The sequence below is a fragment of the Eubalaena glacialis genome, chromosome 16 (assembly GCF_028564815.1).
Source record: "Eubalaena glacialis isolate mEubGla1 chromosome 16, mEubGla1.1.hap2.+ XY, whole genome shotgun sequence".
Classification (NCBI taxonomy): domain Eukaryota; kingdom Metazoa; phylum Chordata; class Mammalia; order Artiodactyla; family Balaenidae; genus Eubalaena; species Eubalaena glacialis.
Genome location: NC_083731.1, coordinates 62,245,127 through 62,317,215, shown reverse-complemented (window position 1 = coordinate 62,317,215; position 72,089 = coordinate 62,245,127).

Below are 72,089 nucleotides of genomic sequence, written 5' to 3'. Positions count from 1 at the left end.
AAATTTATTTTACATGTTGAACACATGAACATGACGTAAACCTATGAGTCATAGAAGAGAATGCATGTTGACTTAAGGCATTCCATCTTCATTTCCTAAAGGTAAAGCTCTGTATATTACACTGAGAGTTTTTAAGGAATGGGTATATATGCACCCATATTTATGTTTTATGTGTGATGTTTTACCTGAAATGTTTGGATTCAAACTTTTTGAATGTGAATTTTTTCCACATTTCTTATTACTGATGTTCTTAAACTGAAACTTTAGAGTGCATTTTTATTTTATTTTCTAAAGTTTTCTAGCTAATAACTATCCTCAGGAATTTCAGTGATAATCATCTCTATACTGATTTTCACAGAACTGAGATACTATTTTCTGTCTATTAGACTATAAAAGCCAACTGGCTTTCAGCCTATTAGTGCATAATTATATATTGTAGGCATAACTAATATATCCTAAGTTGCTTTGGAGATGCTTCAAGGTATTCAAATTTTTTTGTCCACTTCAAACTGTAATGGATGTGGACACAACTACATAATTACTTTTCTAGAAAGATATCAGAATATTTCAAGCATAGTGGTCCATCTATGAGTGAAACAATTCTTCTTGACCTTTTAAATGTATTTCAAGGGTTTTAAAAAAATCCCCAAATTTAACAAATAAATAAATACTACAAAATTTAACAATTTCTTATAAACTTCCCAAATCATAAAATGCTAGAGATTATAGCTAAGAATTAATTAAGCAGGCATTTATTGAATATCTACTCTATGCTAAGCACTGTTTTACATGCTTGTTAAAGGTGTGTGAGATCTTATTCTTTTGTTGCTTTCTCTCTGGTGAGTAAAAATATCTCCCTAAAGAAAAAATATTATTCAAATAGAGATGAGTGATGTAGATAAAATAGAACAAGGTAATGTAAGAAGAATGATGGAGTTGAAACTTACAAAGGCAGCTCTGGGCTGGTCTCTGAGAGGAGCAATATTTGAGCTGGGACTTGAAAGAGGAGAGAAAGCTAATAATGGGGAAATCTTGAAGATGGGCATTTAAGTAGACATTCTACAAAGTTCAAGACCCTAAAGATGCAATGAGAGACTGAAAAAAAAAAGGCCAATATACAGGGCACATGAGGGAGAGTAGTAGTATCGGATGTTTGGGGAAAGATAGGGACAATGTGATTCAAACTCTTTCTTGTGGAAAAGGGCATGGTGTTTATGCAAATAGTAATAGGATTTCATAGGCAATGGCTTAGTCATTATGTGATGCAGCTCTATCATGAAAGTTGCCACTCACCTAACCCAAACATGCAAACTATTAGACTCAGTGCCAAACTACAGTAGGAGTCACTTGACATTCTATTACAATTGCTCAGGACATACATATGTTTATGAAAGTAATTATATTCCCATATTATGCCCCCTTATCTGATATTTCTCACTTTTTCAATAATATCTCTTTAGTTATTTAAAATAAATTTTATATTTATGGTGTCAGTTCATAATTTTTTATCTTACTTGGCATATTCCTTTGATAAATTGTGTAGTCATGAAGGTAAAACTAAAGTGGCTCCAATATTGTGTTGTGATCTTACAGATAGTGTTCATATCCTCATTTGATGACTGATGGACCAAAAGAAAGATTGTGAAGTGAGTAGAAATTAATAGCAGACTTAAAATGTTCTTGTACTCTCATCATTTCATTGTTTGGAATTTGCTGTAGGCAAATGATTAGAGTTTTTAATTAAATTGTTTATTTACTTGCTGCTTGGTTACTGTATTTCTTAAAAGTGTTTTTATCTCCATGGGAAAAGGAAAAGGAGAGAAAGAGAAATATTAATCAAAGAATTAGTCTAACCAGTATATCCTGAACTTAGGAGTTTAGTTATTGTGGAAATATTAAGACATGTATTGGGCTGACTTAAGTAGCTGAGTGAAAGCCAATTGTCTGCTGCCCTACATGTAAAGACAACCTGCACTTTCTGTATACTTTTCAATAATTTCCATTTAATGTAATTACTGATATGACTAGATTTAAAACTATCAGCTTGATTTATTTATTCCATCTCCTTTGTTTCTCCTTTCTTCTTTTTCTGCCTTCTCTCACTATTTTAAAAATAATTTTAGTTTATTTCCTTTTTTTGACTTATTAGATATAACTCTTTGCTTTTTAAAAAATTGACGAATAGTGGATTTACCACTTGTGTTAGTTTCTGCTGTACAGCAAAGTGATTCAGTTATACATATATATACATTCTTTTTATATTATTTTCCATTATGGTTTATCACAGGATATTGAATTATAGTTCTCTGTGCTACACAGTAGGACCTTGTCTTGTATCCATTCTATTTATAATCGTTTTTATCTGGTAACCCCAAACTCTCAGTCTATTTCTCCCCCCTCCCCTTCCCCCTTGGCAACCAGAAGTCTGTTCTGTGTCTGCCTAACTCTTTGCTCTTTTTTTTACTTTTTTATTTTATATTTGAGTGTAGTTGATTAACAATGTTGTGATAGTTTCAGGTGTACAGCAAAGTGGTTCATTTATACATATACATGTATCTATTCTTTTTCAAATTCTTTTCCCATTTAGGTTGTTATATAATATTGAGCAGAGTTCCCTGTGCTATATAGTATGTCCTTGTTGGTAATCCACTTTAAATACAGCAGTGTGTACAAGTCAATCTTATACTCCATAACTATCCCTTTTCCCCCTTCACCCCCCCCCCCCGCCCCGGTAACCATAAGTTCTTTCTCTAAGTCTGTGAGTCTGTTTCTGTTTTGTAAATAAGTTCATTTGGCCAAGAAACACATGAAAAGTTGCTCAACATTGCTAATTATTAGAGAAATGCAAACCAAAACTACAATTAGATATCACCTCACACCAATCAGAATGGCCATGATCAAAAAACCCACAAACAACAAATGCTGGAGAGGGTGTGGAGAGAATAGTACCCTCCTACACTGTTGGTAGGAATGTAAATTGGTACAGTCACTATGGAGAACAATATGGAGGTTCCTTAAAAAACTAAAAATAGAGCTATCATATGACACTGCAATCCCATTCCTGGGCATATATCCAGAGAAAAACACGGTCCGAAAAGATACATGCACCCCAATGTTCATTGCAGCACTGTTTACAATAGCCAAGTCCTGGAAGCAACCTAAATGTCCCTCAACAGAAGAATGGATAAAGAAGATGTGGTATATATATACAATAGAATATTCCCCAGCCAATAAAAAGAATAAAATAATGTCATTTGCAGCAACATGGATGGACCTAGGGATTGTCATATTGAGTGAAGTAAGACAGAGAAAGAGAAATATCATATGATACCACTTACATGCAGAATCTAAAAAGAAATGATACAAGCTCTTTTTATCTAAGTTTTTGCTTCAGGGCTGATAGTATAGATCTTTAACTCATCACAGTCTACCTTCAAGTGTTATACCACTTCACACAGTATAAGAACCATAAAATAGTATTCTTTCATTTTTCTTCTTCTGACCTTTGTGCTATTGTCAGACATTTTACTTTTGGAGGTTCTCGGAGATAGCTATGTGGAAAAAGACTTCTGTTTTGTGATGACACTCCATTTGTAAGACACCAATAAATTATAATATACACGGACATTATTCTGGAAAAGCAAATGTTTTCTCCACAGTTTTTCTGGCTTATAATTTATAATTTACCTGGGGCTACCACTAGGCAGATGTAGGACATTGTTTATTCTTTATTTCAGGTATTCAGTGCTTATAAAAATGGAGTTAATAAATCTCTGAATCACAAGTCAATCACTTTACAAATCTCTTTTGAGAGAAAGTTTTCTTCTGAGCTATCCCAGAAAATTAACTTTGTTAACTAATTAGTTTTGTGCATTTTTATAGTTTTCTGGGGGAGGAAAAATCAGGTGATATAACAAATTTTTAGACAGGATTATTTTCCTATTGATCAGTTATATTTTTTTATTTGTTTATTAATATTTATGGCCATCACAATCACATACACCCAAAAATATTTGATACAATTTTCAGGAAGATTAAATAACAGTAAACACAATCAATACACTAAATGGGAAAAAGAACAATATCAGAATTTAATGATCTTTCTCCTGCCACGTTGGACAGAGGTCACATGCTCTTCAGATTTGAGCCAATCACATATTCAAGTACAGAATCCAAGATTTGTTGATAGAAGAAAAGCGCTCTCCTGTTTTCATGGAGAATAAGCCTTGGGTGCTTTAATATAGGATGTTTGCTTACATAAAATGTTTACCCTATAATAGATTGCTTGTCCTACCTTGACCCTGAAATTCAACTCTAAAGCAAATTTTGTTATGCAGGACTCTCACACAAAACTGCTTACACATCTGTCATTGTCCTCTACAAGGCAAGCTTTGAGCCTGTACTATATTTATTATGCAAATTCTTTTGAAATCTGTAGTGCAGGTGCCTCATGCCTTTCAAAATTACTTTGCATATTAAATGTAGCATAGAAAATGATGGCCTACAAACTTTAGCTGCTTTGGTTTTAATGAGAGACTGTAGAATAAAATGTATTAGATATTCAGGGTAATTCACACACAACGGAAATAATTAATGGGAAATACTCTAGCACACCCTTTGTTTCATACAATACAAGTTGAAGAAAGCAGCTGTTATCCAAACATGTTTTTCTCAATTGTTTCATTTTATTTGAAAAATATCTGAACAAGAAAAAAAAGTGCAATCCTTGTTAGAACTATGTTTATGGGACTGTTACTTCTTTTTTTTCAAATTTACTTTTTTTAAGTGAAAAAAAAAAATTGCCTCAGGATGTCAAATATACTTTTCTGATGACTGTATAATGAGAATGGACAAATGCTTTATGAAAATATTCATCAGAAAAACAAATCATTGGAGCATTATTTTTAAAATAGAATGGATTTAAATTAATGTTATAAATCAGCAAATAAATTGATGCATAATTTCAAGCATTTCAGAAATGGAATAATTACTTTAATGTCTATTTCTATGATGAAATCTGAATTATATGACCATAGTATGAAAATTTATTTTTAAAATACTTGCAGGTAATGGTAGGAGTGATAAATAAGTGGAACACAGAGATTTTTAGGGCAGTGAAAATACTCTGTATGATATCACAAGGATGGATACATATCATTTTATATTTGTCAAAACCCATATAATATACAACAAGAGTGAACTCTAATCACCAAAATTTTGGTGATTATGATGTGTCAATGTAGGTTTATCAATTTCAGCAAATGTCTCAGTCTGGCAGGGGATGTTGATAATGGGGGAGGTTATACATGTTTCGGGGGGATAGGGGACATATATGAAATTTCTGTAACTTCCTTTCAGTTTTGTTGTAAGCCTAAAACTGCTCCTAAAAACATAAGTCTTTTAAAAAATTACTTCCAGGTAATGTTTAAATACTGCTTAAAAAGGTAACAGAGAACTTCCAGTTTCAGCTCTGATATTTAAAGAACTTGGAAGTCATCACTCCATTCTTTCAAGAATAAATAAATAATCTGTAAATTAATAATTAATAATTTCTTGGACCAATAAGAAAATTGAACTTTCAGGTAAACTGCCACCCTAAAATTTGGAGAGACAGGCAAATCCAGAGAATTACAGTCAGAGATCAGATTACCAGGTGCAGGAGCCAATGAGGCAATTAACTGGTAAGAACACTGATACTGCTGACAAATTGATGGAGGTTGATTGTTTAAGAGTGAGAAACTGTTACCAAGTCTAAGCTTGTATTGCTCACCACATGACAGGCCAATAAATTGAAAGACGAGTTGTTGGGGCAAGGAATAGTGACTTTATTCAGAAGGCCAGCGGACTGAGAAGATAGTGGACTAAGGTCTCAAAGAACAATCTTGCCTGGGTTTGAATGCTAGTTTCTTTTATGGAACAAAGAAGGGGAAGTGAGAAGGTAAAGTTAAAAAGCTGATAAGTCATTGCAAATATTTCCTGGTTCTGGCCAGACTCCAGAGGGTATGTGTTAATTTCGTCTTTCCTGTTCTAACTATTTGACAAGGTCTTTCAGATCTATAAATTCATTTAATCCTTACAACAAACTTTGAAGATAGAAAATATCATATTCCCTTTTTTCAGATATCAGAGAAAAGTAGAAGAGACTAAATGCTCAAAATTATACGGCTAATAAACTATGAAAATGTGATGTGAGCCCAAACCAAGGAGAAATATAGGGGAAATTATACTATGTCCTTCTAAGTTTGCTTTGTAACATCGATTGGGTTATAGAGTTGAAAACAGAGAACAGCAAAGTAACTCTTTCTGAAATAGGTATAAGGCTCCATCAGTGGAATGTAAATCTGAAATTTCTGAAACAGATGAACACAGATGAACACTGATGAGGATTCCTAGGCAGTGGTGCAAAATCTTTAACACCCAAAGAATGAGTGACAGTTTTAAGTAACCTCTGGCTTTGTGAGGGTCAGCTGAGTACCTGGGATGGCTAATAGCTAGGTGGGCCATCTTTCTTGATCACAGGTATCAGGAGCAACACAGAGCCTGTCAAAGCCTTATCAAACTGGTCACTGTGACAGAATTCTGATTCATGTGAGAACAAGGCACAGACTCAGAGGACACATGAAATGTATTATTAATAAAGTTGAAATCCTTAGCTCAAAACTACAGGAAATGGGGCCAGATAGTGGATGGAAACATTTTAGCAAGTTAAAATTCATGAAGTGTAAAAATTATCATTGTGATGATGGTGGTGTTGGAAGTGATGATGATGTTGGATGTGATAGCAATGCTAAGTATAAAAGCTTCCATTCATTGATCATATACTCAGGTCACAAACTACATTAAACATTTAAATATATTATTTCACTTAAGTTTTATGGACATCTCTTCTTCATAAGAGTTAGAGCAAACACTTGAGAAAACATCCATCTTACCAAGCCCATGTTTTAAAAATTATTCTTAATTGAACTGCAGATAAAATATTAAAATATTGGGGAAAATGACTCTTAGCTGTAAGATTGGAATGAGGAAGGTGGATTTAGAATTACAGATTGTATTTGTCAGTTGATAATAATGAAATCATCAAGTCATCTCATGAGGATCAGAAAGTTCAGGGATAGAAGGAGAATTCCTGACTTATTCAAACCAATTCCTTTAAAAAGTATATTTTAAAGTAGTTACGTGTGGAAAAATGCTCTACGTTATGTTAGGGAAATGCAAAACAAAACAGCAATGAGATACCACCATGCATCTATTAGAAAAGCCAAAATCTAGAACACTGACAAAACCAAATGCAGGTCAAGATGTGAAGCAACAGGAATTCTCATTTATTGCTGGTGGGAATGCAAAATGATACAGCCACTTTGGGAAACAGTTTGGCAGTTTCTTACAAAACTAAACACTTGTGCTCGTTAATATTTATCCAAATGAGTTTAAAACTTAAGTTCACACAAAGACCTGCACACAGATATTAATATCAGCTTTCTTCATAATTACCAAAACTTGGAAACAACCAAGATATCCTTCAATAGGTGAATGGATAAGCAAGCTGTAGTCCATGGAATATGATGCAGTGCTAAAAGGAAATGAACTATTAAATCATGAAAAGATATGGATGAATCTGAAATGTATATTAATAAGTGAAAAAAGCCAATCTGAAAAGGCCACATATTGTGTGATTTCAAGTAAGTGACAGAAGTAGCCACCTTTTCCAGTCTTTAATAACTAGTTTTGGGAGAGAAATACCTTCACCTGGCAGCCCTGCTAGGGATTCTGAGGCTTTCTCAGACCTCTTCTATTGATGTGCCTGCTTCCCACTTTTTGTTCTGTCTTGATTGGGGTTGGTTTTTAAAATTGCGTGCCTTCTCTTGATGCTGCAAAGCCAGGCTGGATGCTGTAGGACTCCTGTTCATTAACCCTGGGGTATTTCTGAATGTTCCAGTTTGTGTGTTTTCTCCCAGTCCCACTGGCTTGGGCTGATTTTCTATGTAAGCTCAATAGTCATCTTCAAAGGATTGCACCTATTTCCCACAGAGGGCGCTCACAGGGAGCTGGCCAAAGAAGAAATGTGTGGGTGAGGCATACGGAGTATTTGGGGGTGCCTGTGGACCAGTTAGGTGTGCACAGGCTAGGTGTCCCCAGTACATCATTGGCGGGCTTCTTGTTTAAGTCCATGAAATAATAAGATCTCCATCCCTTTGATGAATTCCAAGCCTTGGCTGCTGTGCTAGCTTCTCCCCACATTTCAGCCATGCAGATCACCTTAGTATTCTGGGTTGGGTGGGAAAGAAATGTTTCTCTTTGACAGCATTCCGCACAGCTGGGGAAGCCAGGCATTCACTCAATACACTTACTTTCCTCTGTTGGAAAAATCACCACCAAAAGGGTCTCTCTTGGCACTGAGCTGTGCTGTCCTGGGGGAGTGGTAATGTGAGTAAGGTGAAACTTTCTTCTTACCCTCTTCAATGCATCAATTCTTGCATTTTTTGCTCCAGAGGTTACTGGAGCTTCTCCATTGGACTCATGGACTCTCACAAAAGTACTCTCATTCATGGGTAATTGTCAAAATCGGTGTTCTTTCAGGGGAAGACTATAGAAAACTCCTATTTCTCCCATCTTTCTGACATCACTCTCCTCTGTCAGTTTTTTTAAAAAACCATATTGTCTCTATTATGTTTATTCATTCCAAAATTTAATGTCCCTTTCCTCTATTTCAGTGTTCTTTCTTTATATTCCTTGCTATTTTTAATTGTAAAAATGAACTATCCTTTTTATTCAAAGAATTTCTGACGTGTGATGGCTAAGCTAGAAAACATATTAAGACACTGCATTCTACTTGGTGGGGGGGACAGACAATTAACACAATAATAACATGTGAAAGAGTCACATAAAACAAGGTGAAATTAGGACAAATTTAGAAAGACATAAAATTCAGACAAGGTGGTCAGAGTAAGCTTACCTGAGAAGGTGTTATTTCAGGTGAGTCCTGAATGAGAGGGAGAAAACTACCAGGCATCTAAGGATATTGGGAATGTGTTCTAGGCAGAAGAAACAGAAAGTGCAATGATTTTGAGGTGGGGAGCTCAGTAATCTGTAGAAACAGAAGTCCTGTGTGTAGTATCTATTCATCTCATTTTGCTCTTGTGTTTATTATAGTTTCTTATTTTTTAATTATACTGAGAAGGCAAAACAGATGTCTACTATTAATTTCAATTCTAATAGCATGCTCTTTCTTTAAAAAATATAGTTGAACAAGATGACATCAATTTAATATTATATTTGTCATTATTCTTTTTTCCCCTGTGTCCCCCATTACTCTCAGGTATGCTATTAAAATCCAAATCATAGTTTTCTACCAGATTTTTCACTTTATGCTGTTGATGATAATGTCAAAAGGAAGAATCTGGTGTGCAGATCAGTCTCAGTGTTTAATCTCTACATGTTTCCTCCCTGTGTTAGGTAAAGCTCCCATTAAAAGGGGACAGCTTGCTAAATTTAGTGTTTGGGGTATTATTTGATTCATTCATTCACTCATTTTCCCCATACCACCACCCAATTTTGTAGCATGCCTATGCACACCATCATTCAAATATAATTTGCTACTCTCTTGTGGAGAAAGCACAAGACTTGCTGTCAAGGCTGTAGGAATAATTACTTCTCCATCAGCCTTCATTATAATTCCGTATCTCTCCTATTCTGCTCTTATCAATGATCTTTTTTCAGTCTGTATCCACTTTGACCTACAGTTTTTGATAAGATTGCCCAGCATATCACATTTTTGTCTGAACTTTTCCTCCTTTAAATTGTATGGAATTGTCTTCATTTGCTTTCCTCCTGCTCTCTGATTACTTCTTCTCTCTTTTTGTTCAGTTTTTTTTATTACACCACACTACACATAGAGTGTTTCCATGGTTTCTCTTATCCATCCATTAGCCTATCTAATTTGATTCTGTCTTGGTGATTTCAACCACATCATGGCTTTATCTATCTTCTTTCTGCATATGATTCTTTTCTTCTAGAATGTAAGCTTCACCAGAGCATATATTTGTGTGTGTGTGTATGTGTGTTTTTCCACTCATATGTCCCAACAACAGTGCCTGGCACAGATATAATATGTACCCAATACTTGTACTTGTTCATTGAATAACTTCTAAATGTACGTTCCCAATGAATCTCAAAGCTTAATATGAGTTATAATCACCTAAGGTATTTGTTTAAGAGGCATATTTCCAAGTCCCATACTAAAGGATTTCTGTTTATCGGTCTGATCTGTGACCAGAAATTATCATTTTTAACAGGTTCTTTAGTGACAGATGCTATTCTTGCTTTGAGAAACACTGGATTAGACATATATTTTTAAATGCTATGAAACATCTCCAGCTGAGTATACCTTTAATACTTTATTTTTAAATCAACACTTTTCTTCTATATTTTTGCTTTTCTGTTTCTAAGAATATAGTTTTCTTTACTTTTCTCCTATATTAAAAATGCCTCTAATTCTCCTCTATACTTTACATGTAAGATTTTGTCCAAGTATGTTCCTTCTATTGAGCTCTTTTTTTTTTTTTTTTTTTTTTTGCCTCCACTGCCATTTTACAATTTCAGGAACTTAAAGAATTTTAGAATGCTATAATTAAAAGGTGTTATTACTACATGGGTGATATCATATCCTCCAAGAATTTGAAAATAAAGATTAAGATAAGTAAACATGAATTTAGAATAGAATAAATGTAAAAATATTCAAGATGCCCTAAATAGACAGATTTGGTTTATGACCCAAAGGTTTATTTATAAACCTTTGTTTTACATTATATTGCATTTCATCACATTGTGTTACATTATTCCTATTTTAAATATACTTATATTATTTTTTAATATTTATATTTATTGAGGATACAACCACATACAAAAGTATTTTAAGTACTTTTGTGTTATTTGCATTAGATTAGTAAAAAGATCATGTATTCTAGCATATTAGAGATTTGAAGGAAAGGAAAATGTATAGACACAACTATGTTAAAAGGAAGACTGTTCTAAGTTTTAAAAATTATACAGATAAAAAATTATAGCAAGAGAGTTTTCAACTTTTGTTTTTATGTATATGTGTGTCTGTATGTGATATTACGCATTTGTGAAAACAACTGTTAAATGATTAACTCAATTAGTAAAAATAATCTTCTGTTCTTGATGGAATAATGCCTGCCTGTGACTATATCACATAAAACATTTGGTTTTTATTGAAGATTTTAAATACAAATCTCTTCTTTACTGTATCTCTCTAGAGACTGAAAAATTTCTCTTCAATCTAAACAAAAAGCTTTGTATATAATGAACCCGAATGTATGTTAAATGGAAAATATGTTACAGGGAATCCATCAGTATGAACTGAAAAGTAGTATATATTTATAGAACAATAAAAAGATAAATTAAGAAATCATTTTAGTTCTCTTTGAAGACTACTTCTATTATGAATAGCAATATTTTCAGCTTAATTATGAAAAATGTTCAGTATGTAAATATTTTTATTTAGTTTGATCCTTACTCTAAAGCAACAGACGCATAAATGAAGTATAATAATAAAATTCAAATTTTATATGATTTTAACAATGATTAATCATTTTATTTTTCTGTTATACTAACTCCATTTGTCAGTTCTACCTTTAAAATGTAGAGGAATTTCAGTATATAACGGATTTAATAAAAAATCACTTTGAAACTGTCACAGTAATGTTTTTAAAAATATGTGATTATGATTTCTTTTTCTTTTTTTCTGCATTTCTTTTTTCAGGAAGCATTTCCTTTCTGGACATCTTAAGACATCTATCTGTCACATTGGGGATGTGAGAAGTGGAAATTTTCAATGAGATAGGCATAGCAGAAGTGAAATAAGGCATTCATATTTTGGTGACATTTTAATTTTTACATTGAGGCCATAGTTTTAAAATATGGCCTCAATGTAAAAATTAAAGTCATAGTTTCAATTCCAAGTCTGGTGTACTTGATCGTATAATTTTAAAAATAGCTTACATAATATATTTTCTTCTACATTTGTGGAAAAATAAACAATAGACATGGCCTTTAAAAACAGTGCAACTTTACAGTTTCGAAGTCCTGCTTTGTTAGTCTGTCTTTGTGACATAATGTTCTATTGTTTATGATGCTGCCAGTTTTTCCAATCACTAAAAAGTTCTGGCTTTAACATTAGCTCAGCAGAAATAGACAAAATAATCCAGTGAAAGTTCATATCACAGACTATGCAAAATACCGGTCCTTTCTGATCCAGCCTATTACGGAATGTTTTAGGAAAACAGAAATAGGATAGGATCATGTTGAGACATGTTGCAGTCCTCTCATTCTGCTTACTTCTGAGAGAAGTGGTTAAAAAATTGAGGGTGATTCTAGGAAAAATAGTGTAAGGTCCTAGGAAATGTATAAAAATCAATCTGGGATAAGAATAAATTCAGTAGAAGAGAATATTTAGGGCATGGATTTACCTTTAGCTGGCAACTCTTGGTTCCTGGGTTCAGATCACACTCAAGATGGACTTTCCATTGTGGGTAGGAATTTTACTCTATAATTTTGTGGCATAAGACATCTCCCTTTCTTTTCTGATATTGGGACAAGTACAGGAAGTGCTAATATGACAGGCTGCTTTCTTAACAGTTCACCATGTTCATATTGTAAAAAATTCAGAAATCTGGCTATGTCACTTTGTTGCTTAGAACTCATGAGTGGTTCTGTATTACCTTCAGGATAGATTTCAGCTCCCTTTTCCTGGACATGAAACTCTTAATGATGGTCTGTCCACTTCCCCTCCCACCACATTCTGGCACCTGTTTAATCATTCCAAACATTGAAGTTTGCTACCCTCATGCCTCTCCAGGTTGTGTCTCTATTTCCCAACTTTGCTAATTTTGTTTTCTTCTTCTGGAATACCTTTCTCCTCCTCTTTGCTTGGCTAATTTCCTTTCAACCTTCAAAAAACTCAAGCACCATCTCTTCCAGGGAGCCTTCCTTAAGTTCCCAAGTTGGTTGCAAAAGGCTTCCCATCCTTTTGCTCCCCAAACCAATTCAATCCCTAAACAACACCAAAATTGCTTTTGCATGACCAAAATAGCTTCATTAGAGCAGAGTAGATTTACATTTCTTAGTATGAGAAAACAACAAGGTAGGTTAGGTTCATATAAAAATAATGTGGGCTCTGTAAAGTCCCAGGGCACCCAAATGTGTTCTAGTTCGGACATGAAAGGAGAGCCCACCCACGTCTAGCTGGTGTTGGTAACAATCCGATGAGGTACGTAGCAAAAAACTGGAATCCAGAACCGCCATATGCCCTCAAGAAGTTTATGTGACAGTTGTCTGAACCCGAATTAGAATCTTTCCAGCGGGTATCGAAGTCGCTAAGTGGTCACAGAATTCAGGGCAAGCCAGTTGTGTATAGGAAAATGTGATGTACATCCAAGGTGTAGGAAACTCCAACAACAGCTGAAGTGGAGTCTCAGGGAAAATCATTAGGCCCAACTGAGTTGGGAGAGAATAGAGCCAAGGTAAAAACAGCCACCCAGTACTTCTAAACCATCAAGTTCTGAAGAAGGAGCAGTAGCAGGTGGAAAAGGACCATTGCTATAGAGACCAGCGGAGTTGAGGGACAATACTAACATCTAATATGGATCTAAAATGGGAGGTCACCTCTTTGCCAACCCCTGAAGGTTGTTCAAGCCCTCCTTCCACATACATCACTATGTCAGGAAGAAAGAGAAAGGGGAGGATGTAGGAAAGCCTGGATATTTAAACTAATGAGGCTAAATTACTCAAGGAGAATAGACCATTGAATTGAACTGTGATTACTAGATTGATCTCTATTTAGTATTTTATTTCGATACTAATAAGTAAGATGAGGGCCTCAAAAGGACTACAATTGATTATGGAAAATAATATGTCACATTTTCTTTGTACTTTTGGATGTAGGATATGTGGATTTAGATTGCTGATGTATAGAAAATCCTTAATTGATATGTGTGTATTTCTCTTATGAATTTATGTCACTTGGAAAGGATTGAACACTTCATATGTAGTGTGAGTATCTTTTCCTAGATGAAAATAAAAACTAGAATTAAAAACCTACATATGGGGGCTTCCCTGGTGGCGCAGTGGTTGAGAATCTGCCTGCTAATGCAGGGGACACGGGTTCGAGCCCTGGTCTGGGAAGATCCCACATGCCGCGGAGCGACTAGGCCCGTGAGCCACAGTTGCTGAGCCTGCGCATTTGGAGCCTGTGCTCCGCAACAAGAGAGGCCGCGATGGTAAGAGGCCCGCGCACCGTGATGAAGAGTGGCCCCCGCTTGCCGCAACTAGAGAAAGCCCTCGCACAGAAACGAAGACCCAACACAGCCAAAAATATATAAATTAATTTAAAAAAAAAAAACCTACATATGTCTAAATTCAAACACTGAAAACAAGAAAAATCTTAATTTGTATTTATGTATTGAAAAGCTCTTTCATTTTATTTAAAACGTGCTCACACTCCATACCTCAAAATTATTAACTCTGTTATTCTTAAAAGATGTCACTATTAACAAAGTAATACATTTTACAATTAAAGACATATTTTACAATAATTTTGTTTTTCTATAATGCTTTATTATTTATTTCACAGAAACTTGATTTTCTTTTATTCATCTTTATCTTTGAATAAAATATTTTAATATTATATATAAAATAAACTGAAGACTATATAAATATAATGTTCTAGAAAAAAATCATTACAGTATATATTTGGGTTTTACATTACATTAGGGCATAAATGATTTATATTACTTAGAATTCATTCTCTCTTGAAGTTGTAGTTTTCTGTATTTTACTTGAGATAAGTATTGCAGTATTTAACATGATCTCTCATTTTAGTGACTACTCAAATACCTTTTGTAGTATTTCCTTTTTCTGTTTATTCTTTATAAACTACAAAGTAAAAGTGTTTCTTGTTATTATGAAATTATTAATCAATAAAAAAGGGACATTTTAATAAAGTTTCATTCTTCAGAATAAAATGTTCAATTTTCCATCTTATCTTTTAATTTTTAAAATTCATTCATTCATTCATTCATTTATTTTTGGTTGCGTTGGGTCTTTGCTGCTGTGTGCAGGCTTGCTCTAGTTGCGTTGAGTGGGGGCTGCTCTTCATTGTGGTGTGTGAGCTTCTCAATGAATTGGCTTCTCTTGTTGTGGAGCATGGGCTCTAGGTGTGCATGCTCAGTAGTTGTGACTTGCGGTCTCTAGAGCGCAGGCTGAGTAGTTGTGGCTCACGGGCTTAGTTGCTCTGTGGCATGTGGGATCTTCCCAGACCAGGGATTGAACCGTGTCCCCTGCCTTGGCAGGTGGATTCTTAACCACTGCACCACTAGGGTAGTTCATCTTATCTTAATGATCTTGTTTAAGTCATAGAGAAAATAGGCATTGAAGAGTTAATTATTAGAATATAATAGCAATTGAGAATTATTATTTTTATAATTGAACCTTATATTTTTTGTTATATAAGAGCTTTACACAAGAGTTGATATTTTATAATTCTAGGATATAAAACAAAGAAATTTAATTAATTTATAAAAATAAAATCCTAATTAATTCTTTTTGAAAGAGAGTATGGAAATTAATATCAACAAACAAATTTTAGTTTGAAGGAATGTATGAACTTCAGAGAACTTCCAAAAACAAATTCAACCATTAGATAATTTAAAAAATCAAAAAGAGTAAGGCATATCTCATCTGAGGGTGTATCTAATTTAAGAAGTGTCTACTATGCTTTAAATGTCAAAATATACTATTTCCTTTATTGAAGGAAATGCTACCTAGAGAGACTGAGGAGGTAGCAGGATATGATCTTATGAAGGATGTCAATATGCAATAATATTGACTTGCCAACCACTGATTCATTATTCTCAGATGGCACAGACAGATGCTTGGAGGAATTTAGTTCCTTGTCCAAAGTCAATACCAGAGAGAACAGGGGTAAAGCAGATGTTCTGGTTCCAGAGCCTGGACTCCTATTCCTAACCACTATACTGATAGCTTCTCCTTGATGCATAAAATGTCTTCTTCTCATGGAAATGAATGATAGGCATCTACAAGTCATAATTTCCTCATGAAATGAGAAGGAGGAACCAAACATAGCAATAATTGATCAATGAAGAGATAGCCCATTAACCAAGGACATTATTTCAGCAATAGTTGACATCAGTGAGGTTGTAAACTCATGAGCCTTACTAACTAGGTATTGCCAATTTTGTGGAATATGAATTAGGAGCAGAGAAGAACACGTACATCCAAATGTAAGGAATAGTATTCAACTCATTCAAGTATACAGATTATTGACCATGATGTAGCAAGATTATAAGGAAGCCACAGCCACCAAAATCTTGGGTCAGGGAGAAGGAAAACAAAAGAAGTTACTAAAAATCTGGAAAGGGTTCATGGCAGAAATAAATCTTATTATTGCATTTTTTTTTTTTATAAAATGAATTAACTGGTCACTCTAATTATAAGCATCTTTAATTTCTTTTTAAAAATAATCATTTTATGCCCATTGACCATTTCCTTCTAGATAACAAGCTTGATTTGCTACTTGTTTTATTTTTTATATACTTTATTTTTTAGAACAGTTTAAAATGTAATGAAAAACTGAGCAGACAGTGTTCAAAGTTCCCGTATGCCTCATCTCCCATCCTCATACCTTGTTTTCCCCATTATTAACATCTTGAAGTAATATGGTATATTTGCTACAATAAGTGAATGAATATTGGTACATTATGATTAACTAAAATACAAAATTTACATTGTATCACTCTTTGTTTTATAAATCTCTATGGGTCTTGATAAATGCATAATGTTATGTATCCAGCAGGACAGTGTGATACAGAATAGTTTTACCATTCTGTGTAAGCTAAAGATTTCCTCTTTATCTATTCATCTCTCCTTCCTCCTGCAGATCCCTAGTAATCACAGATATTTGTACTTAGATATTTGTACTGTCTTTGTAGTTTTATCTTTTGAACAATGTAATATAGTTGGAATCATACAGTAGGTGGCCTTGTCAGATTGGATTATTTCAATTAGCAATATACATTTGAGTTTTTTTTTTTTTTTTCCTATGTTTTTCATGGCTTGGTAGTTTACTTCTTTTCATTGCTGAATAATATTTCATTTTATATATATATATAAATATACCACATTTTGTTTATCTATTTACCTATTGATGAGCATATTAGTTACTTCTAGTTTTGGCAATTATGAATAAAACTGCTGTAAATGTCTGTGTGTAGTTTTTTGTGTAGACATAAGTTATCAACACAGTTGGGTAAATACCTAGGAGGAGATTTGCTGGATCATATAGTAAGACTGTCTAGTTTTTTTAGAAACTGCCAAACACTTCCAGAATGGCTGCACCATTTTGAAATCCTACCAACATCAATGACTATTCCATTATATACTCTTCAAAATTTGGTATTGTCAGTTTTTCCTATATAAGGTCCTCAAATAAGTGCACAACGTTATCTCATGTTATTTGCAATTCCCTAATGACATGAAGTTGCTAATTTCCATCTGTTTATCTTCTTTGATGTGGTGTCTGCTTAGATATTTTGTCCATTTTTAAATTAGATTGTTTATTTTTTATTTTTTTCCTTTTTAAGGATTATTTGTATATTTTGGGTACTTGTCCTTTATCAGATCTTTGTTTTGCAAATATTTTCTGCCATTATGTGCCTTATTGTTTAATACTCTTGACATCTCTCAGTCTTTCACAGAGGAAGTTTTAATTTTAATAAAAACTTAATATTTTTATTTCAAGTAAGCATTATGTATGATTCCATTTTATCTCCTCTCTTAGCATATTAATTTTACTTCCACTTTATTGTTTTTAGTAGTTACCCTAGACTTCGCAATAGACATTTACAACTAATTTAAATCCACTTTCAAATAACACTCTACCATTACATGGATAGTAGATGTAATTCATAACAGACTGTTTCCAATTCCTCCCTCCTATCCCTTACAACAGTGTTGTCATTTGTTTTATTTAGTATTTATTATACTATAATTATTCAATACATTGTTGCCATTGTTATTTTGAACAAACAATTGTCTACTAGGTTAATTAAAATGAGAAAATACATTTTTATTTTACCTTCACTTATTTTTCTTTGATGTACTTCCTTTCTTTGTATAGATCCAATGTGTATGTATCAGTTATGTAATTTTCCTTCTCTCTGAAGAATTTCTTTTAACATTTCTTGCAAGGCAAGTCCAGTGATCACAAATTCCCTCAGTCTTGTTTGTCTAAGAAAGTATTTATTTCTCCTCTTTTGAAGGATACTTATTCTGAATGCAGAAATCCAAGGTCTTGTTTGATTTTTGTTTTTTCATTCCTTTTTCTCAACAATTTAACAACTCCACGTCACTCTCATCTTGCTTGAGTGGATTCTGATGCAAAGTGCACCGTGATTCCTATTGTACTTTCTACCTCATCTACAAGTAAGTGTTTTTTTTAACTCTGATTTCTCTCAAGATTTTTTCTTTTTCTTTGTCTTTTTGCAGTTTGAATATTATATGCCTAGGTGTTGGTTTCTTTTTTTTTATGTTTAGCTTTTTTCTTTTTTATTATTAAGAATCAACATGATCAAATTAATAGGTGTTGGTTTGTTAGTATTTTCCTAGTTGTTATTCTCTGAGCTTATCTTGGTTTATGATTAGGTGACTGTTACTCATTTTGAAAAGGCTTCAGCTATTACTGTTTCAAATGTTTCTCCTGCTTCTATCTTTCTTCTTCTTCTAGTATTCCCATTAAGTATATATTATACCATTTGCAATTGTCTGACAGTGCTTGGATATCCTTGTTCAATTCTCCCATTATTTTTGTCTTTTTGAATTTCAGTTTAGGAAGCCTTTATTGCTCAATTTTCAAGGTTGCTGATTCATTCTTTGGCTGTACCCAGTTGACAGATGAGTCCATCAAAGTCATTCTTCATTTCTATAACAATGTTGCTGTTGTTGTTTAAATTTCTAGCTTTATTTTTGATTATTGTATGAGTATTTCTCTGCTGTCGGGTGTAACTACTCCTTTTTCTTTTCTAACTCATATTTTGCTCCTCTCTTTTTCTTGATGAGTCTAGCTAAGGGATTATCAATTTTGTTTCTTTTCAGAGAACTAGCTCTTAGTCTTATTGATCTTTTGTATTTTTTAAGCTCTATTTTATTTATTTCTACTCTGATATTTATTTTATCTTACCTTCTACTAACTTAAGGTTTTTTTAATATATTTTTCTAATTCTTTTAAGTGTAAGGTTATGTTGTTTATTTAACATTTTTCTTTTCTTCTTTCTTGAGATCCACTTTATTGCTATATACTTCCCTCTTAGAACTGCTTTTTCTGTATCCCATAGATCTTGTATCATTGTGTTTTCATTTTCATTTGTCTCCAGGCATTTTTAAATTTCTTTTTTGTTTTCTTCACTGATCTATTGCCTTTAGTAGCATATTGTTTAGCCTCCACATTTTTGTGTTTTTTACAGTTTTTCTTATACTTGATTTCTAGTCTCATAGCATTGTGGTAGGCAAAGATGTTTGATGTGATTTCAACCTTCTTAAATTTATTGAAACTTACTTTGCAACCTATCATGTGATCTGTCCTGGAGAATCGTCCATGTGCCCTTGAAAAGAATGTGTATTCTGCTGCTTTTGGATGGAATGTTCTGTATATACCTGTTAAGTTTATCTGATCTAATGTGCCATTTAAGTCCAGTGTTTCCTTACTGATTTTCTGTCTGGATGATCTATCCATTGATATAAGTGGGGTATTTAAGTCCCCTTACTATTATTATGATAATGTCAATTTCTTCATGTTTGTTAATATTGGCTTTATATATTTAGGTGCTCCTATATTGGGTGTGTATATATATTTACAATTGTTGTATCTTATTCCTGGATCAATCCCTTTATCATTATGTAATGTCTTCCTTTGTCTCTTGTTACAGTCTTTGTTTCAAAGTCTACTTTGTATAAGTATTGCTACTGCAGCTTTCTTTGTGTTTGCATTTTCATGGAATGTCTTTTTCCATTCCCTCACATTCAGTCTATGTTTGTCGAGAGCTGAAGTGAGTCACTTGCAGGCAGAATATATATGGGTCCTCTTTTTGTATCCATTTTGCCACTCTATGTCTTTTGATTAGAGCACTTAATCTATTTACTTTTAAAGAAATTATTGATAGGTATGTACTTGCTGCCATTTGGTTAATTATATTCAGTTTGTTTTAGTAGTTCTTTTTTGTTCCTTTATTTTTCTTTCACACTTTTTCCTTGTTATTTGATGACTTTGTTTAGCATTATGTTTGGATTCCTTTCGTTTTTTTTTTTGCATGTGTGTCTAATATAGGTTTTTGCTTTGTGGCTACCACAGGGTTTATATGTAGTAGCTTATATATAGTAATATATAGTTATTTATATATATATTACTTTAATTTGTTGATCTCTCAAGTTCTAAAACATTCTATCAATCCTGTATTTTTACTCCCCTTCACTACTTTTACTCTTTTGACATTATATTTTACATATTTTTGTGTTTCTTTATTCCTTAACTATTTATTTTGGATACACATTATTTTACTCCTTTTTTCTTTTAACCTTCCTACTAGCTTTATAAGTGATTGATCTTCTACATTTACCATATATTTTCTTTACCAATGAAATTTTTCTTTTTGTTATTTTCTTATTTCTCATTGTGGTCTTTTCTTTTCCGCTTAGAGAAGTCCCTTGAATATTTGTGGTAGAGACAGTTTAGTGGTTCTGAAATCTTTTAGCTTTTGTTTGTCTGTAAAATTTTTTATTCCTCTTTTGAACCTGAATGATAGCCTTGCTGCATAGAGTATTTTTTTTGTTGTAGGTTTTTCTTTTTCCTTTCATCACTTTAAATACACCATGCCACTCACTTCTGGCCTGTAAAGTTTCTGCTGAAAAGTCAGCTGACAATATTATGAGTTCCATTGTATGTAAGTAGTTGCTTCTCCCTTTCTGCTTTTAATAGTCTCCCTTTATCTTTAATTTTTGCCACTTTAATTACAAAGTGTTTTTGTGTGGACCTCTTTGGATTAATCTTGTTTGGGACTCTGTGTGCATCCTGGACCTGGATGTCTGTTTTCTTTGACAGGTTAGGAAAATTTTTAGTTTTTATTTCTTCAAATGTGTTCTTGGCCACTTTCTTTCTCTCTTTTCCTACTTGGACCCTTATAATGCTAATGCTTGTACATTAGATGTTGTCTCAGAGGATTCTTAAACTGTCCTCCTTTTTAATCCCTTTTTCTTTTTTTTGTTTCACTTGGGTGATTTCCATTTGTCTGTCTCCAGTCACTGACCCATTCTTCTGTAATATATAATCTACCTTTGAATCCTTCTGGTGTATTTTTTTGTCAGTTATTGTATTCTTCAGCTCTGTTTGATTCTCCTTATATTTTCTAACTCTGTTAAACTTCTCACTGTGTTCATTCATTCTTCTTCTGAGTTTGTTGAACATCTTTATGATCATTACCTTGAACTCCTTATTGGGTAGATAGCTTAACACCACTTCATTTATTTCTTCTTCTGGGGCTTTATCTTATTCCTTCCTTTGGAACATATTGTCTTGTCACTTAATTTTGCCTAATCTTCTGTCTCATTTGTATGTATTAAGTTAGTTGTTTACATTTTCCAATGTGGAGAACTGAACATATGTAATAGATGTCCTATAGGGACTGGCAGCACACTCCTCTCTGGTCACCAGAGCTACATGATCTAAAACTGACCTGTATGTGGGCTGAATGGGGTCTTCTGTTGTGGCAGGGCTGACTACTGTGGTGTGTTGGTAGCTTGGGCTAGTCCTTAGCCTGGTTGGCTTCCAGTCTCTGCCTTGTGTCTTGTGAAGAGGTTGCCAGTCTCTGGTGAGCAAGGCCTGATAAAGGAATAGTTGGCTGTCTTGCCTGAGGAGTCCTTGGGCTATTGCTATCCTGCTTTGGTGCAAGGCCAGTTCCAGTGTGGCTGGCTGCAGAGCCCAAGGTTTCTGAGGCAGTTGTCTGCCAGCTGGTTGAAAGTGTTGGGTCCTGGCATGGATGGGTGCAAGATCTGGGTGATTCCGGGGTTACTGGCAGCTCACAAGTGGCTGGGGTGAGGCCTGGGTGGCTGGCTGTGGGTCCAGGTGTCCTGGGATTAGTGCTGGCCTACTGGTTGATGAGGCCATGGCCTTGAAAGTCCTGGGACTGTTGTTATCCTGGTGGGGGTGGGGTCTATCCTGAAGTGGCTGGCTGGGAGACCTGGGGAAGCCCAGGGCTGGTGTTATTCTGATGGTGGGCAGGGCTGGGTCCCCAGAAGACTGGTTACTTGGCCTGTGGGTCCTGGGATTAGCTGGTGGGCAGGATTATGCCCTGGTGCTAATAGTCTAAAGGGAAGACTCCAAAATGGTCCTTGCCAACACCAGTGTCCTCATGATAGAACAAACTCCAAATACGGCTGCCACCAGCATGTATGTCCTCAGGAGTTGTCCCAGTGACCTCCTTCCTCTCTGAGAGAAAGTGGTTCTGACCCAGGCCCCTTTCAAATTACTGCCTCTATGCTGGGTCTCAGAGGATGTTAGAAGTGCCATGCTCTTTTGAAGAGTGAAGTCTCTTCTACTCTCTGACCTTCAAAGCAAGCCATGCTGGCCTTCAAAGCCAGGAAGTTCTGGGGACTCATTTGGTGCAGGACTCCTGAGCTGGGGAGCTGAGGAGCCAATATGGAGCTCAAATTCTTCGCTCCTTGGGGGGAAGTTTTGCAATTCTGATTATCTGCTTGTTTGTGGGTTGCCTACCCCAGAATGTGGGTCTTGAGTATACTATGTCTCTGCTGCTCCTACCCATCTTGTTGTGGTTCCTTCTTTATATCTTTAGTTGTGGAAAATCTTTTCTATTAGACTTCAGAATTATAATTGCTCTATAACTTGTAATTTTAGTGTGCCTGAGGGAGGAGATGAGCTCAGGGTCTTCTCACTCTACCATCTTGGCTAAACTTTCTAAATTTTGATCAACCATAGTTATTTTAAGTTCTCTGCCTAACAATTCAAAAATATGTTGTTTATCTGAGTCTGGTTTTAATATTTGCTTTATTTCTTCACACTGAGTTGTTTCTTTTTTTTTTTTTCCTTAATTTTCAGCCTGCTTTGTAATTTTTTATTGAAAGATGCACAAGATGTGTCAGGTAATAAGAACTGACATAATTTGACATTTAGTGTGAATTTTCATGTTAATTTGTCTAGGAACTGAGCATTCGTTACTGTTTGCTATAGCTGTCGGTGCCAGAAATTTCATTTTACTCTATTTTCCTTGTTTGCTTGTTTTTGCTTGATTATTTTTTCTTTTGCTTCTCATTTTTAGGTTTCTTTAAGAAATACTGCTAGTGTCTGTGTCTTGTACTCTCTCAGTTGCAATCCACTGCAATTATGCTGAAGCTTGCTGATGTGGTGATAAAGTTCTGGGAAAGAGACGAAAAGTGTTCTATCATGATTAAACCTCAGTTTTTTAGTGGGCTTTGACTATGATCTTTAAACTTGTTTCTTATCTTTTCTTCTCTCCTTTAGTGAGATAGAAAGTCTAATTTGGAGTTTACTAATTACCCTTCCCCAGATCATAAAAAGTCTTTGGTAATGTTGATATCCTTGGAAGTCAGGCTTTGGTTATTAAAAAAACTTTAGTGTATTTCAAAGTGACTTTTTCCTTCGCCTGATAAAATATGGGAGATTCTCCTGCAATCTTTTCCATGAGAAACTGGTGGCCATACCCACAATGGTTTAGGGGCTTCTATAAGATTGCTTCCGGTGGTTTTTGTTTTGTTTTGTATTATATTGTTATTAAGACTTTATTTTTTGGAGCAGTTTTAGGTTAACAGCAAAATTAAGGGGCAGTATAGAGATTTCCTATACAGCCCTACCCCCACATATCCATAGACTCCATCATTATAAATATACCCTAATAGTGTAGTGCATTTGTTACAGTTGATAAACCTAAATTGACACATCATAATCACCCAGTGTCCATAGTCTACATTAAAGTTAACTCTTGATGTTGTAATTCTATGGATTTGAATAAATATATCCAACATTATGATACCATACAGAATATTTTCACACTTAAAAATCATCTGTGCTCTGCCTGTTCATTTCTACCCCCAGAAAACCCCTGGCAACCACTGATCTTTTTACTGTCTCCATACTTTTGCCTGTTCCAAAATGTCATACTTTGGGATCATACAGTATGTAGCCTTTTCAGATCAACTCTTTCACTTAGTAGTATGTATTTAAATTTCCTCCATGTCTTTTCAAGGCTTGTTAGCTCATTTTTTAGCACCAAATAATATTCCACTGTCTGGATGTACCACAGTTTGTTTATCCATTTACCTACTGAAGGGTACTTTGATTGCTTCCAAGTTTTGGCAATTATAAATTAAGTTGTTATAAATATCCTTGTGCAGGTTTCTGTGTGGAAATATTTTCAACTTTGGATAAATACCAAGGAGCATGATTGCTGGATGTTATGGTAAGAGTATGTTTAGTTTTGTAAGAGCCCTCCCCCCAAACTGTCTTTCAGAGCCATTTTGCACTCTCACCAGCAATGAATAAGAGTTTCCATTACCTCACATCCTCACCAGCATTTGGTGTTATTATTGTTTAGATTTCATTCATTTTAATAGGTGTGTAGTGGTATCTCATTGTTGCTTTAATTTACATTTTCTTGTTGACATATGATGTGAAACATTTTTTCATATGCTTATTTTTTATCCGTAAATATTCCTCGGTGAAATATCTGTTAATGTCTTCAGCCCTTTTTAAAATCAGGGGGTTTGTTTTCTTACTGTTGAATTTTAAGAGTTCTTTGTATATTTTGGGTTACAGTCATTTATTGGATCTGTCTTTTGGAAATATTTTCTCCGAGTCTGTGACTTGTCTTCTCATTTTCTTGAGCTTAGGTTTTCAATTTTAATAAAATACAACTTACAAAGTATTTCTTTCATGGATCCTGTCTTTTCTTTTGTATCTAAACCGTCATTGCCCAACGTCATCTAGGTTTTCTCCTATGTTATCTTCAAGGAATTTTTATAGTTTTGCATTTTACATTTAGGTTTATGATCCATTTTGAGTCAACTTTTGTGAAAGGTAAGTTTTGTGTCTAGATTAATTTTTTTTGGAATTTGCATGTCCACTTGTTCTAGCACCATTTTGAGAAGACTACTTTTGTTCCATTGTATTGCCTTTACTGCTTTGTCAATGATCATTTGGCTATATTTTTGTGGGTCTTTTTTCTAGGCTCTCTGTTCTGTTTCATTGATTCTTTGTCTATTCTTTCACACACCACACTTTCTTGATCACTGTAGCTTTATAGTAAATCTAGAAATCAGGTAACATCAATCCTCCAACTTTGTTCTTCTCCAATATTGTTTTGGTTATTCTGGGTCTTGTGCCTCTCCATATATAAACTTTAGAATCAGTTTGTCAATATCCACAAAGTAACTTGCTGGGATTAGATTGAGATGGATTTGAATCTGTAGATCAAATGGGAAGAAATGCTACCTTGACAATATTTAGTTTCTATCCATGAACACATTTTCATAAATTTAGTTCTTTGATTTTATTCATTGGAATTCTTTAGTTTTTCTCACATATATGTTGTACATATTTTGTTATATTTGTACCTGAGTATTTTGGGGATGTGTTAATGTAAATAGCATTGTGTTTTTTATTTCAAAATTAATTTGTTCATTGTTGGTATATAGGAAAGCAATTGACTTTTCTATGTCAACTTTGCATCCTATAACCTTCTTATAATCATTTATTAGTTCCAGGATTTGTTGTCGTTGTTGTTGGTGGTGGTTTTTTCAGATATTCTACATGGATGATCATGTCATCTGTGAACAAGAAAATTTTATTTTTTCCTCTCCAATCTGTATACCCTTGATTTCCCTTTCTTTTCTTACTGCATTAGCTAGATCTTCTAGAGCAATGTTGAAAATGAGTGTGAGAAAGTACATACTTGTCTTGTTTCTGATCCTAGTGGGGAAGCTTTGAGTTTCTCACCAGTAAGGGTGAATTTAGCTGTAGTTTTTTTTTTTTTTTTTTTGGTAAATATTCTTTATCAAGTTGAGGAAGTTCCCCTCTATTCTATATTATTAAGAGTTTTTGTCATGAATGAGTGATGTGTTTCTGTCAAATGATTTTTCTATATATATTGATATGCATTTGGGGTTTTTTTTTAGCCTCTTTATGTGACGAATTACATTAGTTGATTTTCAAATGTTGAAACAGCCTTGTATTCCTGGGATAAATCTCACTTGGTCGTGGCATGTAATTCTTCTTTTACTTTATTGGATTTGATTTGCTAATATTTTCTCAAGGATTTTTGCATCTATGTTCATGAGATATATTGGTCTGTAGTTTTCTTTCTTTGTAATATCTTTTTCTGTAACTCTCTTATTCCTTGCAAGGATTCTGAGGAGAAGTTTGATGTTATTCTTAATATTGTTCCTGTCTGGTTGAAGTGTTCGCCCCCACACGCCCTGGCTTCTTCCTGGATTTTTTTCTTTATCTTTGATTTTCTGTAATTTGAAAGAGATGTGCCTAGGTGTGGTGTTTTGGGCTTTTATTTTTTCTGGTGTTCTTTGAGCTTCCTGGATCTTTGGTTTGGTGTCTGACATTAATTTAATCATTATTGTTTCAAATATTTCTTTGTTTTCGTTCTCTTTTTCTTCTCTTTCTAGTAGTCCCAGTATAAGTAAGTCACACCTTTTTATATAGTACCACAATGTTGCACATTGTACTGTAAATACTGTTCTGTTTTTATCAGTCTTTGTTCTTTTAGCTTTTTGATTCCAAGGATTCTGTTGATAAGTGCTCTAGCTCAGATATTCTTTCCTTATCTGTGTTCAGTCTACTAGTAAGCTCATGAAAGGTATTCTTCAATTCTGTTACAGTGCTTTTGATCTCTAACATTTATTTTTGATTCCTTCTTAGGACTTCTATCTCTCTGCTTACATTGCTTCTCTGTACTTGTATGCTGTCTCTTTTATCCATTAAAGACTTTAGCATATTAATCATAAATATTTTAAATTCCTGGTCTGATAATTCCAACATTCCTGCCATGTCTGGTTATGATGTTTAATCTGTCTCTTCTAATTTTATTTTTCTCCTTTGGTATGTCTTGTAATTTTTTCTTTGTAGCTAGTCATGATGTCCCAGGTAAAAGAAACTGCTGTAAATAAGCCTTTAGTAATGTGATGGTGAGGTGTGAGGAGAGGTGAAGTGTTCTAGTCCTATGATTAGATCTAAGAATTTCAGTGAACCTATGCCTCTGGATTTCAATCTTCATGGGAGCTTCTCAGTAATTTCTCCTCCCTTAGGTGGGACAAGTTTGCTGTAGTGGGCCAAAGTTGGGTATTTTCCTTATCCCAGGTCACTTAGGCTCTGATAATACCCCAGCAGGTTAGGCCCTGGTTAACAAATTATCTCAGAGGGCAGGCCTTGTTGAGAAGAACAGAGAGTCCTGATATATTAAAAAATGTTTTTTTTTCCTCCTCTCTCAGACAGAAGCACAAGGGGATTGTTCTGTGATATTTAATTTAGGAAACTGTTCAAGGTCTTAGTGATAAATTTTGCAATATGGTAGGGGACTCACACTGTGAATGCGTCCCTCTGGAGTTTTTAACTTCAGTATTGTCTGCACTGAGCTTCCAGCAATTTGTCAATTACAGTTCAGGTTTTCCTTTCCTGGCATTATTTCCTGTGTTGGTTTTCAACCATGATCCTCTGCTCTGGTCAGCCGTGAGTTCTGTATCCACCTGTCTGTCTCTCCAGTCTCGCAGGCAGCAGTTTTCCCTCCATCCTTCCCTCTCTTATGGATCTAAGAAGAGTTGTAGATATTTCAGTCTGCTCAGCTTCTGACTTGTTGTTAGGCAGAGTGGCAACTTCTAAGCACCTTACATGTGAAACTGGAAACCTTCCCAGTAGTTTTTAACTCTCAAGATTGTCCACACTCAGCCTCCAGCAATTCTTTGAAGTTTCTGTTTAAGTATTCCCACTGGCTCTAGTGTCTTCTGTTTCAGGTAATGTGATCTTGGCTGTAATTATCTTTATTCACCTGCCTCTCAAGGTTTTGAGGTGGCAGTTTGCCCTGCTACCTCAGTTCTCTGATGGATCTGAGAATAGATAAGTTCCTAGGTATGTAATGTAAACAAGCATTGCTTAAGCTGTGGTTCTTTGACTTTGCTGAAGAAAAGAGTCACCTGGGTAGCTCTTAAGAAATACCTGAGATGCATGCCAGACCAATTAAACCAGTATGTCTGAGAGTGAGACCCAGACATTTATATATTTATAACTTCACTGGTGATTGCTGTGTAAAGCCAGGATTGAGATCCAGGCAGGGTATCAAAGCTAAGGTGCCTCAGTTTGAATCATGCCTCTCAGATTACTATCGATGTGCAGCTGGACAAACCAGTGAATCAGTCTGTGTCACATTTCCCTCATCTGGAATAAGAAAATCATATATGTCTCATAGTTTCTTTCTTAGCACATAGTAAGTGCTATGTAAGTGCTCACATTTATTTTTTAAATTATTATTATTCCAGACTCGGACAATAAATTGAACCTTAGCAGTGCCTCCGGAATTTTCTGTGTGCTCCACTTTAATGATGTACTGTTCTTCTCCACCTCCAGAAGTGATTACTTGAATATTTTATTTACTATTGGCTTGCTTTTTATTAATTTTAGAATTTTCCTGCTTTTCTTTATAACTGTGCTACGCTCGTACACCTAAACAATAAATTGCATTGTTTTCATGTTTTAAAAATTTCTGAAGATACAATCATACTATGAGTATTCTTTTGTTTTATGTTTGTTTAATCTACTTGTATCTTTGATATCTACTTATGCTACAAGTACCTGTACTTCATTTATTTAGAGGGTTCTACAGTGATCCATTTTATGAATATGCCACAGTTAGTGTATCCATTCTACTGTTAATGGACATTTGTTATATCCAGTTATTCTGTTGTTGTTATGGAGAACAATAATCTAAACATATTCTTGAACATGAATAATAGTACATGTTCACAGGAAATTTCTTTAGAGGATATACCTAAGAGTGAAATGCTTGAGTCATAAACTATGGATAGAGTTGATTTTATTAAGCAACACAAAATTGTTTAATATATCAATGTTACTATTTTGCACTTCAATGTGGATTAATGTAAACATTCCTCCACATTCCTGTTATCCTTTGACACAGTTTAAAAGTTTGTGTCACGTTGATGGATATGGATTAACTTATTTCTTCTTTTTTTTTTAAAGTACCTATTGAAGTCTTTTCACAATTTTTTTATTGAGGGAGTTCTCTTTTTCTTACTTTAGGAGATTTTTTGAAATAAATGTTGAATATCAATTCTTTCCCAGTTATATCTGTAGTAAGTAACTTCTAGTTTATGGATTGCTGTTTCATTTTTCTACAGGGTCTATTTATATAAAAATAAGTTCTTTATTTTCTTAGATCAGTCTCCCAAGGCAAAAGAAAAGCAAAAATAAACAAATGGGACCTAATCAAACTTAAAAGGTTTTGCACAGCAAAAGAAGCCATCAACAAAACAAAAACACAACCTAAGGAATGGGAGAAAATATTTGCAAACAATTAGATTGATAAGAGGTTAGTTTCCAAAATATACAAACAGTTCGTACAGCTCCATAAAAAAAAAACAACCCAATCAAAAAAATGAGCAGAAGACCTAAATAGACATTTCTCCAAAGAAGACATACAGATGGCCAACAGGCACACAAAAATATGCTTAACATCACTAGTTATTAGAGACATGCAAATCAGAACCACAGTGAGGTATCACCTCACACTGGTCAGAATGACCATCATCTAAAAGTCTACAAATAATAAACACTGGAGAAGGTGTGGAGAAAAGGGAACCCTCCTACACTGTTGGTGGGAATGTAAATTGGTGCAGCCATTATGGAAGAACAGTATGGAAGTTTCTTAAGAAATGAAAAATAGAGCTACATATGACCCAGCAATCCCACTCCTGGGCATATATCTGGGAAAGATGAAAACTCTAATTTGGAAAGATACATGTACTTCAATGTTCACAGTAGCACTATTTACAATAGCCGAGACATGGAAGCAACCTAAGTGTCCATGAACAGATGAATAGATAAAGAAGATGTGAGATATATATATATATATATATATATGTAAATATAAATATATACAATGGAATACTACTCAGCTATAAAAAAGAATGAAATATTGTCATTTGCAGAAACATGAGTAGACCTAGAGAATAACATACTAAGTCAAGTAAGTCAGACAGAGAAAGTAAATAGTACATGATATCATTTATATGTGGAATCTAAAAAAATAATACAAATGAATCTATGTACAAAAGAGAAACAGACTCACAGACATAGAAAACAAACCTATAGTTACCAAAAGGAAAAGAGATGGAGGAGGGGTAAATTAAGGGTATGGGATTAACAGATACACACTACTATATATAAAATAGATAAGCAACAAGAATTTACTGTATAACACAGAGAACAATATTCAATATTTTGTAATAACATATAGTGGAAAATAACCTGAAAAAAATAATAGATGTATATACCTAAATTCCTTTACTGTACACCTAAAACTAACACAATATTGTAAATCACTTTACTTCAATAAAAATGTTCTTAAATTTTAATTTAATAAAATTTGTCAAACTTTCTTTATATTTTCTTACATGCGCCTCATTCAAAAATTAAGACAGGTTCTAGACTAAGTCTGAAGTTATTCCATTAAAACTACATTGTGAAATTTTTCCTCTGTAATATTTTTTAAATGTTTGATAGTTTTATTTTTCTCATTTTGATCTTTAATGTACCTTAAATTATTATTTTTTGTATATGGTATGAAATAGGAGTCTAATTATATTTTTTTATATAACTAAATATTTCATAATTTTTAATAGCCCATCAATTTCCTTACAAATATATAAACTCACTTTTCGATAAATCAAGTTTTCGTGTATGTATTTTCCCCCCTGGATACTCTATTCTGTTTCATTGATCTATCTCTGCACCAATACCAACTGCCTTTATTACTAAAATTTTATGTCTTGATATCTGGTAGAGAAATATCCCTCACTCCCTGCTTGTTTTTTCTTTTCTTTAAACTGTACTTTGGTGAAATATGGTACATCTTTTCAGAGAGGGGCTCACATTAATGACGGCCCTTACATGTTTTTCATATGGAAAGGACAAATAGACTTCTAGAAGATATAGTATCTAGAAGATACTGCCTGAGTAAAAAGCAATGTTTTTGTTATATTTTGTTTTATTCTGTGGTTTAACTTGAGTAAGAGATAATTCAGTTAACATTAAAAAAAATTTAAATAATTTTAAACAAATTATGGAAATTAAAAACAAATTTACAAACTATAGACACAGAATAGTGTCTGTGAGTAAAATAGTGATTAAACTTTTTACATTTCTGATACCTATGTTTATAGGACTCTAACAATAGGCATAACTTCAATATTTGGGCACAACACATATAGATATGTGTGTGAGTGTGTGTGTGTGATGTCTAAAGAGTATGAGAGTAAAAGCTCATTCAACATATATTTACTGAGGATGTAATATGTACCAAGACATAAGTTTGCCATCATTTAGGATAAAACAAATGAAAAATATGTTCCTGATGGACTTAGGTATCTCCCAAGTTAATGAAGGGTAATTAATCCAATATAATGACCTTCCTGTAGTGTGATAAATGCTAAAATAAAGGGAAGAGCAAAATACTATGTGAGTATAAAGAATAGAATAATAACATGCAAACTCAAAAATTCTCCCCCAAATTTGTATAATTTATGTCAAAGAAATTCTTATAGGAATAGCTAGTATTTCAGGAATTTTTCAACTAGTGGAAGATAATTGTTTACATATGTTGAATATTCCAGTCTCATACGTTCCAGAATGCATGTGTAGTTTTAGATCCATTCAGGTTTGAAAATGAGAATTTCAACTGTATTACTCAGAGACTTGAATTTAAAACTTAAACTCAGAAAATGTTGTATGGATTTCCAGTTTTCCTGCATAGAGCACATTTTTCTGAATGTCTTATTATAAACACATTTCTTGGGACTTCCCTTGTGGCACAGTGGTTAAGAATCCACCTGGCAATGAAGTGGACATTTCGAGCCCTGGTCCAGGAAGATCCCACATGCAGTGGAGCAACTAAGACCGCGTGCTACAACTACTGAGCCTGCGTGCTACAACTACGGAAGCCCGTGCATCTAGAGCCTGTGCTCTGTAACAAAGAGAAGCCACCGCAATGAGAAGCTCATGCACCAAAACGAAGAGTAGCCCTCACTCGCCACAACTAGAGAAAGCCCGCACGCAACAATGAAGACCCAACGCAGCCAAAAATAAATAAAATAAAATTTAAAAATTTATTTAAAAAAAATTAAAAAAAAAACACATTTATTTATAGTTTGGTTAACATAGGAAATTTGTTTTATAAAACACACACATACACATACATATATATCTTTATATAACATATACATATGTAATATACACATATACATGCATATATATATATTTTTTTATAATATCCTTATATATTTTTTGCATCATGCATGATTATAAAATATTCCTTAAAAACAAAACAGAGGTCTGGAGATGGTTTGAAAGCCCTCATCTTGAAAAATAAATTTAAAATATTAATAATGTATTTGTAGATCAGGGAACTGTGGTGGGTATAAAGATAAACCTAGACTTATCTTGTTTTTTAGAACTATAAAATTATTGTTTGCATAACATTTTAATTGTTTCCCATTAAACATGATGTGAAAATCTTTATTAAAGGAAAATATTTTTGTATTAAAAAAATTATCATCATATTTATAATTCATGTTGACTATAAAAAGAATGTGACAAATACAAGAACAATATAAAGTTCTATGAAATCAAGGAGGATGGAGTTGTGTGTGATGGGTAGTGAGAGTTGAAGTTATAAATATTTTAGTCCTAAAAGACGGTACAAATGGTCCATTCACAGCATTCATTACAGACTTCAACAACCTGAAATGGTAATAGAAATCTAATTTCACTGTATACAACAGCTTTAATGTACATGAGGAAAGTGCAGATCAGTTTTCTTGTTTGCGTGAAACAGAAAGGAGGGAAGAGAACAAATGTTTGGAAAAGTGATATTTTTTACCACCTCACTAAGACACTTGAATATTATTTTAAGTTCTTTGGAGCTTATTTTGAAGACACTTTTTAGCATGATATATACATGGTTGTTAACAGAGAAGTCAGTGAATTGGAAATGAAATGAAACTAGAAATGGACACAAAGCAAATCAGGTATTGCAGTATTCCAGGCAAGAGGCGATGAGGATACTTGGCGTGTTATCTGTGGACATGAAAAGAAAGTAGTTATTTCTAGAGAAAATACATAAATAATAACAGCAAAAATATCATAAGAGGTTACTGGATACTAAGAATTTTGCATAAATTATTTCATCCGAGTTTCATAATAACGCTATTGTTATCATTCATTTTTACAGAGGAGAATTCTGAAAAAGACTAAGTAGCATGCCCGAAATAAGGTCATGTGGCTAGTAAGTGTCTGAACCTGAATTCAAGCGTAGACAATTTGACTCCAGAGAGAGAAAGAGGTAGAGAGAGAGAGAGCTCATATATTCTCAGGCTGAGTATGTAGAGGACTTGGTGACTGATATTGTAAAAAAAATCAGGGGGAAATTGACAAGTGTCCTAGGTTTCAAGCTGGGGTGACAAACTGTGATGGTGTTAACAAAAATTGAATTATTAGAGAAAGAACAAAGTTTGGGGACAGAAGCATGAGTTGGGTTTTGATTATGTATTTTTTTGGTTTGGCAATTCGTCTAGGTAAAATTAGAAATAGAACAGTTCAGGTTAGAGTACAAATTTTGAAGTTTTGTTTAGCAGATATACATTGTAGCTTTAAGACACTACATAACATGAATAGTTTTGCATACAGTCCTGGAAAGTTGACCAAAGCTATGATATTCCAATGAAAAAGAATATTAGCTTCTTCAGATACTAAAATACCATTCACTATTATTTCATGTGCTTTTATGACTCTTGGTTATCACCTTCCATGTTCCCCTTTAGAGTTCTCTTGCCAGCACTATTTGGTTCATGATATATCTAATTAAACCACCAATAATCTACTCTGGTTTTACCTTGCATATCTGCCCTTTACTTCTTAGACAGTGTATATCACTCACTTGCAGCTTTCAGAAGCTTCAGAAATCAACATAAACACATTTTTTCTTACATGCTCATATTTTCCACTAACAAAGATATTTAACACCTTGGATGTCATGCAACAATAAAGGGATAATATTTCTGATTTTTCCCTACCACCCCCACCACCAAATGTTCTTAACTACCCCCACATCTTTTCACCCGATGAATATATGGCATTTAGTGCTTCTGGAGTTAGAAAGAAATAGCCTATTATAAAGTCATACTTGGGTGTTTTTAATAGAGTTTTTTTTTCTTTTTTTAATATCATTTGCAGATAGTAGTTTGAAAGCAAACACATTTAATTTGCAGAAGTATGATTTTACTAAGACAGAATACTCAAAGTAGGACACTAAAAGTATAAGACAAGTCTGGATTCCTGTAGACTATAAAATCTATAAAATAAAGCCATCAAGCTGATACAAATTATGGCATAGATTCTAACCATAGAGGATGAAGAAGAAAAATTTGAGCGTTAAGAGTTTAGTTAAGCTACTCCACAGCATGCATCCATTTTGTAGTGACCTTGAACTGACACTAGTCCCTTCACGCAGGTGAATGCCTGAGATAGCAGCCTACAGAGTCACAAGCAAATGTAACTTTCTGATATGACTTACCCAGTAGACTTTGTGATCAACAGTCTCGCCTGCCTCCCAGCAATTGTATGACTTATGTTCTTCTTAGATAAGACTCCCATGGAGCTTACCAAACCTCAATCTTTGGATTAAATAGACCAATCTAGATTCACTTTAGAAACCCCAAAACACTCCTCTTATGAACCCTAATAAAGGCATGTGCCCAAGGTCCTATCTTTTTCTGCACTCTGCCTTGAGTTGCCCCTGTGGACCCTCAAAGTGTACCAGTTACTTCCTCCAGGACCTGTGAGTAATAAAATTCTCTAATTTATTTCCTCTTGGGGTCTGTTGTTGAACCAAAGATCATCGTCAGGCACCCTGGCCTCTAGTTGATAGTGTTAATTTGACAAATTGATTACATTGAGTCTCAGGGGTAAACCAGTAAGAAAAGAGAACTGCACGTAAGAACTGATTGTCCCCTACTGCTTTGCTCATGTTAAAAGTCCAGTGAGAAGAAGGTAGAACTATTCATCTTGGCTTGGAGGAGTCCAACCACGTGTCTGGTGCTTGTTTCCTCCAACAAACACTATGGATACTATCAACCTCTGTAATCAGTGCATTGGACAGGGAGCCAGGTCCAAGGTAATATAGCAACAGGAGAGTAGCAAGGGGAGGTGTCTGAGCATCTTGAATGAGGGTGTGTGTGATAAGACATGAATTTAAAGAGTTTCTTGTAAAAATTTTTAAATTTTATGGTACAGGGAATGAGACGCAGTTGAAGTCTACATACTCAGTCATCTTTTGATCTGTTTTACTTTTTATACAAACCACTCCAGCTGTTATAAAAATAAACTGTGGAGATAAGAATGGAGATTAAGAGTGGTAAGTGAGAGACTAGTTACTAGTCTATAGTAATGGTTCATTTTAGAGCTGAGAGTGGATTTGACTAAGGTTGAATAATGAAATAGTGAGAAGTAACAAGGAACGTGAATTATATTAGAGATAAAATTGAAAAGACAATGCAAGTGTTGTGGGCTATAAAGAAAAATGGAAGGATGATCGATCATGCCAAAGTTTTAAGTAAGAGCATGTGAGTTGCTGGTGTTAAAACAAGTTGAGATGAACTCATAAAGCTGCCAGACTTTATGCTACTAAATATCTGACTCCAATAACTAGATTCCTTTGCCTTTTTTTTTTTTTTCATGCCCATTCAGTTTCTTCCCATGTAGGTTGCTTATAGGGAAAACAAATTAGTACTTAGGCAAACACAAAAATTTGACCTATCTCCTGTAATATCTCTCACTGTAAATTAATTGGTTGCCTCTCTGGATTACATACTTCGTGTTTTGTGAGTTTTAATCAGTGAAAGTCATACATTAAAATTACAGTCAACAGTGTGAACTGACAAGTCTTATAGTTTGGTCCCCTTAGATAATATTACAAATTCAGCAAAGTAAAAGTTACCTTTCAGAACCAACCACTTAGAGTAACCACCGTTCGGTTCCATTCAAATTTCGGTATCCATCCACCTGTGGTACACTATGCAAAAAACATAAAATACATGTTTCTGGTCAAGAACAACCTTTAACATCTTTCTGTGGAAACTAATGCGGGGTTCACTCAGTGGCCACAACAAACGTAACATTTGAAAAGGAATATCACAATCAATTTGAATCCTCCCAACCCCCATAAATTCTTGAGGATTTCTTTCACTATCTATTTCACCAGAAAATTGGTTGTCTTATGTCCAAATATTTGAGGCTTCCTCTCTCTTTCTCTCTCACTATTCTCCACTGTGCTGTGTTCCTGGAACAATTCTGGAATAAGCCACTTTACCAGCAAGTTGCCTTCTTAATCCCTGAAAGCACTGAAGTTCTTCCGGAGATGATTTTTAGTACAAACACATAAAAAGTTCGGCGTTTCAGAAGATACCCATTATTTATTATTTTGAAAATCTACTAAAGACCCATTGCTCCAGTAAAGCAGAAAATATTTGTCAACTATCCGTGGCAATCCCTTATCTGCAGTTTCCTGTCTAGAGTTAAAAAAAGAATCATGGTTCAAATCTAATCCAGTGAAACGGCTCTTTAAGCAACCTTATTGAGCCTACCTCAATTTTCGACAGAAAACTTGGTGTAAAGAGAGGAAAATGCATTTTTACTTTAAGGTACACTTTCCTCAAGGAAATGTATTAGAGATTGAAAGGGGTACTATAATTTATTTAAAATTGTTTTTTCATACACAGTGTGATATATATTTTTGCCTTGGTTTTAATAAAGTGAGTCTACACGCAGGTTATACTTTGAGGTACTCTAATCAGCATCACCAGTCTCAGGAATGGTTTTGTAATATTTGAGAGACTAAACAGGAGTTTATGGTCCCAAGCATTAACAGAACGTTACAAATATTCACCACTGATAATCCTAGTAGGTGTTAAGATACAGAGATTGACTAGAGATACTGTAGCGTCCATAGAGTTGTATGAATATTATGTAATAATGTGACACCCCCAGCAGTTTCACACACTTCAGTGGCTCCTGAGGCCAAGAACTCCATTCAATCCTGTATCCCGCCACTAAGATGAAGGAGACACACACTTACTCAACTAGAGATGTAGTTAATCATGCAACAAAAATTGCAAGTTTTTTCTTTGATTGCTGATAAAGTTTATTTATGTGGTAAAATTTGGTGTTAGATTTACATTCATTGTATCAAATAACCAGGTCATATGACCATGGGGATGGGGAACACAAGCCCTTTTCTTCCTCTAAATCTGGAGGCTACAAAGTCCAAGTAAGTACACAATAAGGGGAAGAAGTAAAATAACATTTATTTAACATAAACTAAGCTTCAGACTTTATATTAAATCAGTGCTTCTTTCAAGTTATGGTGCATATAAATCACCTGGGGATCATGAAAAATTGCAGAATCTCATTCAGTAGGTCTGGGGTCTGGCCTAATAAGCTCTTTTTTTTTTTTTTCTTTTTTTCTTTTCTTTTTTTCTTTTTTACAGTTTCTTCTAGTAGTTACATTTTTTAAAAAAATTTATTTATTATCTTTGGTTTCTAACGTAATTATTCATCTAAGTTTAGTTATTATAGATATATTTATTAAAATTCACACAGAACTGGAATATAAAAAAGGAGTACAGGTCATTTGTTTTTATATATATTTTTATAGAAAAATGCTGATGAGTAATAATGAACATTAAACACCAACATGCATATTTAACAGAAATAAAATGTCTTAAAAGAAAATGCTTAAAAGAAAATGCTTTTGCTTTAAATATTGAGAATCCTAAATAGCGAATGCCATTGCCATTATGCTAATCTGTTAGATAATCCTATATATATTTAATTTGTTATTTAATTTTTGCATATTTTTATTAAGATATTTTACTTATGTCCAGATCTGTTTCAAGAAGTCAGCTTTCATTACCTCATTATGAAAAGAGTTGAAAGTGGGGAGAATGAGAAAATAAAAATAACAGTGGTAAAAAACAAAGCCCTATATAAGGCTTAAATTATCAAACATAATGATTTCATGTATACTAAATTTGGGTTTACAGATTTATCCTCTGAAGGGAAAATCAAAAAGACTAACTTCATTAGTCAAATAATTCAAAATGATATGTGATTAAAAGCAACAATAACAACAACAAAAAAATAAAGTTTCTCAGGAGAAATATATTACATTTGGTAAAAATGTATGATTGGATTTTTCTCAGAATTTTCACTAAACACTGAATATCTCACTTATATCAACCCCCAAATTAAGCAATTTGTTTTTTATAAAAGAAATTCTGTTGGTGTTCCCTAAATTGTGATATAAACATCCAGTTGTCTCCTGAACTGGCTTGATGTAAGGACATGCATTATAAAACAAAGAAAATGAAATGAATTTGTTTTTCTTTTTTACTGAAGTATAGTTGACTTACAATATTATATTAGTTTCAAGAGTACAACATAGTAATTCAATAATTTTTGTAGATTATACTTCATATAAAATTATAAAATATTGGCTACATTCCCTGTGCTGTATCCTTGTAACTTATTTATTTTATAGATAGCAGTTTGTACCTCCTCATCCCCTTCACCTATCTTGTCCCTCTCTCCATCCCTCTCCCTTCTAGTAATCACTTTTGTGCTCTGTATCTGAGATTCTGTTTCTGTTTTGTTACATTTGTTCATTTATTTTAATTCTACATATAAGTGAAAACACACAATATTTGTCTCTCTCTTTCAGACATATTTCACTAAAGCATAATACCTTCTTGGTCAATCCATGTTGTTGCAAATGTTAAAATTTCATTCTTTTTTATGGCTGAATAATATACCACTGTATATATTTATCACATCCTCTTTTTCCATGCATCTGTTGATGGATACTTAGTTTGCTTCCATATCTTGGTTATTGTAAGTAATGCTACTATGCACATTGGGGTGCATATATATTTTCAATAGTGTTTGTGTTTTCTTTGGATGTATGCCCAGGACTGGAATTGCTGGATTGTATGGTGGTTCTATTTTTAATTTTTGAGGAGCCTCCAAACTGTTTTCCATAGCGGCTATACCAATTTACAATCCCAACAACATTGTACTAGGGCTCCATTTTCTCCACATCATGGTCAACACTTGTTATATGTTGTCTTTTTGATGATAGCCATTCTGACAGGTGGGAGGGGGGTGATATCTTATTGTTGTTTTAATTTGCAATCCCCTGATGATTAGTGAGCATCTTTTCATGTGCCTACTGGCCATCTGTATGATATCATTTGTAACTCTCTTCTTTCACTTCTAATTTTCTTTATTTGGTCCCTCTCTTTTTTAATTAATGAGTCTGACTAAGGGCTAATCAATTTTCCTTTTCTATTCAAAAACTCTCTTAGCTTTATTAATATTTTCTATTGATTTTGTTTTGAAAACTAGTGGCAAATTTTTCTCAAAAATATATCAAACCCACTTTCTTTCCCATGAAGTCAAATGAGAATTACCTCAATAGTTCTCTGCATTAAAACTTTGTAACTTTGAATCCTAATAGATAGAAAGAATACATCATTATTATTTAACTTTGTGTTTATTTATGAATGACATAATTATTTTAGAAGCCATTATAAGCTAGTCATATATTTCTTGTAAATAGCTTATTACTGCCATGTGCATATTTTCTATTGGAGTGTCAATTACTTTACTTATTTGTAAGCATTTTTTAAGCATTAAATGGATTTTCTATTTATCTTTTCAATGTGTGGCTAGCTATGACTTTTATTATAATTCTACATTTAGATCTTTCATTCCGGGGGGACCTTCATGATGGCGGAGGAGTAAGATGTGGAGATCACCTGACTCCCCACAAATACATCAGAAATACATTTACATGTGGAACAACTCCTACAAAATACCTACTGAACACTGGCAGAAGACCTCAGACTTCCCAAAAGGCAAGAAACTCCCCATGTACCTGGGTAGGACAAAAGAAAAAACAGAGACAAAAGAATAGGAACTGGATTTGCACCTCTGGGAGGGAGCTGTGAAGGAGGAAAAGTTTCCACACACTAGGAAGCCACTTCACTGGTGGAGATGGGGGGTGGGCAGGAGGGAAGCTTCAGTGCCACGGAGGAGAGCGCAGCAACAGGGGTGAGGAGGGCAAAGTGGAGAGATTCCCACACAGAGGATCAGTGCTCACCAGCACTGTCTGAGAGAGGCTTGTCTGCTCACCTGCCGGGGCAGGTGAGGGCTGGGACATGAGGCTGTGGCTTCGGAGGTCAGATCCCAGGGAGAGGACTGGGGTTGGCTGCGTGAACACAGCCTAAAGGGGGCTAGTGTGGCACAGCTAGCTGGGGAGGAGTCTGGGAAAAAGTCTGGAACTGCCTAAGAGGCAAGAGACCATTGTTTCAGGGTGCATGAGGAGAGGGGATTCAGAGCAACGCCTAAATGAGCTCCAGAGATGGACGTGAGCCACAGCTATCAGCCTGGACACCAGAGACGGGCATGAAACGCTAAGGCTGCTGCTGCCGCCACCAAGAAGCCTGTGTGCAAGCACAGGTCACTATCCACACCTCCCCTCCCGGGAGCCTGTGCAGCCCACCACTGCCAGGGTCCTGTGATCCAGGGACAACTTCCCTGGGAGAACACATGGTGTGCCTCAGGCTGTTGCAATGTCACACTGGCCTCTGCCACCACAGGCTCACTCCGCATTCCATACCCTTCCCTCCCCTAGGCCTGAGGGAGCCAGATCCCCCTAATCAGCGGCTACTTTAACCCCATCCTGTCTGGGTGGGAAACAGATGCCCTCCGGCAACATACAAACAGAGGCAGGGCCAAAACCAAAGCTGAACCCTGGGAGCTGTGCGAACAAAGAAGAGAAAGGGAAATTTCTCCCAGCAGCCTCAGGAGCAGCAGATTAAATATCCACAGTCAACTTGATGAACACTGCATCTCTGGAATAACTGAATAGACAACTAATCATCCCAAAATTGAGGCATTGGACTTTGGGAGCAACTGAAGTCTTGGGGTTTGCTTTCTGCATCTAATTTGTTTCTGGTTTTATGTTTATCTTAGTGTTTAGAGCTTATAATCATTTGTAGATTTGTTTATTGATTTGGTTGCCCTATTCCTTTTCTTTTATATATATATATATATATATATATATATATATATATATATATTTTTTTTTTTTTTTCCTTTTTCTCTTTTTGTGAATGTGTATGTGAATGCTTCTTTGTGTGATTTTGTCGGTATGGCTTTGCTTTCACCATTTGTCCTAGGCTTCTGTGTGTCCATTTTTTTTGTTTTTTGTTTTTTAGTGTAGTTTTTAAGGCTGGCTATCATTGGTGGATTGGTTTTTTGGTTTGGTTGCTCTCTTCTTTCTTTATTTATTTTTTTTTCTTTTTCTTATTACTTTTTCATTTATCATTTTTAAAAATATTTTTTTAATTTTAATAACTTTATTTTATTTTTATTTCTATCTTTCTCTTTTTATTTCTCCCTTTTATTCTGAGCCATGTGGCTGACAGGGTCTTGGTGCTCCTGCTGGGTGTCAGGCCTGAGTCTCTGAGTTGGAGATATGAGTTCAGGACATTGGTCCACCAGAGACCTCACAGCCCCACATAATACCAAATGGTGAAATCTCTCCCAGAGATCTCCATCTCAATACTAAGACCCAGCTCACTCAACGACCAGCAAGCTACAGTGCTGGACACCTTATGCCACACAACTAGCAAGACAGGAACACAAACCCACCCATTAGCAGAGAGGCTGACTAAAATAATATTAAGTTCACAGAAACCCACAAACAAACCACCAGACACGGTCCTGCCCACTAGAAAGACAAGATCCAGGCTCATCCACCAGAACACAGTCACCAGTCATTCCACGAGGAAGCCTAAACAACTCACTGAACCAACCTTACCCACTGGGGCAAGACAACAAAAACAACAGGAACTACGAACCTGCAGCCTATGAAAAGGAGACCCCAAACACAGTAAGTTAAGGAAAATGAGAAGATAAATACACAGCAGATGAAGGAGCAAGACAAAAACCCACCAGAGGAAACAAATGAGGAGGAAATAGGCAGTCTACCTGAAAAAGAATTCAGAGTAATGATAGTAAAGATGATCCAAAATCTTGGAAATAGAATGGAGAAAATAAAAGAAACGTTCAACAAGGAAATGACAGAACTAAAGAGCAAAGAAAGAGTGATGAACAACACAATAAATGAAAGTAAAAATTCTCTAGAAGGAATCAATAGCAGAGTAACTGAGGCAGAAGAATGGATAAGTGACCAGGAAGATAAAATAGTGGAAATAAATACTGCAGAGCAGAATAAAGAAAAAGGAATGAAAAGAATTGAGGACAGTCTCAGGGACCTCTGGGACAACATTAAACACACCAACATTTGAATTATAGGGGTCCAAGAAGAAGAAGAGAAAAAGAAAGGGACTGAGAAAATATTTGATGAGATAATAGTTGAAAACTTCTCTTATATGGGAAAGGAAATAGTCAGTCAAGTCCATGAAGCACAGAGTCCCATAAAGGATAAATCCAAGGAGAAACACACCAAGACATAACTAATCAAATTATCAAAAATTAAATACAAAGAAAAAATATTAAAAGCAGCAAGGGAAAAACAACAAATAACATACAAGGGACTCCCCATAAGGTTAACAGCTGATCTTTAGGCAGAAACTCTGCAAACCAGAAGAGAATGGCAAGACATATTTAAAGTGATGAAAGGGAAAAAACTGCAAACCAGACTACTCTACGCAGCAAGGATCTCATTCAGATTTGATGGAGAAATTAAAACCTTTACAGACAAGAAAAAGCTAAGAGAATTCAGCACCTCCAAACCAGCTTTACAACAAATGCTAAAGGAACTTCTCTAGGGATGAAACACAAGAGAAGAAAAGACCTACAATAACAAACCCAAAACATTTAAGAAAATGGTAATAGGGACGTACACATCGAAAATTACCTTAAATGCAAATGGATTAAATGCTCCCACCAAAAGACATAGACTGGCTGAATGGATACAAAAACAAGACCTATACATATGCTGTCTACAAGAGATCCACTTCAGACCTAGGGACACATACAGACTGAAAGTGAGAGGATGGAAAAAGACATTCCATGCAAATGGAAATCAAAAGAAAGCTGGAGTAGCATTTCTCATATCAGAAAAAATAGACTTTAAAAAAGACTATTACAAGAGACAAAGAAGGACACTACATAATGATCAAGGGATCAATCCAAGAAGAAGATATAACAATTGTAAATACTTATGCACCTAACATAAGAACATCTCAATACATAAGGCAAATGCTAATAGCCAAAAAGGGAAAATCCACAGTAAAACAATCATAGTTGGGGACTTTAACACCTCACTTTCATCAATGGACAGATCATCCAACATGAAAATAAACAGGGAAATGCAAGCTTTAAATGATGCATTAAACAAGATGGACTTAAAAGATATTTATAGGGCATTCCATCCAAAACCAACAGAATACACTTTCTTCTCAAGTGCTCATGGATTATTCTCCAGGATTGATCATATCTTGGGTCACAAATCAAGCCTTGGTATATTTAAGAAAATTGAAATCATATCAAGTATCTTTTCCAATCACAATGCTATGAGATTAGATATCAATTACAGGAAAGAAACTGTAAAACATACAAACACATGGAAGCTAAACAATACACTACAAAATAACCAAGAGATCACTGAAGGAATCAAAGATGAAATCAAAAAATACCTAGACACAAATGACAATGAAAACACAGTGACCCAAAACCTATTGGATGCAGCAAAAGCAGTTTAAGAGGGAAGATTATAGCAATACTATCCTACTTCAAGGAACAAGAAACATCTCAAATAAACAACCTAACCTTACACCTAAGGTACTAGGGAAAGAATAAACAAAACCCAAAGTTAGTAGAAGGGAAGAAATCATAAAGATCAGAGCAGAAATAAATGAAATAGAAACAAAGAAAACAATAACAAAGATCAATAAAACTAAAAGCTGGTTCTTTGAGAAGACAAACAAAATTGATAAACCATTAGCCAGACTCATCAAGAAAAAAAAGGTGAAGACTCAAATCAATAGAATTAGAAATGAAAAAGAAGAAGTAACAACTGACACTGCAGAAATACAAAGGATCATGAGAGATTACTACAAGCAACTCTATGCCAATAAAATGGACAACCTGGAAGAAATGGACAGATTCTTAGAAAAGCACAACCTTCGGAGACTGAACCAGGAAGAAATAGAAAATATAAACAGACCAATTACAAACACTGAAATTGAGACTGTGATTAAAAATCTTCCAACAAACAAAAGCCCAGGACCAGATGCCTTCACAGATGAATTCTATCAAACAATTAGAGAAGAGCTAACACCTATCCTTCTCAAACTCTTCCAAAATATAACAGCAGGAGGAACACTTCCATATTCACTCTACGAAGCCATTATAACCCTGATACGAAAACCAGACACAGATGTCACAAAAAAAGAAAACTACAGGCCAATATCACTGATGAAAATAGACCCAAAAATCGTCAACACAATACTAGCAAACAGAATCCAACAGCATATTAAGAGGATCATACACCATGATCAAGCAGGGTTGATCTCAGGAATGCAAGGATTCTTCAATATATGCAAATCAATCAATGTGATAAATCATATTAGCAAACTGATCATCTCAATAGATGCAGAAAAAGCTTCTGACAAAATTCAACACCCATTTATGCTAAAAACCCTCAGGAAATTAGGCATTGAGGGAACTTACCTTAACATAATAAAGGCCATATATGACAAACCCACAGCCAACATCTTTCTCAATGGTGAAAAACTGAAACCAATTCCTCTAAGATCAGGAATAAGACAAGGTTGTCCACTCTCACCACTATTATTCAACATGTTTTGTAAGTTTTAGCCACAGCAATCGGAGAAGAAAAAGAAATAAAAGGAATCCAAATCAGAAAAGAAGAAGTAAAGCTGTCACTGTTTGCAGATGACATGATACTATACATAGAGGATCCTAAAGATGCTACGAGAACACTACTAGAGCTAATCAATGAATTTGGTAATGTAGCAGGACACAAAATTTATGCACAGAAATCACTTGCATTCCCATTTACTGATGATGAAAAATCTGAAAGTGGAATTAAGGAAACACTCCCATTTACCATTTCAACAAAAAGAGTAAAATACCTAGGAATACACCTACCATAGGAGAGAAAAGACCTGTGTGCAGAAAAGTATAAGACACTGATGAACAAATTAAAGATGATACAAACAGATGGAGAGATATACCATGTTCTTGGATTGGAAGAATCAACATTGTGAAAATGACTATATTACCCAAAGCAATCTACAGATTCAATTCAATCCCTATCAAACTACCAATGGCATTTTTCACAGACCGAGAACAAAAAATTGCACAATTTTTATGGAAACACAAAAGACCCCAAAGAGCCAAAACAATCTTGAGAAAGAAAAACGGAGCTGGAGGAATCAGACTCCCTGACTTCAGACTATACTACAAAGCTACAGTAATCAAGACATTATGGAACTGGCACAAAAACAGAAATATAGATCAATGGAACAGGATTGAAAGCCCAGAGATAAACCCATGCACATATGGTCACCTTATCTTAGATAAAGGAGGCGAGAATATACCATGGAGAAAGGACAGACTCCTCAATAAGTAGTGTTGGGAAAACTGGACAGCTACATGTAAAAGAATGAAATTAGAACACTCCCTGACACCATACACAAAAATAAACTCAAAATGGATTAAAGACCTAAATATAAGGCTGGACACTATAAAACTCTTAGAGGAAAACATGGGGAGAAAACTCTATGACATAAATCACAGCAAGATCCTTTTTGACCTACCTCCTAGAGAAATGGAAATAAAAACAAAAATAAACAAATGGGACCTAATGAAACTTAAAAGCTTTTGCACAGCAAAGGAAACCATAAACAAGATGAAAAGACAGCCCTCAGAGTGGGGGAAAATATTTTCCAACAAAGCAACTGACAAAGAATTAATCTCCAGTATATAAAAGCAGCTCATGCAGCTCAATATCAAAAAAACAAAGAACCCAATCCAAAAATGGGCAGAAGACCTAAATCGACATTTCTCCAAAGAAGATATGCAAATTGCTAACAAACACATGAAAGGATGCTCAACATCACTAATCATTAGACAAATGAAAATAAAAACTACAATGAGGTATCACCTCACACCAGTCAGAATGGCTATCATCAATAATCTACAAACAATAAATGCTGGTGAGGGTGTGGAGAAAAGGGAACCCTCTTGCACTGTTGGTGGGAATGTAAATTGATACAGCCACTATGGAGAACAGTATGGAGGTTCCTTAAAAAACTAAAAATAGAACTACCATACGACCACCAATCCCACTACTGGGCATATACCCTGAGAAAACCATAATTCAAAAAGAGTCATGTACCAAAATGTTCATTGCAGCTCTATTTACAATAGCCAGGACATGGAAGCAACCTAAGTGTCCATCAACAGATGAATGGATAAAGAAGATGTGGCACATATATACAGTGGAATATTACTCAACCATAAAAAGAAAGGAAATTGAGTTATTTGTAGTGAGGTGGATGGACATAGAGACTGTCATACAGAGTGAAGTAAGTCAGAATGAGAAAAATAAATACCGTATGGTAACACATATATATGTAGTCTAAAAAAAAAAAAAAATGGTTCTGAAGAACCTAGGGGCAGGAAAGGAATAAAGACCAGACATAGAGAATGGACAAGAGGACACGGGGATGGCGAAGGGTAAGCTGGGACAAAGTGAGAGAGTGGCATGGACATATATACACTACCAAATGTAAAACAGGTAGCTAGTGGGAAGCAGCTGCATTGCACAGGGATATCAGCTCGATGCTTTGTGACCAACTACAGTGGTGGGAAAAGGAAGGTGGGAGGGAGATGCAAGAGGGAGGAGATATGGTGATATATGTATATGTATTGCTGATTCACTTTGCTATACAGCAGAAACTAACCATTGTAAAGCAATTATACTCCAATAAAGATGTTAAAAAAAATCATTCCTATTTTATTTCATTGTGATAAGAGAATATAAGTCCCAAATTTTTATTGTACAAAAGGTTTTATACATGAATAAAGTATTTTTTTAATTTGTTTAAATATTTTCCATGTTTTTGTCATGGTATATTGATGGTGCTTAGTGAGAGTTTTTGAAATGAAACATTTTTTCAACTTTGCTTTTTTTATTTATTTTAAATTTATTTCTATATTTTCATTGAAATACAGTTTATTTACCATATTGTGTTTGTTTCAGGTGTACAGCATAATGATACATTTTTGGTTTTATTTTTTTGCAGATTATATTCCATTAAAGCCTATTGTAAGATATTGAATAAAATTCCCTGTGGTATAGAGTAAATCCTTATTGCTTACCTATCTTATGTATAGTATTTGGTACCTGTTAATCCCACATGCCTAATTTATTTCTCCGTATATGTCACATCTTCTTAAACCGATCATCTGTTGATGGACACTTGGGTTGTTTCTATGTCTTTGTTATTGTAAATAATGCTATTATGAACATTGGGGTGCATGTATGTTTTCGAATTAGAGCTTTCATCTCTCCCGGATATATGCCCAGGAGTGGGATTGCTGGATCACATGTAGCTTTTTACTTTTTTAAGGAACCTCCATACTGTTTTCCATTGTGGTTGCACCAATTTACATTCCCACCAACAGCATAGAAGAGTTCCTTCTCCAGCATTTACTTATGGACTTTCTGGTGATAGCCATTCTGACAGGTGTGAGGTGATACCTCATTGTTGTTTTGATTTGCATTTATCTAGTCATTAGGAATGTTGAACATCTTTTTTTGTGTCTGTTGACCATCTGTATGTCTTCTTTGGAAAAATGTCTATTTAGGTCGCTCATTTTTTGATTGGGTTGTTTTGGGGTTAATATCCAAAATATACAAAGAGTTCAATTTTAGTTTTTTAACGAATACCTGAACTTTGTTAAAAGTGTCAAATAGTATACAAGATTTTACAATGAAAAATACAAAACTCTTGGCTAATTCACACTCCTCAGATAGAATGAATTTCAATTCTTATAAATTGTTTCTCCTTAGTGTTTATCTCTATATTTCTACATAATACACTTTTCTTAATTCATAAATTTAGTTAATTTTATCTTTCTTCCTTCTAATATTAGTATCATGGCCCATGCTCTCATTTTGTTTGCATTTTGCTGTCTTTGCCTATGCTTTAATTTAATTATTTTATTATATCACCTTTGAGAATGTATACTCCAAAATGGATATTTTTTTCCTGGCAATAGATAACTTTATTTACATTTACTAAAGTAACATTTGTTTAGTCTTAGGTCTGATCCTTCTTTTTATATTCTGCTTTCTTTTTGATGGTTTCCCTTTGATTTTTCCTATCACACTATATTGCGTTCTGACTAAATTAAAGTAACTAAACCACTGCAACAAATTGATCAAAAAGTATGGCTCAACATATTAAAAGCTTATTTCTGGCTGATCTAAAGTCAACATGTTTACCATTTTTTAAATTGTGTCTCCCACACTAGACTGCAATTTCCATGAAAGAAAAGATCTTTCCTGTCCTCTAAAACTTTTATAAAACAAATAAATATATATTGTAGCATTGGTGTCTATTTTCTCACTAAAATTTGCATATTGTTTTTGATTTAATAATATGTTTAAGCATTTTCCTTTTTCCTCACTTGTCCATTTATCTTGGTGTCTTTTGCTTTATATGGTTACATTTTATCATTACAACTTTTTTTTTTTTTTTTTCTTTTACATGAGTATCTTTCTTTCTCCAGCTGGGTCAAGTATAACTATCGTGTTTTTCAGTAGCATCTTGTACAAAAATCTTGTCTGTCTTACAAAATTAACATTATAAAGACTCTCATCTCTTGTTTAGTAGTCCAATCCCTGTGATGTTCTGAAGTAGTAGAGAAGACAGACTATTTTGACTCAAGAATTCAAGCTTTTATTTGACTCCATGATAAGTTCAATTTCAGAGGAAAATACAATACTGGTGCTAAAATTAGACCAAAGCTATATTTTTACTATAGATTAATGTGGCCACCCCAACTCTCTGACCTCTTTTCCAACATTTCTTCCCATTGTTCACTTGGCACCGTCCAGCTTGTCTTCTTGATTTTCCTCAAAACATGCCGAACTCACTCTCACTTAAGAGCGCTTGTACTTAATGTTATCTCCATTTGGAATGATTTTGAACAAAATATCCATGTAGGTTGCTTGCTTCCTCACTTCATTCAGGCCTCTGCTCCAATGTCACTTCATCAGAGAGGACTTCTGCAACAATTTTTCTTAAACAAGCATCCCCAATCTATCATTTATCATTGATCCCACTTTACTGATGATCACAGCACAGATTACCACTGACATATAATTTATTGTCTGTTTGTTTCACTAAAACATAAGCCGTATGATAGTTTTATACATGGTTTTGTAAATTTCTGCTTCCCCAGTACCTAGATCAATGCCTACACAATGAATGTTTGTTACATGAATGAATCAGTAATGCATCAGCAACATATGATGGATGTTCAACAAATGTTCATTAATATCCCTAGCCTAATACTCCAGGTTCTTATATAGATACTAAATATTTAATACTAGATGGACAGCTTATTACATTCAAAATCATAGTACCCAAATTGCATAGATCATTTAAGGCAAACAAGTTTTCAATACCTCTTAATACCTAGATACAAAAAATCATAAAATGCTGGGGTCATAAACGTAAATAAAGCACAGTTCCTGTGTTCAAGGAATTCATAACCTAGGGAAATAGATGAGATATGTGCATATATATTCCAAGCTGTTATATTTATACCTTAGTTGTTGGCAACCATCTTATTTTTTATTCTGGGCCCTCCACCTAATTATAATTCCCCACCAAGGGCTATTTTATTTGCCACATAAACTCCTTACATAAAGCAAATTAAAATTCTTTTTCCATGCATATCAAGCCAGTGATTTCTGCCTACTTATAGCCAGAGTTCTTTAAATATAAAATAAATAGGTTGTTGTCCTGAATGCTTGAATCTAGATATTTTTGCTCTCAGTCCTTGTTATTAGGCCAAATCTTTCAAAGTACATTTTGGAAATAAGACAAAACGTAGGTAACATTTTTCTTTAAAAGCCATCTGAACCATGTGCTTACACAGAAATAAGTATAAAACTATCTAGTTTCTACTCCAACTCATCCACCTCTAAAGGCAACATTTATTATAATGCAAATTGCCACTGTTGAGATACATCTTTTCATCTTTATAAAGTGAAAATCTAAGTATTCATTTTGTAAAATGCAGTGTCTCTGTGCCAGCCATTTAGGTAGTACCAGTGCTAGGCTAGTAACACTGCCATATTTACAGTAATTGAATTTCTGTAGAATAGCAAGCTGTTAGGACTATTAAGTGCCCAATCAGAAACTTCCCATATGTCTCAATTAAAATGTATCCAGCTACACAGGATAAATAAATGTGCATGCCTTTAAGCCATATGAAACACTAAGATTTTGCTGTCAAATGAATAATTTTAAAAGCCTCTTTATGAAAAATATGTACCTATATATTTTATTCTTCCAAACTTTTCATGATTATATGACTTACCCTCTTGAAGTAAAGCCAATTTAAGACTAGTTGGGTTAGAGGCTTATCTTTTATTAATTGTTCTTAATGAATTTTAAACATTCTATATGTTGGAATACATTTACATGATAATTATGACTCATGACAGTACTGCCACATATGTACTGAATTGAAATTGTAAATTATATTTATCTGATAATGTTTAGGGTTGGTTTGGTTGCCTTAAGGAGGAAAGCAAATGAACCATATGCAGCAAATGTATTTTTTACTGTTTGATTTATCTTTCCACCAGTTTTGAATCTTCATTCTTATTTATTTTCCAAAGAAAGAGAATTTTCTGCTGACCAAATACCAATTTATATAGATTGGATATAAGTGTGAATGCAGGGGTGAGCCTGTGTGTATACACAGGCTTTCAGTTTTTAGGTTCTTTACTATTTCTAATTTACAAATAGATCTATTGTTTTTAGTATGTGTACATGGAAACATGTTCATGTATATTTAATAGCTGCATGTAAAGTGAGTATAATAGATTTCTCTAACATTAAGTTTACTGAAGAATTCGTTACGCTCTTTTCGAAAAAGAAAGACTGCCACGGTTATAGATGTCATTGCTATAGTACAACAAAAATACATTAAAATAAAATTCACAACCTTAGTGGTCACAATCACTGTATATAAAAATTAGAATTCTTGTGCTATTGCATTTGTGCAGGAACTAAAAACATAGGCATTTAGAGACACTTGATGGAAATGTGTCCCCAGAGGCATTGTTTTGTTCAGTCTACAGATTAATGTTTCAGATTTTAATCATAAATATCTCTAACCTAATGCTATTTAATTTGAGAAGTAATTGGCATATGGTCATACTTTTAAATTCTAGCAATCTCAAAGTTACAAGAATATCAAAATATTTGTGCGGGAGAGTTTCTTAGTTCTGTAAAAGCATTTTCTCATTCAGGAGTTTTACCCTCATCAATCAGAAGTGCATTTTGGTCTATTGTATAATCTGAGAAAAAATGTCTTGCATGTCTGATGGCACTCATTGGAATTTCTCAATGCTGTGCTTTTTAACCTTTTACAGGATTTTTTTTTTTTTTTTTTTTTTTATCCTCAAGTTAATCTTGAACTCAGAAAAATGTACATTTTGGTCAGGGATTACCTGTTTTGAAAATGAATGTGTACCTCCCCAAATACCTCCTTTGACCACTTGACTATTTTCTCTAACATTGGCGAGAACCACAATTTATTATTTTTCCCTTTATGATTAGTTTATCAATACCTAATTAATTTTATGTGTTTAGATATACTTCATGCATTTATGTTAAGAATGTATTGTGTGCCTGCTGTGTGCCAGTTTCTAAGGCATTGGGTATTGTATATTAGCAAATATGTAATTCTCTCGTGGAATTTGAAATCAAGTAAAGAAGACAGGCAGGTAAGGAGGTAAATGAGGGGCAGTGTTAGAGACAAGAGGAAGGAGAAGGGAAAATGTAGGGTATGTTCCTTAGACTGGGTCATCAGGATCATTTTCTTTGAGCAGATAATATTTAAATGATAACCATAAAGATTGCTGTTGTCAGATATATGCAAAAAGCAAAAGAAATGCAACTCCAAGCAGAAAAAAGAGCAGGAGTGAGAAAGGTCCTGAAACAGGAAAGAATGCATTTACTATCTACTTTTTTGCCCTCAAATAAAACCTCACTATGAGCAAGAAACACAGTGATTTCATGCACCACTGCCCCCAGCATGGTGTCCATTATAGAAAAGACATTTAATAAGAATTTGTTGAATGAAATTTAAATAAACTGGGAAATACTTCAAAGCTCATGACCATAACTACTTCCTTTAACATTTGAGGAGAATAGAAATTTTTAAATTTAGGAAAATTTACTTATGATAAGTGCCCTTGTTATTGTTTTAATTTTGGACCTTGAGTTGAGGAAAATATTTTCATTGTCAAAATTGTTGTACTGGTCTGTAAAATAACTTCTTTTATACATGAACTTATGTATATTTATTGATGTATACTTACTAATCTAAACTTTTTACATCATTCTCCTTCGTATTAGCAATCACTTCAATCATTTTAATGTGTTATTTGTGTATCAGTCTTTCTTATATTATTGTAGATTATGTATTATTGTTTTGAAATTGATTTTTATTTTCATGGATAGCACACTGCTACAGGACTCATTCTGCTTCTTCTTTTACAAACTCAAGTCTATATTTTAAACAGATATATCGGGGATGTATATTACCAAACCAGGTTTGTTTGCCCAACACACAGGAAGCCAAATGCTGGAGGGTGAGACTTGCAGCAGAGAAAGGGTTTATTCTCAAGGCAGCCAAGTGAGGGGAAGAGAGAACAAATCTCAAATCCACCTCCCTGAATGTGAAGGGGTTAGGGGAATTTGTGGGATAAAGCTGAGGTATGGGGAGCATGGGGAAAGGTAATTAGAGACAAGAAAAAGGTGAGATAATCATCTTTCCGTAAAAGTGCAATTAAGCTACAGGCTTCTTCATGGGACGTGGTCAGAAATTGGTGGCATTAGCATGTTCTGAGGGGAGAGTTTTGGCCCTCTGACATTGAAAGGTCACAGATCAGACACTCGTGTGTGCCCAGTTGGAGGGTGTGTGGCCCCAACCAGTCTTAACTGGCTCAAAATTGAACTGGACCCAAGGTCCTGAAAAACAGCTCAGGCAAACATCTTATTGTATAAGCTGCATGAAGCATGGAGGACATGCAAATTTTTGTTAAAACAATTAAAGCGAGCTTGATCAGTGAAGGCAGTTTACAGTTCTTCATTTATTAAGCAGTTTATAGGTTAATGGATCTAAGTGATGCCTACCCTTGGTTTCATTATTGTTGACATATGACAACAAACTGCACATATTAAAAGTATACAACTGAATGAGCTTATCTATCAACCCCAAAGCTTCCTTGTGTGCCATTGTAATTAATTATTTTCTATTAATTCCCCCATTTCTAGGCATCCATCTGCTTTCTGTCATAGTGCATTAATTTGCATTTTCTAGAATTTTATTTAAGTGGAATCACACAGTATGAACTCATGTCTTCCTGACTACTTTTACTCAGCATAATTCTTTTGAAATGCACACATATTGTTGCATGCATCTGTAGTTTATTCCTTTCATTGGTAGCAATATTCAATTGTATGAACATCCCCGTTTTTTCACCTATTCAACTATTGGTGGTCATTTGAGTTATTTCCAGTTTTGATTAATACAAATAAGTTTGCATGTGTACAAATGTTTTTATTTTTCCCCAATAATTACTTTGACATAAAACAGCTGGGTTTTATGTTAGATATATGCTTAAATTTTAAAGAATCTTTCAAACTGTTTTTTTCCAAATGGTTGTACCTATTACAATCTTACAAGCAGTGTATGTGAACTCTGGATGCTCCAAATCCTTCCCCTAACATGTTACGGTTGGTCAATCTTTTAAATTTTATCTCTTTGTTGTGTGTTTGTGTGGGTAGTCAGATTGCATTATAGATTTAATTTCAATTTCCTTAATGTCTGACAATGTTAATTAACATCTTGTACTTTTTAAAAAAAATCTAAGCATCTTCTTTACCAAAGTGTCCATCTGAACGTACAGCTTTTTAAAATTTTGCTCATTTTTAAAAATTTGGTCTGTTTGTCTTCTTATAATTGGGTGAAAGTTTTCTGCACATGTTACTTACAAGTCTTTGTTGGATATATGTTCTGAGAATATTGTTTTGACTGTCTATTATCATTTAATATCATTCACTATTTCACTTTGCATTATCTTAGCAGTGTATGTTGAGGAACAAAGTTACATTTTTATGAAGTCAAATTTATTAATTTTTCTTGTCTTGTTTTTGAGTAATAATTAAGAAATCTTTGCCAGACCCAAGATCACTATGATATTCTCCTGTTTAACTTATAGAAATTTTAGCATTTTACTTCTAGTATTTATTTCTATCATTTATTTCAATTAAATTTTGAATTTGGTGTAAGGAAAAGGTAAGGTTCACTACTTAGCTTATGGCTGTTCAATTTTTCCAAGACAATGTGTTTTAAGTTTATTCTTTCATCATTGAATTGCCTTCGTAATACTGTTGAAAAATTAACTGACCGTATAATTGTGGGTTTACTTTTAGACTTTATTTGGTTCACTGTTAAAGTACATGTCTATGTTTACCAAACACCCACTGTTTTGGTAACTGTAGCTTATAAAAATAAGCTTTATAATAAGTCTTGAAATCTGGTAATATAAGTCCTCCACTATTTTTCTTCTTTTTCAAAGTTGTTTTGGCTATTGTAGTTCTTTTCAATTCTATACAATTTGAGAATTAGCTTCTCAACGTCTGCAAAATAAATAAATAAATAAATAAATAAATAAATAAATAAATAAATAAATAAATAAATCCTGTGTCTCTTTTAACCTGGAATGTCTCTCAGTATATCCAAAGCCAGCTCACACCCAGACCAGGTGCACTGGCAGGGTAGGAGAGCACTGTCACTCTCTTCTCACCTATGTGTTGCTTGCTTTTCTTCTTTTTTGTAATTCAGTCATCAAGATCTTCTTGGATCCAATGTTCTTTGCTAGTTCCACAGAAAACTATGGTTTTTGTTTCACTGTAGTTTTGGCTACCACATGACAGCAGGTGTCTTATGCAACTGTAGAAGCATCTGGGCCCATACGGTTTTACTCTTTTAACACCTATTTGTTTAGACAAATTTTTTTCTTATTTCTTATGCCACTTTTAATGATTTATATTTTTTCAGAAATGTTTCCACTTTTTCCAAATATTCAAGTTGACTAATACATACAGGAAATCCTCATTTTGCATGCTTCTGATATGTACAAATTTTACTTACCACGGCTTAGTGATATAACACTAGTCTCCCAACCACATGGTTCAAATTTCAGTTACTATGGTTTATTAACTTTGAGTAGTCACATAAAGAATGAACTTTGCTGCTAGCTCTTCAATTTACATATCACTACATAAATAACAGATGTCTATCACGATTAGTGAACAATCATCACTTCTATCCAAGTCTGTCAGTGATTGGTGACTGTACATTCATTAATTTCTCAAACAGACAGTAAATGAGGTAGCTGTGTTGTCTCCTTGGTTCCCAGGAATAAACCCAAATGACATTTCACAAAACAGATAATCAAAAGAGGGAGTTGGCCAAAAAAGAAGTGCAGCAAAAACATGGAAAATGATAATGCGAAAAGTGAAATTTGAATTCAATCTAAATGGAGTTGCTATAAAAGAAATTGCTGACCTTGGGTATATTGACACTGTCACCATTCCAGAAACTAGATATGCAAACACAGGGACCTAATGAAGGTTAAATCTCTTGACATAGTTGAGAAAAATTATTATGGCTACAGGGCAAAAATGTCTTAGAAGAGTCACCATAGAAAACTTCATACTTAAAGAAACTCTTAGAGATGGTTCACAATATCGAAAATGCAAAGGGTAAAATGTTGGAAGCTGATCCAAACTTATAAATGAGCATGACAATTTGCTAAAGTATAGAAAAAAAAGTTCCCCTATATCACAGTTTGTACAATGAGAATTAGAAGGTAAGCAATAATCAGAATTCTTTTTATAACTTTTCCCAAACAAATTTTCTCAATGTTTACAATATTTGAAATTATAGTGTACTAAAATATATTAAATTTTCTAGTTTTACATTTTTCTATACAATTTATAATTGACCATATGAGAGTTTTAAATGTTTTAACAATACTTTGAAAGGTCATAGGACGATTATAAATTTCCCCACTGATTACTAAAATTACTTTGCATGGTTTCAGCTTGCAGTCATATTTATGGTCCTGTATATTGTGCAAAGTAAGCATTGTCGGTATTTTTTCAACACAATCTTTTATGCTTTTAAATCTCTGTTGTCTGTAGCTATTTATTGTTTTTTATGTATTTCAATTTTTGCATCTTTTTCTTCTGATAATTATTTTCAGCTGTCTAGCTTTTAATTTGTAAATAATCAATTAATGGTTTTGTTTATAGTCTATTTTTCTTGTTTCCAATTTCCATGATTATTTCCATTTCTTTTTGTTTTTTCTTTTTCCCTCCTCTTTGGGTTTGAACTACTACTCTTTTGACAAAGTTTTGGAATTACTTGTATAACTCATTTTCTTTCAGTTTTTCTTATTTTGTAAAAAAGCACCTATCAACATGCCTTTCACCTAGAAGAAACTTAATGAATACATTTTCAGATGTTAACCTAATTAACATCTCCATGCTCTTTGCCTATTCCTTCTTTTTTTTTTTTAACTGAAGTGAGCTGAAACTCTCAAAGTTGGGCATCTTTATAGGGTCCTGGTGAGTCTTAAGAAAAGTTAGGAGGTATTTTTCACACATGCCTGCAACACTAACTGTATAATATTGAGACAATCACACCACTCTTTGGATCTCAGATTTTTGCAAAACTAATGGAAATGATTTGATAGTATAACCTCTTTCCCTCTGAAATGACATGTTCAGTTTGGGGTCAAGAACTATACTACATTATTTAACCATAACTAAAGTTTTCAGAGTTACACAGTAGTCTTAATTCCTCTGAAACATACAACTGATCCCTTAGATTTTTATTCTCGATTCAAATACATCAGCATCTTTAATTTTCCCTTTATGTCTACATAATTAGAAAAATGCTGTGAAATTAAATGTACTCTCATTAACAAGTTTGCAGTCAGGATTTCATAGAAGAAATAAAAACCACTTTAGGTATGTCCCATGAAAAGAATTCAATACAGGGGACTTAAAAGTACTAGAAGTTTAGACAGAGGAAGTCAGAATCACCAAGCTGCACTTCACAGGTGAGGATGCTCCTTCTGTTGCCATGTTGAGTACAGCAGCTCTGCCTCCAGATGTCCTCAGAGGCTGCAATGCTGAGTCTGGATGCCTTGAACACTCACTTCTGGCTTTGTTACTTGCTAAAACAGCAGCAAGAGGTGCCCCTGCTATACCTCTGTCTCCTGTAAGTAAACAAGTGAATTCATTCATTCATTTCCAGAACCTTAGCTCCAATAGACACTAAGAAACATAGTTTTTATATTTCTCATCTTCTCTAAATAGCAAAAAACAGAATGATAAAATTTAATATATCTACTACACAGTTATATCTAACAAGATTGTCAAATAAACAGATGTCTTAGGTGGAGGCTTTATTCTATTGTATATTGCTAATTTGTTTGAAAATCTCAGCAGGCATCTCTTTTAAAAAAGCAAAATATGTCTGAAGGAAACTAGCAGTGAGAAAAGACAGCCTTAGTGAATAGATTAATATATCAAACTTAAAATATGCATATATATATGTATATATATATATATATATATATACACAAATTTTACAGATCAGTGTGTTTTTCAGATGATTGACAGGCAGTGGATTTAAGCTCAAGTGTAATATTTTATAGTTATCCATAAAATTCTAGTGGCTGGATGCAGCTTAGAATTTAGTACTTAGAGCTTGTATCAATAGAAATATCACTGAAAGGATTATTGCTGGATCTTACTTTAACTCACCTAATATGATTAGAATTTGAAAGGGAAGATTTGTAATTTTCTCAACTAGATTGATTATTTACAGTAGTGTGTTTTTAAAAACACACACACACAAAGCCTTAAACATAATCTGAATCATCAGTGAGCATTATGTTTTGGGTTTTTGGAACTGGGAGCATAGCCAACTTGGGTGGAATTTTAATAACTGCTTTGCTACTTTTACTGTTTAAGCAAATTTTTCATAAAAAGAGCTGGATTGACAATCTCTGAGATCAAAGTCCTCTTTTTTATCAACTGAACAGACACAGCACAGGGAGTAAAAATTTCCCATCTGCCCAAACTACTGCTCTGGAGATTTTACCTATAAAGGATGAGAGGATATTTCAAGCTTTGCTTTTGTCTTTTTCCTGATAGGATTCCTCATTCAGTGGCACTCACACAGGCAAAAATGTTTTTCGAATTAACAGTGCTACATAGATTTCATTTGCTTTGGACATTCTTTCCACTACTACTTAACATATCATATTTGGAAATTATTTTAGGATCAACTGTATATTTTAAAATTAATAATATGTTTGTAAGCTTGTATTTCCATTCTGCTGATTAATAAATTGAGTCAAAAAATTAAGTTATTTCTCTAAAATCAAAGGCAAATTAACTGTAGTGCTTGAGTAAATATTCATAGATTCTGATCATATAATGCAACAGTAAGTAACAGAATTGGCAATGGATCTGTAGGATCTTATCATGTTTATTCACCACATTTAATCTGATCATCAAAACCACTATAATAAGAGCTTGAGTGAAGGTGAATCAGAGAAGAAACTAACATTCAAAGATCTAAAGAACCATGTTATATATTTTATGTATATTATACTGTATTATTTAACAAACGTGAAATGTCTTATTTTGTAATTTTTTAAGAAGCACATTTCTGAAATTAGAGTGTATTTTATTACTGATGACTCATCACAATTAATTAGTAGCATTTACTCTTTCTCAGTGGTGAGGAAAGCATCACTTACAATACACGGTGTTTTAGATTGGATGAAATACGATTACCACTACTTTCACTTTATAGATGAGGAAAATGAGGATTAGAGAAGGGAAGCAAGCTTTTTCAAGTAATTTCTGCAAATTAGTAAATCACGTGGCCTGAATCTGAATCTAGGTTAATCTAATTTAGAGTCCCTCCTTATAGAAACATGATGTTTCAACACACTGAATGTGACAGAAAAGGCAAAATAGAATTGGAGAAATTCAAAAGATGTATAATTACCTTCCTAATATGCTACAGATAAGTTGCCTGAGGTCAGGCAAAAAGACTGATATTTTTAAGTTTCAGATATGGTCAAAATTTAAATAATCATTAAAGATATATATATATATATATATATATATATATATATATATATATGAATAGATTTGAAGAGATTTGCTCCTTTAATCAGGGTATATTAGAGTAAGAGTCAGGGTTCACCAGATACTGATAATTATTTCAGGACAAAAGCTTAGACTATGATTTTTCAGCATTTATAATATACATAGATATTGATGTCCTGAAAAAATAGTTTAGAGATGATGGGGATATCCTTTGCTAAGTCTTCTGTACATGTCAGAGTGATTCTGTGAAATTTCAAAGATACAATACAGCAAGTGCTAGTTATACAGTAAGGCAGGATGGATGATAGTGAGCACAAGAGATGCAAGTCATCCTAGATTCTATACAATGAAAATCAAATTCAAATATTATTTCTACTCTAAGGAATAATACTAGAAGAGGTAGTGCATTTGGTACAATTATGCAAGAACAGAAGCCTGGGAACACCCATATTTTATTATTTGTAAAACTCTCTGATTCATGCTGTTCGAATTGGAAGGTCATCTCCATGATGGGAGGGATAGTGCCAGTTGTTTTAATCCCCGTTGTGAATCTATAATTCCCACTGTAACTCTAGCTCCTAGCAGAATGCCTGTCAGAGTCATTACTCAGTTTAGCTACCAAATGGATTAATTAAGATAGATAATTTTGAAACTAGTATTAAGCATATAAAGAGAAGTCACTCCCAGAGTACAAAGTACCAGGTACAAACATTTTGCAGCATTCTTTGAAACAATTGACCCACTTGAGCATTTCTGTAAGATGACAGAGACTTCAACGGTGCAAATCTCAATGGCATTGAAGGCACGTGTGGTTTATACCTAAGGTTTAAATGTGGAATACGTTCAGTTGAGATAAATACATATCTTAAATAAGTTCCTATTCAAGTAATATTCACTGAGCTCCTAAAGAGTGTGGCAAGCACTTTGCAAGGTTTTGATACAGAGTGTACACAAAATCATACACAACACATACACACACCAAGTATAAACTTTAAAGTCTAATGAGGATCACAGATTAGTTAAATAAACCCTCTGTGACTTAACTTTTTTCCCAATTGTGGATTTAGGGAGCTGAGCTTGGGCATCCCACCTGCTGCTTCTGCTTTTCCAGCAGCTAAGTGGCCATCTAGGCAGGGTGGGTGTGTGGGGGGTAAGGTTGGCTGTGAAATGCAGATTTGGGGTGGTGGAGGGAGCTGGTGAGGCAGGGGGACAAACAGGGGGCCCGGGACAAGGACGATTGCTGGGCAGCACGGAGGTCCCTTCCAGGTGGTGACCAGGAATGCCCAGAGGCACTGAGGCTGGTACATGAACCCTCATCCCCTTCCTCGAGTTCCAAGGAGCTTGCCCACAGCCAGTGGGGATGTGGTTTGGCCAGTGACACACTAAGGCCCATACAGGGCCACTCCCCATTGTCCCTAACTCGTGTTTAAGCCTAGGAGCCCAGAGGCAGATGGAAAGGCCACTCTCCTCCTTCCTTCTACTGGGGCTCAGTCCTGTGGTCAGAAGCTCGTCCAGGCAGGGCCTGCGATGTGAGTCCTGAGCGTTCGGTGGTTGATGTTTGTAGCTGCGCCCAGGGTAGCAGGGCTGTGCGGTGGGCAGGATGGCTCAAGACCTGAGAAGGCCCAAGGTTCGGAGTCCTCCTGAGGTGGGGTGGGGGGGCGGTGGGAAATTGGAAGGGATTCAGACATACAGGTCCAAGGTGGGAAGGGGACCAGCCTGGGGCTCAGAGCTGCTGGAAGTTCACCCCCTCATAGGTGTCCTAGCACTGAAAGACCACTCTTCATCAGCTCTTCTGCCTCTGAGGGTCCTTGGATATTATAAAAGTAGGGGATAAGCTCAGGCTTCTCTTGCTCCATCTTGTACAGAAATGGCTGGTGTGAAGACTTGCCTGGCATCCTGGAAGTCACAACCGTGCACAAAGCACACCGGCCTCCTAGGTGAGACCAGGGTGAGGTGCCCATCCACCCAGAGCTTCACCTTCTTCTGTCTGTTGCCTAGGTCAGGTGACACAGGAGTATGTTTAATACAGGAAAATTAACCTTATAAGTAAACCAAGTAAATATATATATATATATATATATATTTTTTTTTTTTTTCTCTCTAGTGATTTTAAGGTGTGCTCTAAAGCAGGGCCAAATAGCAGGAGGTGAGCAGGCAGACAAGTGAGCAAGCTTCATCTGCCACTCCCCATTGCTCCCCATTGCTCGAATTACCTCCTGAACCATGCTGGCATTACCACCTGAACCATTCCACCCCCGACAAAAATTCTATTCCATGAAACTGGTCCCTGGTGCCAAAAAGTTGGGGACCACTGCTCTAAAAGGTATGTTCCTGAAGCATTCTGAAGAATATTTGCACTGGATATAGAATTGTGGGTTGACAGTTTTTTTCTTCTAGCACTTGAAAATTCTTGTACCACTTCTTTCTGACCTCCATTGTTTCTTATGAATGATACCATGTTTCTAATGGTTTTTCTTCTATAAGATGACATTTTTTACTGGGTGCTTTCCAGATTTTTTTTACTTTGTCTTTAGTTTTCAGAAGTTTAATTATAATACCTATTAGCATGGATTTCTTTGGGTTTACCCAGTTTAAGGTCCATTTAGCTTGTTAGACCTGTAGGTTTGTATATCATGCCACATTTGAGATGTTTTCAGCTATTATTTTGGGTGCTTTTTCAGCCCTGCAGGTTTTCTCCTCTCCTTCTTGGACCTTGAAGACATAAATGTTAGATGTTTTGTTGTATTTCCACAGGTCTCTAAGACTTTGCTCATTTTTTTCTTTTTATTATTTAAGTGTATTTACTTGCTCTTGTTCAGACTGGATATTATCTATTATTCAGTCTTCCACTCACTTTCCTCTGTTTCTGTCCTCTGTCTCCTCCATTCTGGTGTTGAACCTGTCCACTGAGTTTTTTTTTGTTGTTGTTGTATTTTTGAGTTTTGAAGTTTCCATTTGGTTCTACTTTATATTTTCTATGTCTTTGATGAGACTATTGCAGAGGCTTTCTATTTTTTCATTTGTTTCCATTGTATTTGTAATTGCTAATTGAAGCGTTTTTACCATGGTTGTTAAAAATCTAATTTTAAATTGGATTGAGGTTTTAAATTAGATTTAACACCTGTGTCATCTTGATGTTGGCATCTGTTGATTGATTTTCTCATTCAAATTGAGATTTTCCTGGTTCTTGGTATGACAAGAGATTTTTCAAGTGAATCCTGGCCATTTTTTAATTTTATCTGAGACCCTGGATCTTATTTAAATCTTCTATTTTAGCTTTCTTTCTTTGGCAGCCCTCTGGCAGGATAAAGAGGGATATCACCTCATTACTGTCAGGTGAATGTAGAAGTCTAGGTTTCCTACTCAGCCTCTGTTGACATCTGAAATCGGGAGAGGGGCTTTCTGATTAGTGCTGAAGAGAGGGCTGGAAGTCCATGCCACCACCATGGTCTCCACTGATACTGCTGTGGGCAAGCTCATTATGAGCTGTCAGGGATGAAATTGCTAACACCCTACTTGGCTTTTCTCACACCATCCATGCAAAGGTATTGGTATGCCTTGCTCCAGGCTCCTAGGGTGGAAATCTAGGTTCTGCTCTCAGCCTTTGCTAGTGTGATGCATGTGGGGCTAGTTTTTTCTGTTTTATTGGGACAGATTAGATTGGTTGTTTTCTACATGGTTTACGCCTTGTTAGGCTGCCCCTTTCCTTGTCTTTTACCTGAGAGAGCACACCTTTGTTGGCTTTCTAGTGTCTGTGATCATTGGCATTTCTAGATTGCTAGCTTCCTCTGCTCCTAGTCGTGTATATATAAGGCAAAAAGAAATCTGCCACATGATCATGTAGTTCCTCAGGTCCTGAGTTCCCTTGATGGTCTGCCTTATTTTTTTCTGCTGTGAGGAGTATTTTTATTTTGTTTTATTATAATCTCTATTGCTTTTAGTTGTACTTAGCGGGAGGAATAGTGAAAATTATACTCCATCTTCCCAGCAGTGGAAGATGGAGTATATTATGATTGTGATTGTATGATAATGATGATGATGATTTTTGGTTTTTCTCTCTCATTTAATGCTTTTTGAATTATTCCCCATTTGATGAATTACTTGTGATGTTCTAAGCTGATTTTTTTTTTTCCTATTTCTTGACACTATTTTTAACTTGGTAATTTCTTATTTACAGCTTTTTTGACCTTTGGTGGAATTAAAGTACTTTGGAAATGTCCATTTTTCTAGGTTATTGATTGAACCAGTTGATAGTTTAGAATATATTTCTACTATAGACCTTCAAAACTATTTTATATGCTATTTTATTGTATATGATGCCTTTTATTTTTGAGAGAGCTTTTTTTAAACTTTATTTCAAATACTTTATATAACTATTTGGGATTTTGTTTTCATGATAATCTCTTACATTTTATTTTTTATTTGCTAATTTAGAAATATTTTTGTCTACAGTGTTTTGTTTGAAAGTAATAGGCAGAAGAAGCACTGTCATGGAAGTTAGGAGAACCAAGTTCTGATTTCAATTTTGCCACCAATTCAATATCATAATATCTGTCATGAGCAAAGCATCACACCTTATCTAGTCTCTAGCATCTTTACCTTTAAATGATGTGTCTAAACTCAATGATCACTAAGATTATGTGAAGATCCAAGATTCTACAGTTTCATGAATCAGTCGTCATTGTCTGTGGTCTATTTATTTGACCTCATGAGTATACTCACTTTTGACAAGAAAACCTTCAGACAATAAAGTTGTTTGACCTAAAATGACAGCAAAATGACAAAGCAAAATTATTTTAGAAGCCTAAGAAATTCTGCTTTAATTGTATTTCTGAATCATGTAAAAGAATCAGAGGTCTATTAACTGCAACAGTTCTTGTAGAATGTTTCTGACTGCCTTTGTCAGGTTTATAGTCAATTTTCATTGTGGAACTTCCTTTGACATATATTTTTTTTAATATTACTTTAAATACTTTTATTATTTAAGAACAGCTATTTAAGTGGTTGTATTTGAAGCATTCTGTTTTTACAACTTTTGATATACCGTGGAGAGGTTTCTTCCAACCCAGCTCATGTTTTCCTCACTTCCAGGTGCAATGAATCAATCTATTTGAAATCCCAGTTATCAGATTCCCTCACTTAGGTCTTAGATATGCCCAAATGTTTTTATTCTAATTTTCCTTTTCTTCTCTGATATGGGAGTAGATACCAAGAGTAGTCAATTTGTTATCCCATCTTATTTACTTTGTTTTCTAGAATAATTATATCTGTTTTTGAAGAGAATATATCTGTTAATCACCAATTTAAAAAAGAATTAAATTAGCTTAAGAAAAGCAGTATACTTGTGTGATTTCATATCATTAGATCATGTTTAGGAACCTTTGGTCAGTACTTCCTGCCCCTTCATATCTTATAAATGAAAAAAATGCAAACTAATCTTTAAACTACTGGGAAAAATTGATGGATTTAACTTTTATTTACACATATGCTTTCTGTGCAAGTTTGGCATAACTAAATTATTTTTGAATTCAATAAAGAGACTTTCAGTGAAATTTTATTTTATTAATTTAACACATAGTAATTTATTACCTACTTTGTTTCAAGCTCTAAACCAGATGCTTTGGACACATTCAGTGTAGGCATCACGTTGCCAAGAGTAAACAAAAAAGAACACCTAAATTACGTGAATATCTCTGAGGGAGGCAGTGAGAAGGGGAACCTCCCAGGGAGAGGTAAAATATAAGTTAACACTTGAAGAGTACATTGGAATTATCGAAATAGGAAAAATAGGGGAGCAGGTGGTGAGCTCGCAATTGTCACTTTCTCGTCTGTAGCAACACTTTCCTCATCAAGATCATGGGTGTCCGAAGTTTAGAGGAGTTACTTTCCTCTTACTACATATCCCCAAACCACAGTTGCATCACTCTTTCCTAATAACTCCTCCTTAAATAAAATACCTAACATGAGGTATGCAAATCTCTCCCAAAAATATAAACCCCTCTAAAGCATGGGACTTTAAGAGACATTCCGTCTATCATCAGAGCACATGATTACACACCAAGAAGTCTAATCCATGAAGACAAGTTGCTCTGAAGAATGAAATCATTGCTCTTAGACTAATTAGCGATATGTTCTCCAGGAAGGGAACCACTCTTGAAAGGTTTAATATGTGGAGGAGCTACTCACAGGCTGGTCACAAAAAGTGATCCACTTCCAGATGCTACAAACACTCTTTCTTTTTTCCCAGCAGTTTCTTCTCAAGTTACTGATATTGAAAATGGTTTCAGCTTCAATTTTGTTCTCCAGAATGGCCATAATCTTATTTTTTTTTTCCTTTTGTCTTTTATTAGAGAAAAAAAAAGGAACACATTTTACATGCTCTTTTTCTACAGGAATGGTTCTTTTGAGAGCTTTTCCCACCTCTTTGTTTTTGATTCTGACTTGTCAGTTTCTCAGTAACTTCTTTTCAGTAAGCTGCCTCATTTACAGGATCTTGTAAATGTCAAGGACATCAACTACAGAATGCCTTTGAACTCCCTCAGAATCTCTTTCCTATAGTTGGTCACTGATTGTTAAGCTAACTTTCCATTGATCTGTTTTTCCCTTTCTTTTAAACTCTCTCCTCTGCTAGTCACTACCTCTGTTTACCCACTCAGCTACTAATTCCCATTCTCTTTAAACTCCTTTTTATTTGGACTCATGCAGACTCTGCCATGATCTCATGCTGTCTCTCAGTAGCTGGCTTCTCAGAGCTTCAGATTATTGATCATTCGGCAGATCAGAAATTAAGCTGAAATTCCTCTACTTCTCTTCTGCTGTTATTCATGTTAGGTTTTAATTCCGCATTTCCAACTGTGTTTTACTTTATAGGAAGTATTATCTACATTAATTGATGGATTATTTATAAGTAGCTAATATACTCAAAAAGAACCCATGGAGTTAAGGAGCTCAAATGGTCTTGAATATATCAGTGTATAATTTAAAGATGAGGACACAGATTCAGAAATATTAAGTGATTTGAACTAGGTTTGAGTAGTGAGTTAGTAAAAAGCTAGGAAATCATATCAGATTTTCTAACTCCTGATTTAGAGAGTTTTCCAGTTTACTATAATTAGCATAATATATGTATTTATTAATAGCCAACATTATCTTATGATATAGGCATTTAAAACTTTTACATCTGTACTATTGAACAGTCATTGTTTAAATAGAAAAATACTTTACTCAGATTTTGATATTATTCTCCTAATGGTAGTCTTATGATAAAATGGAAACTATACTTTCATTCTCAAATGGTATCTCAAAACCAGACACTATTAATAATAGGTTACTAATATTTGCACACGGTGATCTAAACTATTTTTCTTTTAATTTTATCTTTTTGTTCTTTTCCTCTCTTCAGAAACTGGAAAAGTCACTGATAATTTCCCTAAAATAACACAAATGTTTTATCTCACAGTGATTTTCACAGTTTTCCTGTATTGCTTAGAAAAATCTTCTCAATCTTAAGCTCCTTGGCTTGAAAAATTGGTTCTAGAAATTTCCTAGCAGTGAAAGAGTAAATAATTTAAAAACATTAAAATACAGCTATATGGATTCCAATCGGTTTTCAGACACTGAAGTGCCCATGTTCTTGGATTCATTTAGCTTTTACCTTGAAGATCTAACCCAGGCTCAATTTCTAAGGCCAATACTGACTTAAAGGGAAAAAAAGAGATTCACTAATAGGTATATTTCCTACTACAAAACTTTGATTTCCAGATGATTTTTACTAAAGAAATTTTTCTTTTATTCTAACATCAATTCTCTATTTGTTTCCAAGTACTAATAAATGTCTCTGTGTAACTATTTTCTTTTACATATTATTTGCCTCTTCATATCTCTAGGACTGATTTCCTGAATTATTTTAGCAAATTTGTTAAGGTTTCAATCACATCCCTTTGCTTCAGCTACCCCTAAGATTACAACTTTCTAGTCTGTATTTGAAATATTTCTGTGTGTGGAATATCATAATCTATACCTTCTGGTGGAACTCTACGAAGATAGTGGTGTGGCCATTGACATTTACTATGCTCTGAAATAGTGTTCTATCTAAGAATAGACTTCCTACTAGCATATTTGATGGAACAACTCCTTGTAAGTTCCAAATACTAGCTCTTGTAATCTCCCCCATCTCTTTGAAGTTAAATGGAATTTAACAATAATAGACTTGTCACAAAAATGTTCCATGTAATTTTAAATTATGTATTTTACAAAAGTGTTATTTTAAAGTTTATTTTCCTTTTTATGGACAACCTGGCATTGGATGAATTAAAAATATAATTTGTCTGTTTTAAAATGTAGATTGATCCATTCAGTCAGATCTCTTAAAAGTAACCTATGTTTATATAAAAATATTTGCATTTATTAATACCACTGTTAGAATATTATGTCATTTTTATAGATGTAGAATTTCTTCTTCATTAGGGATTAATAGTTACAGAATCATGAATAATGAATTGAAACTCACAATTGTAATTTCAAATAAAAATTGTGGTTTGGCATCAATTATGAACTTACAAATAACTGAAAAGAACAAGTTATATTTTATTCTCTGTTTAGTTGTTTTTATTTATTTACTTACTTACTTTTTAACATTTTTATTGGAGTATAATTGCTTTACAATGGTGTGATAATTTCTGCTTTATAACAAAGTGAATCAGTTATACATATACATATATCCACATATCTCTTCCCTCTTGTGTCTCCCTCCCTCCCACCCTCCCTATCCCACCCTTCTAGCTGGTCACAAAGCACCAAGCTGATCTTACTGTGCTATACAACTGCCTCCCACTAGCTATCTATTTTATATTTGGTAGTGTATATATGCCCATATATACACTACCACTCTCTCACTTTGTCCTAGCTTACCCTTCCCCCTCCCCGTGTCCTCAAGTCTATTCTCTAGTAGGTCTGCGTCTTTATTCCCATCTTGCCCCTAGGTTCTTCATGCCCATTTTTTTTTTTAATTCCATATACATGTGTTAGCATACAGTATTTGTTTTTCTCTTTCTGACTTACTTCACTCTGTATGACAGTCTCTAGGTCCATCCACCTCACTACAAATAACTCAATTTCGTTTTTTTTTTTATGGTTGAGTAATATTCCATTGTATATATGTGCCACATCTTCTTTATCCATTCATCTGTCGATGAACACTTAGGTTGCTTCCATGTCCTGGTTATTGTAAAAAGAGCTACAATGAACATTGTGGTACATGACTCTTTTTGAATTATGGTTTTCTCAGGGTATATGCCCAGTAGTGAGATTGCATATGGTAGTTTTGTTTTTAGTTTTTTAAGGAACCTGCATACTGTTCTGCATAGTGGCCGTATCAATTTATATTCCCACCAACAGTGTATGAGGGTTCCCTTTTCTCCACACCCTCTCCAGCATTTATTGTTTCTAGATTTTTTGATGATGGCCATTCTGTGAGATGATATCGTATTGTAGTTTTGATTTACATTTCTCTAATGATTAATGATGTTGAGCATTCTTTCATGTGTTTGTTGGCAATCTGTATATCTTCTTTGGAGAAATGTCTATTTAGGTCTTCTGCCCATTTTTAGATTGAGTTGTTGTTGTTGTTGTTGTTGTTTTTTGATACTGAGCTGCATGAGCTGCTTATAAATTTTGGAGATTAATCCTTTGTCAGTTGCTTCATTGGAAAATATTTTCTCCCATTCTGAGGGTTGTCTTTTCGTCTTGTTTATGGTTTCCTTTGCTGTGCAAAAACTGTTAAGTTTCATTAGGTCCCATTTGTTTATTTTTGTTTTTATTTCCATTTCTCTAGGAGGTAGGTCAAAAAGGATCTTGCTGTGATTTATGTCATAGAGTGTTCTGCCTATGTTTTCCTCTAAGAGTTTGATAGTGTCTGGCCTTACATTTAGGTCTTTAATCCATTTTGAGTTTATTTTTGTGTATGGTGTTAGGGAGTGTTCTGATTTCATTCTTTGACATGTAGCTGTTTAGTTTTCCCAGCACCACTTATTGAACAGGCTGTCTTTTCTCCATTGTATATTCCTGCCTCTTTTATCAAAGATAAGGTGACCATATGTGCGTGGGTTTATCTCTGAGCTTTCTATCCTGTTCCATCAATCTATATTTCTGTTTTTGTGCCAGTACCATACTGTCTTGATTACTGTAGCTTTGTAGTATAGTCTGAACTCAGGGAGCCTGATTCCTCCAGCTCCGTTTTTCTTTCTCAAGATTGTTTTTGCTATTTGGGGTCTTTTGTGTTTCCATACAAATTGTGAAATTTTTTGTTCTAGTTCTGTGAAAAATGCCAGTGGTAGTTTGATAGCGATTACATTGAATCTGTAGATTGCTTTGGGTAGTATAGTCATTTTCGCAATGTTGATTCTTCCAATCCAAGAACATGGTATATCTCTCCATCTATTTGTATCATCTTTAATTTCTTTCATCAGTGTCTTATAATTTTCTGCATACAGATCTTTTGTCTCCTTAGGTAGCTTTATTCCTAGGTATTTTATTCTTTTTGTTGCAATGGTAAATGGGAGTTGTTTTTAAAATAACAAAATTTGTACAAAGATTTGTACAAAAATGAAAAATAAGAAGCAAAGTGCCCTCACTTATACATAAACAGTGAATGTTTCTCAGAGTCCCTCTACCATCAACATCAATATCATCTGGGAACTGGTTAGAAGTATAAATTTTCTGGCCCCAGCCCAGAGCTAGTGAATTAAAGTCTGTTATTGGGGCCATCACTCTGTTATAACAAGTTCTACAGGTGAAACTTATGCAGTACAATTTGAGAACCAAAGTCTTAAATAATAAATCAGCTCTTAATGAGAAAGTAAGCTATTCTCAAAGAGTAAGTAAAAATCAATAGAGATTTCATTTAGAATGTAAAATAGAGTTTACAGAAAAAAATAAAATAAAATCAGAGGGGAAAAGATGAGTTTATTTTCATTTTTCATGAAAAATCCTTTAGAAATTCCAAAATGTGTTTTGTTTTCTCTATTCCTTAGAATGAACTAATAATTGTAAGGAAATTCATGGTGGGAATTTGAATTTTGGATCTCACAATGATAGTCTATGCTTGTTGAATACCATGACTTCAATCATTGGGTCAGATTATGCATAATTATAGATGGCCAGTTTTACTATTCATATGTAAACATATGAATTTTCAAAATCATGGAAATGAATATTTAGCAATTGGCTCCTCAATGAAGAATTTGAAATGTGGTTTATTTTCTTGGCTTTATTAGAAATGAATATATTAGCCCTGCTCTAATAAAACTCGCATTTTCTCTCTCTGATTACTGAATGAGCTGTTCAAAAGGCAAAGATCAAGAGCTTTGCTTAGTAAACAAGAATCAGCAAACTTACAGCAGGTGTTACTAGCCTGATATTCAAGTTTCATAGGGAAACCATTTAGAAACACATTGATGAAAGCAAGAATGTGGAAATTATATGTTTAAATTTATTACCGTCTGTGCCTATTTTTAAAGAAACTCATAGACTTTTGATGATAATTTTTATAATTTGCCCTCGGTCTTGTAACATAAATCTTTTAATCTAATTTAGGTCTGATATTGTCTTACTAGGTGCTGTGAAACCCACATAAAGGCCAGATGTATTTAATTCAATGCCTTCTCACAAAAATCATTAAGAGCAATTAGTGGAGTTGACTATCAAATTGACAAAAGCCTCCATCATCAATGGAAGAAATTGCAGTGTGGAGCACACTAGTATAGGAGTTTAATTTTTTACTCAGTAAACATTGTTTGGCCACTTTCTATAAGCTAGAGCATTGTTCTCAATGGTGGTCCCCATAAAAGCAACATAGGCATCACCTGTAAACTTATTAGAAATGATAATCCACAGATGTGCAACTCTAGTCCTACTGAATGCTGGTTGGAACCAGCATTCTGTGCTTATTAAAATCACCTCCAGATGGTTCCAATAAATATCAAAGTTTTAGAACCACTGTTCCAGAGCTAAGCATTATATTAGTTACCAAGTATTCCCAG